Source organism: Megalobrama amblycephala, linkage group LG2 (genome assembly GCF_018812025.1).
Source record: "Megalobrama amblycephala isolate DHTTF-2021 linkage group LG2, ASM1881202v1, whole genome shotgun sequence".
Lineage (NCBI taxonomy): Eukaryota > Metazoa > Chordata > Actinopteri > Cypriniformes > Xenocyprididae > Megalobrama > Megalobrama amblycephala.
In genome coordinates this window covers 6,708,291-6,780,379 of record NC_063045.1, presented here as the reverse complement: position 1 = coordinate 6,780,379, position 72,089 = coordinate 6,708,291, and the positions used below count along the sequence as shown (strand labels likewise).

The following is a 72,089-nucleotide window of genomic DNA, read 5'->3' as shown; positions in this document are numbered from 1 at the left end:
TTCAGGACAAAAAAAGTCTAAAAGAAATGTATAGAAAATATGCTTGACAGTTTATGACTAGTTCAACCATTTTGCATTTAATGGCTTATGAAAATAAAAACTATTCGACACCTAGTATATTTTGATGAACCTGACATAAGCAAGTGATAATGTAGGAAACATCTGACACTTGTACATCAAATGCATGAATGTACCAAAGCATTTGCAATTTGTTCAGGAGAATGAGAAACTGCATTTATGATGTGAACAAGAGACTATAATGTGGATGTTGAACAAGTAAGAATTTTAGTTGTGATTGGAGAAATGCACCAAAGTGAGAGAAACTGTTATATATAATATAATATAAAATATAAAATTATTATATTATATATAATATTAATTATTATAAATATCATATATAAATATAAATTATTATATTATATATAAATATAAAGAGAATGTTTGCTGTAACTGCTCCTATCTATATAATATTATAATATTTTTTTTCACATATCTTTTTATATATACATATATATTTTTTATGTTACTATTTGTGTACGGTACTTGTCTCTTGTCTCTGATACTAATGGAGGAACAGCAGAACGCAAAGTAGGAGAAAACACTTAAAGCAAATAAAATCACTCATAAAAGCAAGCGATTTTGAAGGTTTTCAAATCTTTTTGTTGCTTGTGTGTTTTATTAAATAAACTAAATCATCATACTTGACGGATTAAAACAGTTGTCCCTCCGCTTTTGGGAGGAAATATGTACGTTTCATATTCAAATGACGTAATGTCTGTCGTCCCCGCCTCAAACTCGTTCGTACATTAATAAACTGTAGTTACAGTAGGCGGATATAGTCTCCGTTAGGCGGGGGCGGGCAGCGCGATCTTTACACACACATTGATGCGAGCGCAAAACTCCGAGGATTAAAAGTTAATAATACATGCCAATATAAAGCATGAGAGCTCCTGCAAATGAGTCTATTTTTATTTAAACACAAATTATTGTGAATATTTCTCAAATTAAATGTGGATTATATGTCAATTCATTCATATTCATGATAGTTTTTGCCTCCGCCATCTTTATTGGTGACGTGTTGGTCTCTGATTGGTCAGATCACCAGTCCCGCGCTCGTAGTATCTTCCTGCGCTCTGATTGGTCAGAATCCCAAAAGTGTGTATCTTTCCGGAAGTGCAGTTCTCCTAGAGGGCGCTGTGTTATACACACTTTAGTGGGGGGGCATACACACTTTAAGTACACAAATCACATAAAAGTGAAATTTTGGGACAAATGAGATTTTAAGCCAGGAAACCATTTTAGAGCATGCTGAATGCCATTATATGGTCAAACAAATGAGGACATACAAAATGTCCCAAGTTTTTTTGGTGGTCCCCAGTTTACTGGTGTGTATCCTGGTGAATGTACCCAAAGTGACATAAGTAGGTACACACACACACACACACACACACACACACACACACCTACACACACACACACACACACACACACACACACACACACACACACACAAATCTACCTGGCTGTAAGTATTGTTTTGTTGTACATGCATTTGTATTTTGCATTTAATGTCTCAACTGTAAATATTGTAATTGTCGGTTTGCATAAAAAAAAATAAATAAAAAAAAAATTCTACGTTTAAACATTTGTTATGTTATCTATGTTCTATTGTGAATAAAATATTGGCTCAAGGGGGAAAAAAAAAAAGAAAGTTTAGTTATGTGTTTGTGAGTTAGTTAATAAAGATTGTGCACAATACATGTTTGGTTCTGACTCCGTCTGCTAATAAATTGCCTCTTAAGTGATTTAGATCCTGACTACATGCTCTGAGGAGTACGGTACAAAAAGAATGTTATTTTTCCATAACCTGGAAATGAACATTTCTTAGAATTAATAAACAATCAACACTGAGTGTTCACTGGATGAGCAGGTTAATTGATTGTAACATTAATCTTAATGTAGCTACATCCAGTTAATCTGATTAACTGATTTACATATTCATAATTAATCATAATTAATAATCATAATGAGTTATGAATAATTAATAATATTTCCCCTTTGAGTTAATTCACTACAAGTGTTATTTTGCTCAGAATCACAAAGATACTAATTTTAAGATACCAAAAGCTGAGCGATCTCATTATGAACTCAAAGACCATCACAGGCAGCCAAATACAAATTTGTACTCTTTTTTTGTTGTTGTTGTGTTTCAGAGGTCAAATATGACTGACAACTCAACACTAACACGCCGTAAGATCTGGATCTCTAATCCAACACTCATGCAGGACCAGAATTGACTCTAAAGAGCAGCGGAAGCGTGTTCATTTTCATGACTTCCTCTGATAAGAAGAAGAAAAAAAACTGTGATGTAGGTTGATTCCCATTTAGTGAGGATTCAACCAGATAAATATCACAGTTCAGATGTGTTTCATAGCAAGTGTTTTCAAATGTTGCTATCATGGGTTTTTCAGTGAACCAATCAAATAATTTTAGTTCTGTTTGTGGTAGTTGGTGAGTTTTTAATGTGTTTTTATGGCTTCAATTGTTTCCATTTTGCTACATTTATACATATTATACCAGTCTGGATCAACACATGTTAGCCCTTCAAATGTAGGAAAAGTATTTTCATGCTAGAAATACAGCCCTCATGCCATATTAGATGAGTCAAGTCACCTTTATTCACTATCACTTTTTACAATGCAGATTGTGTCAAAGCAGCTTTACACTGATAACTGACAAATAATTTTGGCTGCACAGCAGCTCTAAAAGAAAATGGTGTCACTGCCCAGCTTAAGTAAATTCAGTATTGATTCATTCCTTTGTAAAAATCAATAGTTATTAATTTAGTTAATTCATCTATACATCGGCTCTGGAGAAAACATGTCATCATCCAGCTCAGTTCAGTTGACATACAATGGTGTCAATGCAGACAGATCAAAAACATTGTTGAATATCAAGTGTCCCCAACTAAGCAAGCCAAAAGGCGACAGCGGAAAGGAACTTAAACTCCAACAGGAGACAGAATGGAGAAAAAACCTTGGGAGAAACCAGGCTCAGTCAGGGGGCCAGTTCTCCTTTGGCCAACAATGAACAGTGTGTGATTATGATTCAGGCAGCGTTACAGGTCATAAGTCAGATTGGGATCGCAACAGTCAAAATATTTAATCCAGTTCCATCTAGTTGAAGATCGGATTCATCACGCCGGTATGGAAATGGTTTGTTGGGGATCTGTGCCACTGGGTGTCGTGTCGATGAAGCCTTCACAGGGGATGGTCTAGTTGACACAATCTCTATTGACACTTCAGAGATGCGTTGTGGACATGTCTAGGCACAGATCTTCCATTTGATCTGGATACAGCCCGGATCCGACTGAATACACAGAGACTGTGAGCTGGGCGGCCATCCAAGACCAGCATCCATCATGATAGTTTTGCGAGAGCAACAGCACCAAGTGTGGGACCTCATGAAACTGAAAATGAAACCAGAAAATGAAGCCCCTGCTCTAGAGCTACATTTAAAATCAGTCTCATATCTGGAGTCCAGGGGACTATCCCCAAGTTTTCAGCCAGACCAACACATGATTGACTCAAAAGTGGGAGATGATGACCTTCCCTGCTGCCTTGAGCTAGACGGCTATTTAAAGCAGCACCCCAACCCATGACGGTGGTGTCTGTTGAGGTAGTCTTTAGACGCAGAACACCCTAAGCATGGGACCATAGGTGATACCAGGGTCTTCCACAGAGAAAGGGTACAAAGCATCTGCGCGTAACCATTATGTCTCACAAATAACTGCTCAGAAGGAAGTCTCTGCTTCTGAGTAACCAAAAATGGCTGCAATATGACCTGGCCTAACCTGGGTCAGGCCCTGGGCGACTCCATACCTGAAAGCTTTGCCCCAAAGCAAGTTTGATAGTACATGTCTATGGACTCATCCCCCTTACTACCTTAAGTCTTTAGGGAGGGGAACTTGCGCAAAGGCTCCAACTCACAAAAATGGCTCCATACTTACCTGGCGAGTACACCATAAAATGAGGTGGACTAGTGCCAAACTAAGTCCTATAACCTCATTCCATGCCCCGTCGATTTCACACATACCTTCTACACTCCAAGTCAAGTCATGTCACCTTTATTATTATAGCACTTTATACAATATTGTTTCAAAGTAGCTTTTAATTAAGAAAATAAAGATTCAATAATGAAAACAGAATTCAATTATGTTGTAAAGCAGAACAAAAGTGCTATTGTTCAGCAGAAGTCAGTCCAGTATTGATTCAGTTCGGTTAATTTCATTAATTGTGAAATGAGTTCAGTTCAGATATAAAGCAAAACAGAGATGTCATCATCCAGCTCAGTGCATTCTAGTCAATAATATTAAGTGTCCCCAACTAAGAATTCAGAGGTGACAGCAGCAAGGATCCCAAATATCTTCAGGTGACAGAGAAAAGAAAAAAAAAACCCTTGGGAGAAACCAGGTTTAGTCGGGTCTTATCTGGCCAGATGAATGAACATGATGTGATTATAATATTTTATCCAGGCCCTTCTGCTTGAAGATTGGGATACATCGTGCCGGCATATGGAGGGAGGAGATGAAGCTGGTCAAAGGGTCTGTGCAGAGGATTTGTCTGGTTCTCGTGGTCTTTGCTGAGGATCTGTGCCGATGGCTGTGTAGTCGACAAGGTCTTCACTGGCGGTCTGTCTCTAAGGCTTGTCTAGTTGTCACGGTCTCTGCTGGCATTCAGGGCTGTTGTGGTCATCCTTATGTGCAGGTCTGGACACAGACCAGATCCGTTTGACTACGGTAACCTCAGGATAAGAATGAGACTCAGACTAATATTAGGTTAAATACCATTCCTCTTCCGATGTAACAAGAACATTGGATGTCATGGGAAGTTCCTGGATCTAGTAAGAACTCTAGTTTCTGGAGTTTGTTTATTAGGTCTGCGGGGCAAACGCCCAGTAAAGCTTTACAATAATCTAGCCTTGAGGTCATGAACACATGAATTAACTTTTCTGCTTCTGACATTGGGAGCATTTGTTGTAATTTAGAGACCTTTTTAAGATGGAAAAAAGTGGTTTTATAAATGCCAGAAATGTGGTTTTCAAAAGAAAGATTGCTATCAAAAATGACTTCTACACTTTGGTATCAAATCTACACTTCTCAGTTTCTTCAGATGAAATGACAAAGGTAAACTCAACTAGAGTTTTAAAAGAGTTATTTTTCTCAGATTCACCAAAATACCAAAGTCTGCAATCAAAAGCAAAACATCTGCTTATGAACTCAAGCATTTCACATCAAATTTTCCCAAGACCAAAACTTTCTGGTAACCAAATGATATTTCTCTAAATTAATGATTTCATGTTATATTGAATTTTGTTGTAACAACAGAGGCAAACATTATAAATGTGATTTACTGGCTATTGAGTCAAATATACCAGTCAAATATACCAGAACGCAATGTTTTTTTCACTTTATTTTATCTGTACAAACATCAGTGTGTCTGGTTTGATCTGTCAGATGGGTAAACGGCTTCTGCTGGATGTTTGTGGTTGATTCGCGTGTCAGCAGTTTGTGGCTGAAGTGTTTCTTCATTTTCTCTCCTGCTAATAAAAAGCTCACAATCTTCCACTCCACACAAAACATCTTTACACTGAAATAAAGTCCACAGAAATAAATATAAAGTACACAGAAATAAAAACCATCAACAGTCAAATAAGAGCCATAGGTCAGAGGTCACATATGATTGAGAGCTCACAGCACTAAATAACACAGTAGATACAGCACAGCAAAAACGCAAGTGTTAAATTAAAGGGTTAGTTCACCCAAAAATGAAAATTACCCCATGATTTACTCACCCTCAAGCCAGCTTAGGTGTATATGACATTCTTCTCTCAGACAGATACATTCTGAGTTATATTAAATAATGTCCAGGGTAATCCATGCTTTATAATGGGAGTGGATGGTGCCTAAATAATTGCACCCATCCATTACAAAAGAAGTCCACACGGCTCCAGGGGGTTAATAAAGGCCTTCTGAAGTGAAGCAATGTGTTTGTATAAGAAAAATATCCATATTTAAAACTTTATAACCTGTAATCTCTAGCTTCCGCTAACCGTCATATGTGCGTTCACAAGAGAGTGGCGTCCGAGGTTATGACGTAGGATGCAGGTGCAGTGTGAGCTCCGGTGACGAACACTCTTATTTTACAACTTTACTCTTGAGTGTGGTTTCACATATACTGCCAGGAGAGTTCATTTAACGCTCGAGTTTCTGCTGTGAGATATCTAATCCAATATTTCACACTTCTGCTATTAGTTTTTGTTCAGGGCCAGAATTCATTAGAAAATGTAAGATCAGAAAAAGCTTGTTGATTTTCATGATGTTAATGTAGACGGATGTGTGAGCGGAAACTAACTGAGGTTGGGGGAGGATTCACACCCAACCAGATTAATATCATAGTTCAGTCATGTGTTTCAGGTCAATCTAAATGTTTTCAGACATTTTAAAAAGTTACTATTGTGGATTTTTCAGTGAACCGATGAAGAAAATGTTTCTCAAATTACTTTTACTCAGTTTGTGGCGTCTGGATGGTGAGTTTAAAAGTGTTTTTATGGTTTCAGTTGTTTCTGTTCTAGTACCATGTGATAAATTGCTGGTTAATTTACTTAGAGAAGATTAACTTTAACGGTTAGTGTCAGCAATGGTGGCTGTAGTGAAGCGCACGACTCAGGAAATAACTCAAAGAACAGTCTTTAATCGAATGATGCACACAATACACAGGAAAATCATGGGGAGAAACACAACCACATAACATGCACGATAATGGATGATGAAGTGAACAGAATTCAGGGTTTAAATAACAGGGAGATAGTTGCAAGAACAGAATCAGGTCTGGGATTAATTAACACTCCAGCAAACATTGGTCCGATGGCAACATTGTGTAAATGGCCAAAAATAGTCACAGTAGGATGGCATTAATTGGTAAAATTATGTAACACAGAACATTTCCTAAAAATGCGTTCAGATATGTTTACATGTCTTTAATTCTGGGGTTGCATGTATAATTGTTACTTTGACTTTTAGCTATGTGTAGTTCATTATATAATAATTAATGAATTATTTAATTAAGAAGATAAAGTCATAGACGTCCATTCAAATTTCATTTTGAAACTATTTTTCAACCATGACGGGGCGTGTCGGAGGGACATCTTTTCAATGGTCATTAAACGTCCAGATGTTTGCAGGGTAATGATAGAGAACAGAGGCAAATGGAAACAGAGCAAACAGAGAGAAAACTAAACCTAATCAGAACAAACACATTACAGATAAAAGTGTCTTTGTTAGTTAATGTTCAATATATAAATCTATTTCTCTTTTCATTCAACATCTTTTGTCTTTGTTCTGCTGCAGAATATTATTCACTTCACATTTTAATGACTAAAAGTGTTTTAGTGAAGCTTCATCAAACCAACATCAAGTGATATTAATCTGTGAAAAACTCTGTTCTTCAGGAGTGTTTGGTGATTATGATGAAGTGAAGAGAGTGTCAGTGAAGGAGGGAGATTCAGTCACTCTAAACTCTGATCTTACTGAAATGAAGGATGATGTGATTCAGTGGAGGTTTGGAAACACTTCAATAGCTGAAATCAATGTAACGGCCGACAGATTCACTGTATATGATGATGTTCTTGATGGGAGATTCAGAGACAGACTGAAACTGGACAATCAAACTGGATCTCTGACCATCACAAACACCACAACTGAACATGCTGGAGATTATGAACTACAGCTCAACTATGTGAGAAGGAGTTTCATTCTCGTTGTCTCTGGTGAGTTAAATACACTGTAAAAAAAAAAAAAAAAAAAAAAACATTCACTCAACTTAACTTTTTGAATTATCTTTTTGCACTGACTCAGTTAAGTTGTCTTTACGTAGAATATTAAGTATGTTCAACTTGCCAAAATTAATGTTGTTTGAACATATAAAGTTAAGGTGGATTAACTAGTAAGGTGAACTTACTTTTTAAGTTTTCAGTACAAATGTTCCCTGTAAAATTTTTTTTTTGTTCACTCAACTTACTTATTTAAGTTTAACTTACTTAGAATTTTAAGTACTTTCAACTTGACAAATGTAGTTATTTGAACTTACATTCAATAGTTTTCAATACCAAAGTTATTGTTCATGTAACCTAATGTGGCTTATTTTATTAATTCAACCAAATAAATAATTATTTTATTCAAACAGTTCTTTTATGTCAATTGTAAGTAATTATTTTATTTCAAAAGTTTCAGCTATGTTTCGGCTGAGAACTTTATTCCCATCAACTGCAATTCAAATCAATGACATTTATCAAGATCTGAGCGGAGGATAAAAAAAAATAAAAAAAAATTTAGAAAGCTCAAGGATCAAGAGCACAACTAAATGAAACGCTTTTGCCAAAATGGTGACTTTAAAAATATATAATTTTCAATCATAAATAAATAAGTAAACATGTGTTTTTGTTTGTTAAAATGACTCATTTTCCTAATTTTTTTTACATTAAAGGTGCCCTAGAACCCCTTTTCACAAGATGTAATATAAGTCTAAGGTGTCCCGTGAATGTATCTGTGAAGTTTCAGCTCAAAATACCCCATAGATTTTTTATTATTCAATTTTTTAACTGCCTATTTTGAGGCATTATTAAATATGCGCCGATTCAGTGTGCTTCCCCTTTAAATGCTCGCGCTCCCCACCCCCGAGCTCGCAGCTCTATAATACATTGCATAAACAAAGTTCACACAGCTAATATAACCCTCAAAATGGATCTTTACAAAGTGTTCGTCATGCAGCATATCCGATCATGTAAGTATGGTATTTATTTGGATGTTTACATTTGATTCTGAATGAGTTTGATAGTAGCCTATGCTGCGGCTAATGGGGCTAAAGCTAACATTACACACTGTTGGAGACATTTATAAAGAATGAAGTTGTGTTTATGAATTATACAGACTGCAAGTGTTTAATAATGAAAATAGCAACGGCTCTCGTCTCCGTGAATACAGTAAGAAACGATGGTAACTTTAAGCACATTTAACAGTACATTAGCAACATGCTAACGAAACATTTAGAAAGACAATTTACAAAAATCTCTAAAAATATCATGTTATCATGGATCATGTCAGTTATTATTGCTCCATCTGCCATTTTTCGCTGTTGTTCTTGCTTGCTTACCTGCATAAAGTCTGATGATTCAGCTGTGCTGCTCCAGACTTTAATACTGGCTCAATTTTCAATTCTAGGGCGCCTTTAATAGCAGGTTCTCTGTAAGATTGTGTTTAAATGCTCTACTTGATCATCTTGGTTCCTCTCAATGTTTCTTGAATATCTTCATTCATCCTCATTTCTCTTTATTCTCTGATGTTTTTCAGCTCGTCTGCCATTTCCTGTCATCAGCAGTAACTCTTCACAATGTTCTTCATCATCATCATCATCATGTTCATTGGTGTGTTCAGCTGTGAATGTGAGTCATGTGACTCTCTCCTGGTACAAAGGAAACAGTTTATTGTCCAGCATCAATGCGTCTGATCTCAGCATCAGTCTCTCTCTACCTCTGGAGGTGGAATATCAGGATAAAAACACCTACAGCTGTGTGCTGAACAATCCCATCAGCAACCAGACTCAACATCTGGACATCACTCACCTCTGTCACACATGTTCAGGTACGGCAGTGCTGATATTAGTTGATGTCAGTGCTGATATTAGTGTTAATTTACTTCTTTTGTTTTTACATAAACATGTGGATATGGATTATTTATGTACATGTTGTTTTCATGTCCCATCAGTTCAGATTTGAGTCTTTGTGATTTGATTGACTAAAGAATTAAAAAGGATTTGGTTTTGCACTAGTCTGATGAGATCCTCTAGTCGTCATTGTAATTTTATCTCACTGGAGATCTTCTTCTGGACCTTTTACCCTCAATCTTCCCAGTCATGATATCCTTTTCCAGGGATCTTTCCTTTCAAACTTTTCAAATTTTTCAGTGTCATCAGTTGACATGATCTTGTTCTTCCTCATGTTCAGTTCTAGTCCCATCATTTGACTTTCTTCTCTTGCGTTTCCTCAGCAGATGTTCAGTATCTTCCTTTGTTTGGAGAGTTGTGTCGTCAGCATACCTCAGATTGTTTATCATATTAATATACATACAACATCACCTCCTCTGCTGCCTTTCAGCCTGAGAAAAACAAAAAAACAACTTGATTTTTACTGAAAAACAATGAAATAAATTAGGTTCTCTGAAATTAATTTAACTGTAAAGCAGCAAAATGATGTTCACTATCACACTAATGACCGTCTCTCTCTACAGTGTCTATGACAGGCCTGATCTCTGCTGCCGCTGCTGGATCTCTGTTGATTGTTGCTGCAGTCGGGATCTTCTGCATCTGCAAGAAATGTAGAAAAACTGATCAAGAAGGCAAGTGCCAAATTATAAATGGCTATTGAATTAGCAAAAGTAATAAGTGTTATAACAAATAATAATATGCTTTAATAGTGTAGTTCCTTTAAACCCTCATGTTGTGTTGGATTTTCTTTTTCCTAAAATTTTTATTTAATGTTATCATATTGTACTTTAACTCACTGACTTTGCTCTAACAGGGTATAACAACTTCCACCCAAAATATAGTTTTTGTACTTGTTACACTTACGGTGTTCCTGATCAAAAATGATGGTCTCCAAAAATGTGCTTCTAGTTTTCTCTTTATGCTATATTATTATCAAATATGGGATTCAAACTTGTTTTCTTTCAGCACAGGTTGATCGTAGGCCTCATTGATCTGTTGATCTTTGAGTGAAGGTCAAAGCGAATTTATCTTTTAATGTAATGCAGCAATGAATGCATTAACACGTAAACTTTGACAGCCTTAACATACAGCTATGGAAAAAATTAAGAGACCACTCCAAGTTCAGAAATCAATGTTAAGTGGTCTCTTAATTTTTTCCATAGCTGTATATGTTGTAAAGAATCAGATCTAGTTATCAACAATGAGTTTTGCTGTTTTAATCCATCTATTTATTATATCTTCACAGTTGAGACTCGTGAAGAAGAAATCACTTACGTCGAGGCGATTTTCCACAAAAGAAAAGCACAGAAATTGGTAAGATTCATGTTGTGTGTCTGTGTGTCATTTCAGCGGTGAGTGCACTTGTGCGAATGATCATTATACAGACAAAAACACAAAACAGAAGCATATTAGTTATGTATAAAAGCCATAAGATTAGAAACATATGCCATAATAATCACGAGACTCATTCTACCATGCAACTAAAGAGTAACAGATCAACATTAGTTAGTATTTTCAGTGTTCACAATGAGCCACTGATGAAGTACTTCCTGTGTCAGTTGATGACATCACAGTCCAAATCTTCAGAGTTTTTGCAATTCGTACAATGCTTTTGGGAAATCAACACAATTCTGTCTATGTGCCATCTGTACTGGAATACATTTTTATAGTAACTATTATTTTGCAAGCATTAAAAATAGCATCAGGAAACAAATGTCAAGGACATGCATTTATTATTATATATTGTGTTTTTGACAGGTTCATAAAGAGGAGGATCATGTGGAGTATGCGCCTATCGCCAACAGAAGATGATCGCACTTCAAGTACCATGCGCATGTTTTAGCAAATCGAGGGAATGAATTATTAAATTGTGCGCATGATTTAGCCAACTATTTTTTTTTTCCTGCATGTCATGTCTGGGGCTCCAGACCATAACCCTTAAATTTCATCAAATAAAATATAACATCCCACTATTAACTACAGTGCCATCTAGTGTCCAAAATAAGAACTAACACTTATAAGAATGTTCTATAAATATTCTATAACAAAATTCTGTTAGCTGGGATTATGCCACCAGCAGCAGCCTGAACTGTTGAGACAATACAGGACAGATCCATGCTTTCATGTTATTTTATGTTGTTAGATTGGATGGAATCCTCACATCAGAAATATCAAATCCAGCCCTGAACACCAGATTTTATCAAAAGATATCCATTTTGTCTGGTGTGCAAACCACATTTGGAGGGTAAGGACACATGTGAGAATGCTATTTATTGATTATTGCTCGGCATTCAACACAGTCATACCACAGAGGCTCTCCCAAAAGATCCTCACCTGGAATTGATACCTTCCCTCTGTAACTGTGCTGAACTTCCTGATGGACAGATCTCAGTCAGTCAGAGCAGAAAACCCGACAACAGGCATCCGATCTGAAAGTCTTGATAAAGATATACTCACTTTGCTACTGCTATTTGCCATATGTATTTACTTGCCTTTATCAATAAAGTGTTTTCACTCAGAGGTTCAAGAGTCTCTCCATGTTTTATTTCTAGTACATTTATTATGTTGAGCGCTCCCTGGAGCCTCAGGCAGCCACGGCGGGTCGGGAGCCTTAGACGTGACGTGGCTCTGGAAGATCAGCGGAGACGTGACGTGGCTCTGGAAGATCAGCGGAGACGTGACGTGGCTCAAGAAGATCAACTGTGACTTGACTTGGTTCAAGAAGATCAACTGTGACTTGACTTGACTCGACTCAGGGAGATCAAATGTGGCTTGACTTGGCTCAGAAATATCAACTGTGACTTGACTTGGCTCACGAAGATCAACTGTGACTTGACTTGGCTCAGAGAGATCAAATGTGGCTTGGCTTGGCTCACAAAGATCAACTGTGACTTGACTCAGGAAGATCAGCGGAGACGTGACGTGGCTCTGGAAGATCAGTGGAGACGTGACTTGGCTCAAGAAGATCAACGGTGACATGACTTGGCTCAAGAAGATCAACTGTACTTGACTCAGGAAGATCAGCAGAGACGTGACGTGGCTCAAGAAGATCAACTGTGACTTGACTTGGCTTAGGAAGATCAACTGTGACTTGACTTGGCTCACGAAGATCACCTGTGACATGACTTGGTGTTGTTATGGCTGCCATTTTGTGAGTGCTTTCTAGTGCGGCAGCCATTACATGAATAGATTAAGTGTCACATTCCTCCGCGACACCCACAGTAAATGGAGAGCCAACAGTCAATAATGCATATTCCAAAAAGCAATTGAGTAATGAACGCGGCCCCTCTTGTCTAAGTTTAGTCTGAAGAAGTTGGTTAACGCCATCACAAAAAAAGTCTATCAGCACACAGTCCGGTAGATCTGAACAGTACTCAATGACCAAATATTCTCTAATATAATCCTCCAACGATCGTGTGCCCTGCTTCAGCCATAACAACAATTGTGCAATGTTCCTACCGGGCCAGGGTTCTCCAGAAAAGCTGCTGGATCCTTGTTTTGGGCGAGGTCTTCTGTAACAAGGCAGAACTCAAGGTAAGATCCATCTGCAGGTTTTTATTAAACAAAGTTCGTAGTAAGACAGGCAATGGTCAAACAGTGGCAAACAGGTATGGCAAAGAGCAGGCAGAATCGTAGTCGAGGAACAGGCAATGAATCAGGGCAGGCAGATATCATTCACAAAACCAGGAAACAATAAACAGTCCAAAAGGTCCAAAGGGCAGGCGGCAGAGATTCGTACACGGGGAGCAGACAGGATCAGAAACAGGCAGACAGACAGGGTAAATAACGCTCAGAAATGCTACAGAGTAAACAAGACCTCACAATGATGTGTAGTGAATGAGAGCCTTATATAGTCCGGTTAATGTGCTGCAGCTGAGTGTGGTGATTAGTGTCACTGGTGTCAAAAGTATTCACATTCAATACTCAAGTAGAAGTATAGATACTAGGGTTTAAAAATACTTCTGTAGAAGTTGAAGTATCAACTCAAGCTTTTTACTCAAGTAAAAGTGTAAAAGTACTGGTTTCAAAACTACTTAAAGTATAAAAGTAAAAGTAATGTAAGGAAAAAAATGCCATTAAGGACAAAAGCTTAGGCCGCGCCACAGGGGTCTATTGTGCACTCCACCTCCTCAAAATGTTATCAATAACCTTTATTGGAACGTAAATGTACATCCAAGCTTAACTGCAGGAATCTGTGAGGGCAACGGACAAGAAAAATGCGGATTGTTTTGGTGTACCCAGGGCAGGCTTAGTAACAATCAGGGCTTGACATTAACACCCGCCAACCCGCCAAATGCGGGTAGTTTTCAGCTGTTTCAGTTCACACCGCACCGACAAACACCAACAAACTTGTCTGTTGGAGTTTGTTGGATAACCCTGTTGGCATTGGTTGGAGTCTGTTTTTACCAGACTGAACATGTTTTAATCGGCGTTTGTTTGGTCGTCTGAGCATCCAACAAACGGCAACAATCGTGGCCGCCATATTAAAGGGTCGTTCCAAACCGAAGTGTTCAAAACTGGCCACTTTAAAGGGCCCTTCAGAATGAAGGATTTCAAAGGGTACAACTGATGGACACTTCGGACCCCCATAATCCTTTGCACAGGGAAGTTGTTTGTCATCACAGAATGGGTACAGGAGGCTCGGAGTTCGATTTTACCTATAAATGAATGTATAGTATTTTTCTATACTACTGTAATATTTATACGAGTTAGATTTAGTACATTATTATGGTCAAAACGACACTGTACTTAAACAAAATACTTTACAGCTCCCTTTATCAGTCCATTCAAATGTTTCAAATACATAGACACAATATACATTATGGTGCAATAAACCAAAAATAAATAAATATATAGGCCTAAACTAACATTAAACAAAGGGCGCAGCTTGCGCAATCTATCCTCCTTGACTGTCTCGTTAAGATGACACAGAAGTGCGTTCTAAAAAAGGAGTATTTTTGACCCCTACACCCTTCATCTCTCTGAAGCTCTCACTCCGGAGGGTAAACCCTTTGAAGGGATTAGGGCATAGGGATGAACCATAGACTGTAAAAATGGAACGCAGGGCCTGACGTAATCTGACCTGGCCACGAACCATTGCCATGACGATGAGGCAAGTCCCCTGCAAAGACAGCTGTTTGATCGCACCTCACTCACACACAACAAAGCACTGGAAACGTGACATCGCAGCTTGTTCGTTATAAAAAATAAAATACAGTTTAAAAAAAAAACAAACATATAAAATGTACAGTAGTCCGTAGTGCAATCCGTGCCATTCAGCAAGAGCACTGCTCCACTTCACCGAAAGAGAGAGGTGTAACACCATGAGAGCAACGCAGGTTTACCTTCAGTTTCGTTTTAAATTAATTCGTTTTGGCTTGTTTAGCTACATGGTTGTATATGACTATGGGTCACATAAATAAAAAGGGTCGCGCGGTAATTTATTCAAACGTCTCTCTACCGAACTACCTAGCTTAATTTGCAGAGGACGAAGAAAAAGCACCCGTTTGATAGCCTAAATGAGCCAGTAGTGGAGAAATAATAACTTTTAATAAATAATCTTTTTTGAGTAACGACCCCAAACACTGTCGTCCTTGCTGGAGTGTGATGTGATTTGTGATTTGACGTGATTTGTCACATGTGCAGGTGCGCTGGATTGTGTACAACCCAATAGGGTGTCAGAATTGTATATGTTTATTCTCATCCAACCACAATCACATTCACTCTATCCAGATGGCACGATTTATCTGGATAGTTGTTTTTTTGTTTTGTTTTTTCAAGCCGGAATGAAAACAAGCCGAAATGAAATAGGAGTAACGAGGCTATTTTTAAAATGTAAGGAGTAGAAAGTACAGATAATTGCATGAAAATGTAAGGAGTAGAAGTAAAAAGTCGTCTGAAAAATAATTACTCCAGTAAAGTATAGATACCCGAAATTTCTACTTAAGTAAGGTAACGAAGTATTTGTACTTCGTTACTTGACACCTCTGATTAGTGATTAGTGTGGAGTGTGTGCAGGTGACTGGCAGGGAGGATTATGGGAATTGGAGTCAGGGAAGTGACCGGAACATGACAAAAATGTTGTTGATTCTTTTCAATATATTTTTTTAACCCTTGCAACTGTTACATATGTAGTAAAGAGTTAAAATATGAGGATTTTTTTTTTTCAAGAGTTTTTTTTTTTTTTTTTAGAATCAAAAAGATACTAATGTCAAGATACCAAAAGCCAGAAACATATTATGAACTCAAATATTTCTCATCAAAACCAACCCAGGCAGCCAAATGCAAATGCTATCTCTTTTGTTGCTTTTGTTGTTGTGATTCAGAGGTCAAATATGACTGACAACTCAACACTAAAGACACCATTAGATCTGCTAACATCTGATGACATGCTTCATACCAGATTACAAAACTCATTCATGGCTTCCCAGCATGCATTGCTGCGTGAATAATATGCAGCTGGATTTGTTTACTATTTATACTTGAATATGTTTTGATTGTCACCATTGTTGAGTTTTGCATGATGAGTGTTGATGAGAAAGAGAATAAATTAATTAATAGAATTATAAATAAATTAATAAAAGTCAAGGACCATGAGCCAAATAAAAGCAAACACTGATCATCATAACAGTAACTTCAAACAAAACATTTTCATTAAAATATCAACATTTAAACATCTGTTAATTCACAAGAACTTCTGTAGATGTCTGACAGAAATAAGTGAAGCTGGTAATGCTGTTTGTGGAGTTGTTTAATCCTCCTCTGCTGAGATCTTGAAAGATTAAATGTATTAATTTATCTTCAGTTGATTTCATCTAAGGCTGTGGCAAATCAGTTCCAGTTTGTGTTGTTGTTTCTCTTTCCTTCAGTGATTCTGCTTGTTAACTCTCAGGGGTCGGCAGTTACCGCCTCAATTTTTTTCTTACCAGTATAAAGAAACTCAAAATACTCTGTCAATTTTGGACATACAAATAAGAGTTATACATTATTCAAAACTGTGAAATGTCTTCTTTTATTTGTGTACACTCGGAGTATTTTTTGCAAAATAAAGAAAACTAACATGATGCGTGATCTGTCGTCTCTCTCTGAATGAAGTCCAATCTGATATTCCTCAGAAAATGAACTGTAACTTAGTGAATACTAATCACACAAACATGAGACATATGTCTAAAGAAATGTTGAAATGTCTTTTAAAAGGTTTTTAATTATGTAAAACGAAAACAAATACTCTCTGTTTATGTAATCTGTTTAAAAAGAGAGAGATGTCAGTCGTTCGCGAGTCATCGAGATGTGGTGAGGAATAATTCTAAAAGGATTTACCTCAAAGGAAGAGCATGACTGGTTTCAATTCCATTTTGAGGATCAACTTGATCAAGCCGAGGATTGTGAATGGTACATTTTTTAGTATTAATTCTTTATTCTAATCGAGATATAGACTAGTGTCTGTCAATATTAAGATGCAAAAAGACTGTATATATCCAAAAACTATATTTGTTGTGAAACGGAGCAAAAAATCTAAAACATAACTCAATGTTAACTTCTTGTTTGTTGAACTGTTGCATAAAATCAATATCACATTTGCAATCATGCTGATGTTCAGGGAAAACAGCACTCTTGCTAGTGTGTTACTGCTTAACTCGGTCACATGACATTCATATAAAAAGATATGAAAGTCATCCAGATTTTATCCTCATATCTTGATGTTTGGGGGAATTCCAACTGCATTATAACAGACTACATCACGCAGAGAAAGCATGTACTCTTAAAGTGCACGTGCAAGAGTTTATCGTACTTGGATAAAAGACACTTCACCCACAAACTTCCCAGCTAACAGAATTTTGTTCTAAGAACGTTCTCCAAACATTCACGGTTGGTTCTGGGAATGTAAAAAAATTCAGTTTTCTTGACGCTAGAGGAGCGTTTTTTTTATAAGGTATGACGTTTCTCAAATGTTGTTTCAACTAAATTTTGATTTAAAATTCAACATTCTAGGAATGTTCTAGGAACAAGTACATAAAAATGTACAATTTCCTTAATGTTAGTAGAATGTTATTTAAAGGTTAGTACACAGCAAATTTCCCAGTGTTAAATTAACGCTGCTCAGGGTTTATATGAGTCCACACTAAGAGTGTTATAAGTAACACTGAAGTTAATTGTTGAAGTTAATTAGGTAAAGCCGAGTTCAGACTGCACGATTTTAGCCCCAATTCATATTTGGCATGCTAAATATCTGGACCTGTCGCCATTTCAAAATCCTGCTGTGTGAAAAGTGTTCTGACTGAAAACTACATTGGCGATGTAGATGTTTCAGAATCACAATCCGATCATATTTGTCAATATGATCAAATATGATTGACAGGCCAAACAATTTTGGTAGTAGAACGAGGAAGTACAAAAAGCACCTTTCAAAGCTTGGCACCAATCCTGCAGCCAACCTGACTACCAGCAATACAAAGCCTTCAAATTGGCAGTGAAGTGAGCAGTGGCGAAAGTCGCACTCTATGATCAGCTTTACAAAGAGCTGGACATGCCCTGAAGGAGCAAACAAGATCTACCAATTGGCCAACGCCCGCCATCATGCAACACAGGATACCGGCCAAGTCAAGCCTGTCAAGGACAATGACGGCAACACCTTGCGAGACGCACCCTACATCCTTCAGTGCTGGAGGTGCAATGCAGAGGTGCCGAGATCCTTGCCGTCATTTTCAACCAAATTTCTCAGATGACCTGAATGACCAGCACGACATTACCCATTTGGAAGGGTAAGGGCGACGTCGCGGAATGCCCAACTACTGGCTGATTTGTCTCCTATGCCACGCCATGAAAATCTAACAAGGAATCCTGGATGCTAGACTACGCCAGATCACCACCATCACGCAGAATCAATGCGGCTTTTTCAAAGACAGCGGAATGACGGACGTTTGACAACATCCAGCACGACCTGATCTGGCATGTTCTCCAGTCCCACAATGTCCCCGAGGCCTACTCCAGTGGATTCTAGTGCTCTACCTCAAGCGCACCAGTGTGGGTAGAATCCCGGTCGGAACATCGCCACCCTTCACCATCATCATCGGAGTCCATCAAGGATCGGCCCTCTCGCCGCTCCTATTCATCTTCTGCATGGACACAGTGATGGCTGACATCCAAACTGCCCACCTGTGATCACTCCTCTTCGCTGCCGACGTTTTCCTGGAGAGTGAAGACCGTCAACAGCTACAAGACCAAACGCAACAATAGAAGACCCAGTTGGACGAGTACGGAATGTGGCTCAACATCGAGTATATGGAATGTGGCCTCAGAAGAACAAAAGAACAAAATGAACAAAAGTCTGAAAAGAGGACAAACATCATCTCCGCCAACATTTATTAGGGAGCTTTTTAAACTACTTATGATCCACCCTTACTAGAATTTATATAGTTTTATTGTAGTAATTATGGTAAATTTGGCTAACTTGTAGAATTTATAATCTATTAAGATAATATATTTTCAGATTTATATTACACCTGTGACATCTTCTGTTTTTTTCTATAAGATATGTGTAAGTTGCTATTTTTCATAACAAATGCTATGATAATGGAAAATGATATAGTTTGACTTCTTATGACACAATGAAGTAGAAAATTCTGTCAAACTGATAAGCTTACATGTGCGTAAATAATATAAAGCTGAGTTTACAGAGGTTGCCGGGGAAACAGCTCTATTTCTGCTGTTCCATATGCGCCACCTACCGACAGAGAGTGGTTTAAATTTCCATTCAGCCTGACTACTGTTTTTGTGTGTTACACCACATATTTTTTTAGGACTACACCACTGCTGTCGACACATCCCCGCCGAAGCCTGTGGTCGCTCCTCTTCGTTGCTGACGTTTTCCTGGAGAGTGAAGACTGTCAACAGCTGCAAGACCAAACACAACAATAGAAGACCCAGTTGGACGAGTACGGAATGTGGCTCAACATCGAGAAGTATATGGAATGTGGCCTCAGAAGAACGGAGTCATCAGCATCGACAGCGAAGAAGAAGACGAACAATTTTAAATACACTGGATCCATCATCAGCAGAACCGGTGACACCCTCCCAAACACCTGAGCCAATGCCACCTGGATGAAATGGCGCCAAGTGACCTGCCTCCTGTGCGATCGATGAATGCCCATTCGAATGAAGGCTAAAATTTACAAGACCGTGGTACGGCCAGTGGCTCTTTACAGATCGGAGTGTTGGCCAGCAACATCCAAGCACGAGCAGGCCCTCAACGTGATGGAAATGTAAATGCTGTGATGGTGTCTCGGGCTGACGTGATGGGACCACGTGAAGATGTCGGAAAATGTATGGGCATCACCCTGATCGTGGAAATGATGCGAGAAGGCTGACTCCGGTGGTACGACCACATGATAAGAAGTAGCGAAGCAGCAACCACACAGAAGACCCAAAAAGCAATGGCTCAACCGTTTGAAGGATGACATGCGGCACATCAACATCGCCCCAGAGGATGCCCTGGATCGAGCCAAATGGAAATGGGCATGCAGAACAGCGGACCCTGCACCAACGCAGGAAAAACGATTGGAAGAAGATCAAATATGTCTGACAGCTCACAACACTAAATAACACCAGTAGATACAGATATCTAATCCAATATTTCACTCTTCTGGTATTAGTTTTCATACAGGCCCAGCATTCATTTGAAAATGCAAGATCAGCAAAAGTTTGTTGATTCTCATGATGTTAAAGTAGACAGACGTGTGAACGGAAACAAACTGAGGCTGGGGGAGGATTCACACACAAAACCAGATAAATATCACAGTTCATTCATGCAGTTGTGTCTCGAAGAGCACCAAGGCCAGCCATTATTCCCATCATAACTCCGCCAACCAGAATCCGTCAGCTCCCCAGAACCAGCCAGTGAACCCATGCAAATTGAAAATACCCGTCTATTTTCAGCTGAGCGGCACAGACGGCTGACCCAGAACCTTTGCTTGTATTGTGGACAATCTGGGCATTACATCTCTGAATGCCCCACTCGCCCAGTACATCCCATGGTAAGTGTGATCATTCCTTCAATTAATAAGATGAAACCACTAACCACTGTTGTAAACCTTACTGCTGCCAGTTAATCTCTTCTAGTCAGTGCCCTCCTTGATTCTGGGTCAGCCGGGAATTGCATCTCGTGGATATTCCCCAGTGTTAATCCCACTTCAGTGATGTCTTCTGCCCAAGAACCTCATCCGGATACGTCAGGGGGGCGAATGGAAGATGGCTTTTGTGACCCCTACTGGCCACTAGGAATCCTTGGTCATGCCGTATTGACTTGTCAGCGCCCCCTCCGTATTCAAGGATTTCATCCATGAGGTGCTCCGGGAGTTTGGCCGACCATTGCCACCATGTTGCGGAGGTCCTGCAATGCCTGAGGGAGTTCAACCTGTTCCTGAAAGCAGAGAAATGTACCTTCCACCAGCCCTCAGTGCAGTTCCTTCGCTACTACATCGATCGCAGTAGCATCCGGATGGACAAGAGGAAGGTTTCTGCTATCAAGGACTGGCCCATTCCCACAACAATTAAAGAACTTCAGAGATTCCTTGGATTTGCCAACTTATATCGACGCTTCATTCAAGGTTACAGTATCATTTCCACTCCACTCACAAATCTCCTGCACAGCAAGCCCAAGTCTCTGTCCTGGACTCCAGCCACCACTCAAGCCTTTGACACTCTAAAGAAAAGCGTTTACCACCGCTCCCCTCCTGGTGCATCCTGACCCAGAGAAGCCATTCATTGTGGAGGTCAACGCCTCTACCACCAGAGTGGTAGCGGTCCTATCTCAGCAGCAGGGGACTCCAAGTAGACTCCACGCATGCGCCTTCTTCTCCTGCAAACTCAACCCGGCGGACGTAAACTACGACATTGGGAATAGGGAGCTTCTGGCCATCAAGCTAGCCCTCCAGGAGTGGAGGCATTGGCTCGAAGGAGCCAAACACCCGTTTGTTGTATTAACTGACCACAAGAACCTAGAATATCTTTGAGACGCAAAACGCCTTAACCCGTGCCAAGTAAGATGGGCTCTATTCTTTACCCATTTCAATTTCTCCATCTCGTATCATCCAGGATCCAAAAACGTAAAGGCTGACACACTCTCCCGCATCCATGGTCCTGATGAAAGCCCAGAGATTCTATTCTACTGGAGAAACTCTTCGTAAATCCCATCGTCTGGTCCGAAGAAACCCTTCCCAAGTCCAATGCCTCCACCAACACCCCGCCGGGTTGCCCCCCAGGTTTGCTCTACATCATCCGGACACGGCGCACTCCCCTCATCCATGCATCTCTCACGTCACTGGGCACTGGCCACCCTGGGGTCAATGAAACCCTCTTGTAGCTTAAACAACATCTTCCCTCCGGGAAACTCCAACCTCTGCCCGTTCCCAATTGTCCTTGGTCACACCTAGGAGTCGATTTCATCACCGATCTTCCCGCATCTGATAACTGTACCTGCATACTAGTGGTTATGGACAGGTCAGGTCATGTTGTCTTATTCCTCTAAGAGGACTGCCTACAGCAATGGAAACTGTATTTTCAGATATTATGGAATTCCAGAGGACATAGTATCAGACCGTGGACCACAGTTTATCTCCTGGGTCTGGAAGGCCTTCTTCAGACTCCTAGGTGTGACCGTAAGTCTCTCTTCCGGCTATCATCCCCAGACGAACGGGCAGACGGAGCGGAAGATTCAAGAGATCGGCCGCTTCCTTCGTACCTTCTGTCACGGCCACCAGGACTCTTGGAACCAGTTCCTGGGTTGGGCCGAGTACGCCCAGAACTCCTTGCGACAGCCTACCACCGGTCTCACCCCGTTTCCATGCGTACTCGGTTACCAACCCCCACTGTATACCAGCAGTTGACTACTGGTTCCGAGAGAGCGAGAGGGTCTGGGACTCCGCACACCACCAGCTCCAACGTGCCCTATGCAGGCGCAGAATGACAGCCGACCTTCATCGCTCCAACGCTCCGAACTACCAGCCGGGACAGAAGGTCTGGCTGTCAACGAGGGACATCAGGACGCGCCTGCCCTGTAGGAAGCAGAGTCCCAGATTCATTGGCCTCTTCACCATCGTCCGGCAGATCAATCCCTTCACCTATCAACTTCAGCTGCCACCTGAATATAAAATTCACCCCACTTTCCACGTGTCACTGCTTAAGCCTCACCATCCATCTGTTTCTCTTCCCACAGAGCCTGGGAAACCGAGGAACCCCCCCTTCCTATCATCGTGGATGACGGAGCTGCTTACCTGGTATGTGACATCTTGGTGGTCGCCTGGAGTACCTTGTGGATTGAGAGGGCTACGGTCCCGAGGAACGCTCATGGATCCTCAGGAATGACATACTCGTCCCCAGCCTGCTTGATACCTTCCATGCCACTCACCCAGAGAGACCAGCACCCTGTGGCAGAGGTCGACCACCATGATGTCGGGGTCCGCGGCCCTCAGGAGTGGGCCGTGGAGGGGGGGTAATATCACAGACACGCCAGGCTCTACCCGCACACAGACACAGTGAACGTCTTCACCAAAGTACTAATTGTACACACTTGCATTCCATCAGCACCCTCATCAGCAGCACTATAAAAGACTCACGCTCTCACTCAGTCAAGACTCAAGGACTCCCACGAAGATACTTGCCTGTCTCCAGCGTGTTCCCTCGTCTCCCTGTTGTCTCCTCGTCTGTCGTGAGTTCATCTGTGTCAGCTCAAGCTTCAAGTGTGTCATCTGTCAGCCATTCCTGCAAAACAAGACAAGTATCAGTCATACATCTCAGTCTGCCAACATATCTGCTTGTATTCACTCACCTGCACTCTGCCCACGTATCCTGGTTGTTCAATAAACATTATTACCTGCATTCCAGTGTTTCTGTCCCCTTCTGTATTGTAACAGGAAGAAGCTTATTGTACTCCAAACCGGTCATTTCTGTAGGCATTAAACTGCCATAACTTTAAAAGACAATATCTTCGTTTGCATTGAACTTTCAGCGCTGTAACTTTGCAAATACTGTTAATGCTCAAGCAGCAACATTACACACTAACTAAAGTTTAAAAAGTGAAATCTCAATGAACCTCTCCTTCAAAGCTGCAGTCTGTAACTTTTGACTCTTTGTCGCCATCTCTGTTTGAAACCTGAAATTGCAGTTATTTACGGCTTTTAATTCTTTACATGGGTTGTGCATCGGCACAACTCCTCAGTGCAGATGAATCTAATGTTTTTTTGTTTTGTGCCTAATGTGTGGGTTGTCATATCAATGCACCAGTGTGGATCTTCACTGTACTTTGGAATTACAGATAGGCTATGTCTTGGAAGTATGTCCAAAATAAGAAGCTTCAGCAGAAAATGTCATCTGTATGGAGCCCCGCACATGACATGCAAGAAAAAAAATGAAATCGTGCGCACAATTTACTAATTCATTCCCTCAATTTACTAAAACGTGCGCACGATTTACTATTTCGTTCCCTCGATTTATAGTCATGTACATTTATAGTCCTCGATTTATAAGTCATGTGCATGTAATGTTTGCACTTTATATTATCACCTAAATTTCCCATGATCCTTCCATGTTATTTAACTGTACAGTAATTAATGTTAGATCTGCATTATATAGTTAATTAAAATGTATCTCAGGGAACATGTACAGGCATGTTTATCAAGTTAGACGCATGCGCTGTTAGCATGTGCTGGGCATGCAGTGCAGTAGCATACTAATTTGTATAGAGTTTGTGTGTGTGTGTGTATATATATATATGCTGATTATACTTATAACTAGTATTAAAGTACTGCTTTATAGATCTAGTACTGTTTATAGATCAATGATTGTACAATTGTTTATTTATATTTTTGTATATAGTGTTTACAGAACCACACATACATGACATTTGCACAATAAATCATCTCCCTGATAGCACACATACATCTTGGAGACGTCTATTTGATGTCTGTGTTTACGTCATTTTTTTAGAGTGTTTGCTCATCTGCAATACGTCTATAGGACATTTCCTGTCAGATGTCAATTAGATGTTTAGAAGATGTCTTTAAAGGGTTAGTTCACACAAAAATGAAAATAATGTCATTTATTACTCACCCTCATGCCATTCTACACCCGTAAGACCTTTGTTTATCTTCGGAACACAAATTAAGATATTTTTGTGAAATCTGATGTCTCAGTGAGGCCTGCATAGACAGCAATGACATTTCCTCTCTCAAGATCTATTAATGTACTAAAAATTAGTACACTATATATATATATAATTACTTAATATTAATCTGTGACAAACCTTGTTTTTGTTTGTTCTCCGTGTCTATGTTTGATGATGTAGATGAAGTGACGTCGGTGATGGAGGGAAATTCAGTAACTCTAAACTCTGGTCTTGCTGGAATGAAGAAAGATGATGCGATTTATTGGTGGTTTTATAAGACTTTAATAGCTAAGATCAATAAAGAGGACAACAGCACCACTTTATATCGTGTACTTGATGGGAGATTCAGAGACAGACTGGACAGACTGGACAAACAAACTGGATCTCTGACCATCACAAACACCACAATGAAACAGACTGGAGTTTATAAACTACAGACAATTGGAGCAAAACCGTCATTAAAGACATTCAGTGTTTCTGTCTATGGTGAGAAGAGATCATTTTTCCTGACCTTCAAACATTCTTACTTTATAAACCATTTCCATTTTGAAATGTTAAATCATTATATAGTTTGAGATATAAACACTCACTCGACACACTGGACCAAAAACAAGATTGTTAATTAAATTTATTCATATTTCTGTTTATTCTGTCATGTTTTCCAGCTCATCTGCCTGTTCCTGTCATCAGCAGTAACTCTTCACAATGTTCATCATCATCATCATCATCATGTTCATTGGTGTGTTCAGCTGTGAATGTGAGTCATGTGACTCTCTCCTGGTACAAAGGAAACAGTTTATTGTCCAGCATCAGTGTGTCTGATCTCAGCATCAGTCTCTCTCTACCTCTGGAGGTGGAATATCAGGATAAAAACACCTACAGCTGTGTGCTGAACAATCCCATCAGCAACCAGACTCAACATCTGGACATCACTCACCTCTGTCACACATGTGCAGGTACGGCAGTGCTGATATTAGTTGATGTCAGCGCTGATATTAGTGTTTATTGAGTGATCTGATCTCAGTTTGATGTTTTTATTCCTCAGACTCTGTCCACTGTTGTGGTCCTACTGAAGCTGTGATCCGATTGGTCCTCTCTGCTCTGGTGGGCGTGGCTACTGTCATTATTCTGGTTTATGACATCAGATCCAGAAGAGCTGAACGAGATCAAGCACATATTCACACATCAGGTAACTAATTGATGGTCATTTCTCACACACTAATTTTGCATATATATTTGTGAGATTTACTCATTAATGGCTTTATATGTTCATCTTTTCCAGGAAGTATTGAAATCTAAAGCAGAACGCTGAACTTTAAAGATTCTTCAAGTGTGTTTTTTGTTCTTCTAGTGTTTTTGTTGTAATAAATACTGATGATTATTTGAGCTTCTCTCTCTCAGTGTCAGATTTTTTTAATCTTATTTGTAAGGCTTTGTTGTTTATACTTCTCTCAGATACAAAATTAATAAAGAGACACACAGATCTCACTTTACTAATACTGCTGTTCATCTGTCATATGTATTTGCTTGCTTTTATCAATAAAGTTTTCACACTGAGCTTCAAAAGTCTCTCCATGTTTTAATACATTATGTTGAGCGCCCCCTGGAGGAATACTAACTTTGTATATGCAGTGTGCCACATGTAAAGCTTTACATTATTAAAGTATTATTTGGAAATGTTTAAATTAATATTAAGAACATTTTATTTTTCTATACATAATAATAAACAAACAACTTCCCCCGCAGCTTTTCCTTTAACCTGAGCAAACACTGATTTGGGACACACTGTAATATACTTTGAGATCACAGTGAAACACATAAACAACATATCAGAGCTCCATTTCCTCCATCAGGCAACAATAAAGTCTTTAAATGTGATTTGTCTCTGTGTCTCATCTGAGGATCAACACCTCCATCTAGTGTCTCACCCTGAATTTACACGTTATTTACTCGATAAAGCCTCTAGATGACACTGTGTTCAGTATTATGTGACAAATACTATGTAACAAGTAATGCTGGGTACACACAACAAGATAATCGGGCTGATTTCGGGCCGATTTCTCCCCTTTTGACAATCCTAGGTAATATCCCGAATATCTTGATGGTTGTGCAGAATATTTTATCAGATTTTCCTGTGGTGTGAGATGTGTTAAGAGAGACCGAATCTGCTCAGAAGAACATCGGAGGAGCCCCGATCGTGAATCGTAAATATTCAACATGTTCAGAAATAGATCAGAATATATCAGAAATCCTGATGTAGGGACAAATATGTGCACGCTCTGGATATTATCATGTGAAACGAAACAATATCCAATTAGAAAGCGAGCTGACAGAAGACGGAAGCATAACAAACATGGCGCAGCACAAAGTTAAATGGATTTGGACAGCAGAGATGGAGGATCAGCTTGTCGATTTGCGCAATAGAACGAGTATTTATACAACATGTCCTGTAACTTACCAAAATCATTCCAAACACTATCATCGCAATTTCTTCCTGCCTATCGTCCGCAATGTGAAGTTCCTGGATCTAGTAAGAACTCTAGTTTCTGGAGTTTGTTTATTAGGTCTGCGGGGCAACCGCCCAGTAAAGCATTACAATAATCTAGCCTTGAGGTCATGAACACATGAATTCACTTTTCTGCTTCTGACATTGGGAGCATTTGTTGTAATTTAGAAACATTTTTAAGATGGAAAAAAGTGGTTTTACAAACACCAGAAATACTACAAACACACTTCTACACTTTGGTATCAAATCTACACTTCTCAGTTTCTTCAGATGAAATGACGAAGGTAAACTCAACTAGAGTTTTAAAAGAGTTATTTTTCTCAGATTCACCAAAATACCAAAGTCTGCAATCAAAAGCAAAACATCTGCTTATGAACTCAAGCATTTCACATCAAATTTTCCCAAGACCAAAACTTTCTGGTAACCAAATGATATTTCTCTAAATTAATGATTACATGTTATATTGAATTTTGTTGTAATAAAAGAGGCAAACATTATAAATGTGATTTACTGCCTATTGAGTCAAATGGGCCCTGCAATGTTTTTTTTCTCTTTATTTTATCTGTACAAGCATCAGTGTGTCTGGTTTGATCTGTCAGATGGGTAAACGGCTTCTGCTGGATGTTTGTGGTTTATTCGTGTGTCAGCAGTTTGTGGCTGAAGTGTTTCTTCATTTTCTCTCCTACTAATAAGAAGCTCACAATCTTCCACTCCACACAAAACAACTTTACACTGAAATAAAGTCCACAGAAATAAAACCCATCAACAGTCACAGGTCAGAGGTCACATATGATTGACAGCTCACAGCACTAAATAACACACCAATAGATACAGCACAGCAAAACTTCCAGTGTTAAATTAACTCTCCTGTGAGTATATGTGAGACCAGACTCAAGAGTGTTAAAGTGTTACATTAAGAGTGTTAAATGAACACTGAAAGTGTCAAATTAACACTGAAGCAGTGTAAAGTTAATGAGATAATTAAATGATTAATAGAGTGATGATTGACCATTATTGAAGAAACCTGATGATAACAAGCAGAATCACCAAAAGTTTCGAGTCACCATCATGTAGATCAGGGTTTTCTTTAGTTGAGCTCTTGTCCCTTGACATTTTGATATTAGATTTTCTTTTGTCTGCTGTAGCTGACTTGTATTGGTATTGGTTATGTTTTCACATAATCATTATTTGACTTGAATCACCAAACTCATTTAGGCCCCATTTACACTGCTTGGTTCAAGTGACCCAAATCCGATTTTTTCCTCTTATGTGGCACAGATCAGATATGTGCCACGGCCGAAAAAGTGCATGGATTCCGATATTCACAGATCGGTTTCAGGCCTCATTCATATGTGGAAATAAATCAGATATGAATCAGAAACGTGCGTTTATGCGCCTAAATGCGACTTCTGCGTCATTGAAAAGTAAGGGTTTTTTTTTAAACATTTCACAGTACAGACACACCTATAACAAACAGAACTTCTCTAGTCGACTGGCAATGTATTAATTTAATTTGTTTGTGGTAAATAAAAGGCGATCTGATGTTGAAATGTGTTACTCTTGAAATCACACTGTGATGACGGCTCGTGCACAGACGCGCGCATCACTCGTTCACAGACGCTCGCTTTACTCGTTCACCCATAGTGGAGACTCTACCCATTTGTTCCATTGAAACCACAAATATAAAAAGCACACAAACTTGTACCTGCCCTTGATATACAATCACTGATGAATGCATTGGTTTTAATTACTAAAAAAAAAACTAGTATAGGAAGGCGGATTCGAACCCAAAATCTGTGACATGTTTAACAAATATCTACCCGAGTATTATTCAACTCACACGCTTCCAGCGGAGCTGCGTATAATCACTGTTGTGAAGAATTTGTATTATTTTGATGTATGGATGTAACTATTGCATTAAAGGGATACTCCACCGTTTTTTCATATTAAACTATGTTATTCCCTTAACTAAGACGAGTTGATACATACCTCTCTCGTCTCAGTGTGTGCACTAAATCGCTCTGTCTTGCGGCGAAACTTTGTTAGCACTTAGCTTAGCCCAGTTCATTCAATAGGGGCGAAGCAGAGAAGCTACCAAACACGTCCACGTTTTCCCTATTTAAATACAGTTACTCGAGTAGTGTAACTCGACCTAGGACGGTGACACAAAACAAAACGTTGCGCTTTTCTAAGCGTGTAAAATGGATAACTATATTGCATGGCGGAATACCATAGCAAGTGCTCGGGAGCACTTTGACTTGGCGCAGTAATATCTTCACTCGGCCCCCGCTCCCTCTCCTGTAAAAGTCACGTTGGTTCTATTGACGGAAATGAGAGGGAGGAGGACTTTTCACGAGTGAAAACGTGGAGGTGTTCGGTAGCTTCTCTGCTTGGCCCCTATTGAATGAACTGGGCTAAGCTAAGTGCTAACAAAGTTTCGCCGCAAGACAGAGCGATTTAGTGCACACACTGAGACGAGAGAGGTATGTATCAACTCGTCTTAGTTGTTACGTCTAAGGACGTATTCATTGTGTTGTAATGGGTGTGTGTGTTGGAGTTGGTTGTTTGCTTTTTCTCTCTCCTGTTCTTTTTCCCTCTCGTTATGAAACAGGTGTTCCAATCAGATGGGTTCAGTCCGGTCGTGGGTGACTGGATGTTGACGAGAAGGAGTGAGGATATAAGACGTGGTGGAATACTGGAGAAGAGAGAGAGACTTCCTTTCATCGGGGCAAACACTTCCTCCCGTGGCCCAGACTCATTTGTTGTTGTAGTTTTTGTATATTGTGTATGAGTGAGTGAACTCAGTATAACAATTTAGGTGTGCTCTTTACCAGAGAGAGAATTGACGTTGTTTAATATTCTTTGATTTTGTTTGTTTTACGTTGCCTATGTTTGCTAACGATTTATGTTCTTTTTTCCTTTAAGGGAATGTAGGGGGAGGGTGCCATTTTTGGTTTGTACTTCTACCTTTTTCTCTTGGTTATGGGCAGGGAGGGAGAGAGGGAAGATATATGTATTTTATTTGTGCGTTATCTTTGTCCAGGTAAGTTAGAAAATTATTGGGTTAGTTAGTTTGGGTTTTGTTTGTTATGTTGGCTTAGCCCTCCCCTGAAGTTTTGTTCCCAATTCCTTTGTTAATGTTTTGAGATTCTTTCAATTAAAAAAAAAGAACTAATTTGAACTGGTGTTTGTGTTGATTCTGGGACGGGAGGTTGGATTGCCCCGGTTCTCTCTCCAAGACTTTTTTTTCCTTTAGTTATTTTTTTTTATTATTTATTTTCTTATTTTGTTACTGGCTCCCCACCCCTAGGGGTAGTTATGTAACATAGTTAAGGGAATAACATAGTTTAATATGAAAAAACGGTGGAGTATCCCTTTAAAATGGTTTCTATATGAATTCCATGTCAATAAATTAAACTCCATGTACCATTAAAAATTATTTGTGATGTCATATATGGTATTTTTGGTTTGTTTCGCTAAGTGCAGTCACTTACAGGTCACTTTTAAAAGAAACATAAGCACATCATCCAAAAACAACAACAACAACAACAAAAACGGATATGGTCAAAAGATCGGATCTGGGCATTGAGACTTGCAGTGTAAATGCATCCTTAGAGCCCAATCTCTGAGTTAGATTTACATTATTGATTACAGCAGCACTGTGATTCTACAGCACAAGATCAGCTTTATCAATATAATCCAAAGGATTTCTTAAAAGTTGTTCTGATTCAATCAATCTTTCTTTTAGGCACACACAGACATCAAGAATCAGCATATGAATAAAGAACAACTTTTAAGAAATAAATATTGATTATATTGGATTATATTGATAAAGTTGATCTTGTGCTGTAGAATCACAGTGCTGCTGTAATCAATAATGTAAATCTAACTCAGAGATTGGGCTCTAAATGAGTTCAGTGATTCAGATCAAATAATGATTTTGAGAAAACATAACCAACACCACCTGATCATCTTCTCTCTTTGCTTGCATGGCTGTTACAACAGCCCAAACAAAATATGATATTAAAAAGTCAAGGGTCAAGAGCTCAACTAAAGCAAATCCTGATCTCCATGATGGTGTCTTATAAATTGTGATTTTCTCCTTTGGTGATTCTGCTTGTTATCATCAGGTATCTTCAATAATGGCCAATCATCACTCAATTAATCACTTGATTATCTCATCTTTAACACTGCTTCAGTGTTCACACTCTTATTTTAACACTTTAACACTATTGAGTGTGGTTTCACATATACTCCCAGGAGAGTTAAGTTAACGCTGGAGTTTTTGCTGTGAGATATCTAATCCAATATTTCACTCTTCTGCTATTAGTTTTCATTCAGGGCCAGAATTCATTAGAAAATGTAAGATCAGCAAAAGCGTGTTGATTATCATGATGTTAACGTAGACGGATATGTGAGCGGAAACTAACTGAGGTTGGGGGAGGATTCACATCCAACCAGATAAATATCACAGTTCAGTCATTTTTAAGGCTTTTAATCTAAAAGTTTTCAGACATTTTGAGAGTTACTATTGTGGGCTTTTCAGTGAACCGATGAAGAAAATGTTTCTCAAGTTACTTTTGCTCAGTTTGTGGCATCTGGTTGGTGAGTTTTAAATGTATTTTTATATATGTTTATACCATGTAATAATTGCTGGTTAATTTACTTAGAGAAGATTAACTTTAACTGTTAGTGTCAGCGATGGTGGCTGTAGTGAAGCGCACAACTCAGGAAATAACTCAAAGAACAGTCTTTAATCTAATGATGCACACGATACACAGGAGAATCATGGGGAGAAACACAACCACGTAACATAGACGATAATGGACGATGAACTGAACAGAATTCAGGGTTTAAATTATGGGATCAAATTCCCGCCAATAGTATTGCGGTCACGGATCAAAAAATAATAAGCATGAATCGAAAAATTAAAAGCGTATTTAAAAAATACGCATGAATCAAAACTTTAAACACATTAAAAATGATATTGCACAAATCTTAAACTTGTGTTTATGTGTTCTTAAAAGTTGTTTTCTTGCTTTTATTACTCTGTACTTTGTGCTCTCTTACATTTTCTGCTCATATTTTACTCTTGTGCTGTTTTTCTTTTTTCTCTTCTTTCCATGTTCCGCTCTTGCGTTTCCAAACGTTGCAGTTCGAGTTTAATGTAAATTAGGGAGGGGTTAAGCATCACCATTGGTCCACTAGTTCTAGATTGACAGCTCCTCCTGTAGCCAATCAATCAAAGAGAGGGAGATGACTGCAGACTTTTGCTCCAATTAAAAAAAAAAAACCCAAACAAAAAAAAAAAAAAAAAAAAACAAAAAAAAAAACATTCACCTGTCTATAGTATTAATAATCCTGAAGACACTGATTAGCTGGTTAAGGTGCGTTTGATTAGGGCTGAAGCTAAACTCTGCACTCCAGAATTGACATTGCCCATCCATGTTATAGAAATATGAAGTTAAATGGCCAGTTGGTGGCAGAAAGTTACTGTCTTTATGAGTCATTCATTTAAACGTCTCATTCAGATCGGGAATTCATTAACGAAACTGCTGTGTTGCTCAGAGAAGAGCGCCTCTGTTCTGCTGTGGTTTGTTTGATACTCCTTTCATCAAAATAGTGCAAAAACACACTCAAAATTAACAAAATTAATGTATTGCTATACTGATTTATACAACAGCTCAATAAACATTTGCAATCGATCTAACATTGGGGAAAACACTTTGCTGGTGTGATAGGCTATTGCTTAACTTTATAATTTTATAATCTCGGTGCTAAAATGTGATAAAATTCATAAACCAACTCCCTTGTCAATGACATACTGTACATGGAAGACAAAATCTATAAATCTGTTTACAGGAAAACAATACATGACAAAATATGCACAGTTTACTATTACGAGCAACATACAATGATCTAAACCAGTGGTTCCCAAACTTTTCAGAGTGGAGTACCCAATGAGCCATTTACCATCCTTCTGCATACTCCCTCTCTTCCACTTAGACTGCACCTTTTCCATTAAAGGTGCCCTAGAACACGTATTCACAAGATGTAATATAAGTCTAAGGTGTCCCCTGAATGTGTCTGTGAAGTTTCAGCTCAAAATACCCCATAGATTTTTTTTATTAATTTTTTTAACTGCCTATTTTGGGGCATCATTAAATATGTGCCGATTCAGCGTGCTTCTCCTTTAAATGCTCGCGCTCCCCACCCCCAAGCTCACAACTCTATAATACATTGCATAAACAAAGTTCACACAGCTAATATAACCCTCAAAATGGATCTTTACAAAGTGTTCGTCATGCAGCATGCCCGATTATGTAAGCATGGTATTTATTTGGATGTTTACATTTGATTCTGAATGAGTTTGATAGTGCTCCGTGGCTAAAGCTTATAAAGAATGAAGTTGTGTTTATGAATTATACAGACTGCAAGTGTTTAATAATGAAAATAGCGACGGCTCTTGTCTCCGTGAATACAGTAATAAACGATGGTAACTTTAACCACATTTAACAGTACATTAGCAACATGCTAACGAAACATTTAGAAAGACAATTTACAAATATCACTAAAAATATCATTATATCATGGATCATGTCAGTTATTATCGCTCCATCTGCCATTTTTCACTATTGTTCTTGCTTGCTTACCTGCGTAAAGTCTGTTGATTCAGCTGTGCTGCTCCAGACGTTAATACTGGCTTGTGTAATGCCTTGAACATGGGCTGGCATATGCAGATGTTGGGCTCGTACATATTAATGATCCTGACTGTTACGTAACAGTCGGTGTTATGTTGAGATTCGCCTGTTTTCCGGAGGTCTTTTAAACAAATGAGATTTACATAAAAAGGAGGAAACAATGGAGTTTGAGAATCACTGTATGTCATTTCCATGTACTGAACTCTTGTTATTCAACTATGCCAAGGTAAATTCAATTTTCAATTCTTTGGCACCCTTAACCCTCTACCGCACACATTATGATAAATTTATAAATAAAAAAAATATATATATATTTGACTCTTTTTCTTTTCTTAGAATGGCTTAACTTGAAGTGCTGTAAAAAAAAAAAAAAATTGGAAAAAAAATATTATTTTAAGGTACTTTATGATATGTTGCAATATGGCAACAACGTACAATAGTGGAAATAACTTAGAATAAGTGTATAAAGTTAATATTTTTCCTCAGAAATGTTGTTTGTATTGAATCAATTGGTGCTATTATAAGCTTTAGCAGTAAATATAAACAACACCTTATACTTATTTTCCAACATCTTGTGCTTTTATTTATGGAATTTATGCTTTTGCAGAATAATGCTTTATATTCTTTGAATTTCATTACATTTTTCGTGAATATTATTTAAATTGCAAATGTAGACGGTTAAAAACAAATCTAATACTGTTCATCATGTATCATAAAACATTGACATAAAACCAAAAATATTGTAGTTCATGAAAATTCAAAATTACGCAATCTTATGAGAGGAAGGTTATGAACATGAACCCCCATAATCCTTGAAACGTCACCTTTTTTCTGTACAAAACTTCAAAAAGCATTTTTTTTCAGAGGTGAGACACATGTACACATCACATTTGGTGCTCTTCACCCTAACAATACACTTACATCCACTTGCACCTGCCTTTTTGAGACACTATGGTAGACCAGTGGTTGGTCTGGGCCAGTATACTGGCTGTGGTGGCAGATCTCTGATGTTGATTTAATCCATAATACAAATGCCATGGCAGTCCTTAACATACGACTAATCAACATTATATCACTAGTATTAATGTTTTTATTGTTACAACTTAACAGACTGCAGCTAACTTTTGCTAGCTATCTAACCTATTATAATAATGTCATGCCATTATTGCACAGTGTTGCCATATGGACAACACAGACATTTTATCGATTTACCAAAAACTAATTTCATAATTTTTTTTTTTTTTTTGAGTGGTGAATATGTCATCATAACTTACCTGAGATGATGTTAACAATTTTTTTGTGAATGTGACATGGGCAGGTCCTTGTTTGTTACTGACGTTTTAGTTTGCTTTAAGCAACTACATACAAGAGACGGCAGTCTGTCAGAAAATCGCGCCACAGAAAAAAATTGCATGTCATGTGACTTAACCAAAGCACATCATTGGCTAAACTAAGGTCTTCTCTTACCAACAAAAAAAACGAGAATGTTCTGTTAAAGAGACGGTGGCAAGGAAATGAACACAAAGTGTATGTTTGTCATGATCACTAGTGAGAGTGCCCTAGTCAGCCACTAGAGGGCACTCCATCCTGGACTCTTGTTTTCACCCCTTGGACTACAATTCCCATACTCACTCCTGGACTCATTATCTCATTGTCATTGCACCCAGCTGTTTTGTGTTTGTTCATTAGTGTCTGTCTATTTAATCTCAGTTGTTTTTGTCCTCAGTTGTGGTTTGTTGTGTTGTTACGTGCACCGTTTGTTTCTCTGGCCTTTTGTTTTGTGGACTGTGGACTGTGGACTGTGGACTGTGGACTGTGGACTATCTGGATTTTCTGGATTTTGACCCCTTGCCTGCCTTTGGAATTACGTTTCTGGATTCCCCAATAAATGCTAATGCTGCAACTGAATCTCTACATCTTGTTCTTGTGTGTCCGTGACAGAACAAACCACCATAAACAGATCCAGCAGCATGAGCTTCCGGATTCCTCCGCCAGCCACCATGAGGGAGCGGATGGCTCGAGTTCGGGCTTTGACGGCCCAACGTCAGGACAGCTGGGAGGTAGGATGCTTCGCCAAGGTCTTTTGGACGATGGCGGTGGGGTTAAGGTACAACGATGCGGCGCTGAAGGAGATTTTTAATTGTTGCCTGGATGATCCTCTACCTCCGTGTGAGATGGAAGGGCTACAGGACTTGGATTTTTGGAGATTCGCCGTATATCTCCGCCATCGGCTAGAATGGGCCTCACCAAGTCAACCAGGCAGTGTGCATGCTCCAGACCATGAATCCGTCTCTGTAGTCACAGGGGAGGTGGGCACTGAGCCTCAGCTTCACCCCGGTAAGGGGAGGAGGAGAAGGAAGAAGGTTTCCTTCAGACTTCAAGGCCCGGAGGCCGCTCCAGCCAGTGAGTCCACTACAGAGCCCGCTCCAGCCAATGAGTCCACTACAGAGCCCGCTCCAGCCAATGAGTCCACTACAGAGCCCGCTCCAGCCAATGAGTCCACTACAGAGCCCGCTCCATCCAGGGAGCCCGCCTCAGAGCCCGCTCCAGCCAGCGAGTCCGCCCCAGAGCCCGCTCCAGCCTGTGAGCCCGTTCCAGCCAGTGAGTCCACTCCAGAGCCCACTCCAGCCAGTGAGTCCACGCCAGTCAGTGAGCCCGTTCCAGTCAGTGAGTCCGCTCCAGAGCCCGCTCCAGCCAATGAGTCCACTCCAGAGCCCGCTCCAGCCAATGAGTCCGCTCCAGAGCCCGCTCCAGCCAATGAGTCTGCTCCAGAGCCCGCTCCAGCCAGTGAGTTCACTCCAGTCCTGCAGGCTCTCCCTATCAGTCCAGTGATGGCCAAGAGGGCTGTCCACACGTTTTATGTTTTGGCGGCCTTGCATGCTTGGAGGATGCACTTGGAGCAGCCCGAGCCCGCTGCCGTCCCGGAGCAGCCCGAGCCCGCTGCCGTCCCGGAGCAGCCCGAGCCCGCTGCCGTCCCGGAGCAGCCCGAGCCCGCTGCCGTCCCGGAGCAGCCCGAGCCCGCTGCCGTCCCGGAGCAGCCCGAGCCCGCTGCCGTCCCGGAGCAGCCCGAGCCCGCTGCCGTCCCGGAGCAGCCCGAGCCCGCTGCCGTCCCGGAGCAGCCCGAGCCCGCTGCCGTCCCGGAGCAGCCCGAGCCCGCTGCCGTCCCGGAGCAGCCCGAGCCCGCTGCCGTCCCGGAGCAGCCCGAGCCCGCTGCCGTCCCGGAGCAGCCCGAGCCCGCTGCCGTCCCGGAGCAGCCCGAGCCCGCTGCCGCCGCCCCGCCCACGCCGCCAGACCTACCGCCAGCCCTGCCGCCAGTCCTGCCGCCGCCAGCCCTGCCGCCAGTCCTGCCGCCGCCAGCCCTGCCGCCAGTCCTGCCGCCGCCGCCCAGGTCGTCTGTCCTGCCACCGTCAACCAAGCCGTCTGTCCTGCCACCGTCGTCCAGGCTTCCTGCCCTGCTGCCACTGCCCCGGCCGTTGGAACCGCTGGAACCCGCCTGGTCAGTTCCTCCAGCGCCGCCCTGGCATTCAGCCAGGACCCCGACCCTCTTAGAGCCCCCGTGGTCTGTTCCACCGGCTCCCCCCTGGCCTTCGGTTGGGGGCTCTGGTCCTGGCCCACCATCCCTCCCCCTGATCCTCCTCCTGTCCACCTCCCTCCTGAGTTTTTGTGTTTTTCGTTTTTGTTGTCTGGTGGAGCGTCTGGTAGCCGCTCCTTTGAGGAGGGGTAATGTCATGACCACTAGTGAGAGTGCCCTAGTCAGCCACTAGAGGGCACTCCATCCTGGACTCTTGTTTTCACCCCTTGGACTACAATTCCCATACTCACTCCTGGACTCATTATCTCATTGTCATTGCACCCAGCTGTTTTGTGTTTGTTCATTAGTGTCTGTCTATTTAATCTCAGTTGTTTCTGTCCTCAGTTGTGGTTTGTTGTATTGTTACGTGCACCGTTTGTTTCTCTGGCCTTTTGTTTTGTGGACTGTGGACTGTGGATTATCTGGATTTTGACCCCTTGCCTGCCTTTGGAATTACGTTTCTGGATTCCCCAATAAATGCTAATGCTGCAACTGAATCTCTACATCTTGTTCTTGTGTGTCCGTGACAATGTTGCCATATGGCAACACTATGCGGTAGAGGGTTACGGGACAATATTTGCCCCCTAAATTGACTTTCCAGTGCATTTTTAATCATTAGTAATACCTATTATAAGAATTGAATGAATGGCAAAACTCAGCATTTTGTTCGTGTACCCCCTCCGCCACCTCACGTACCCCAGTTTGGGAACCCCTGATCTAAACAATTGCGATAGCATATCTTACTCTAACTGTAATTCACGAGCATGTAGCGATGTTACCTTAAAGGGGAAATATTAATAATTATTCATAACTCACTATGATTATTAATTATGATTAATTATGAATATTTGAATCAGTTGATCAGATTAACTTGAAGTAGCTACATTAAAATTACAATCAATAACTCAGTTCATCCTGTGAACCCTCAGTATTGATTATTAATTAATTCTAAGAGAATGGTATTTTTTATGGCCACAGGAAAATAATTCTTTCTTAGGGTTTACAGTGCTTTGTAATAGCATTTACAGAGCTGGTGATCAGATCTGATCATTTCAGAGGCAATCCATTGCAGACAGAGCATCAGAACCAAATATGTATTGTGCACAAGTTTTATAAACTAAATCACGAACACATAGCTAACTAACAAACACAAACGTACATACATGCAAGTCACACATAAACGGGTAAAATGATAAATGATGGGAAGTGGGAAACAGTAGGAGCTATGAAGAAACCAAAATCCAGGGAAAGAATCATCAGTATTCATCATAAAATCTCCCTTGTAACAAAGGAGGTTCACAATTTTAACTAACTAGCAGCAATTTAATATATTGTACGGTACTGGCATTAGGCCTCTGCCTTTTTGAAGACCATCTCTATACAGTGCTGCCATAGGAAGTCCTGAGAATTCAGTCTGATGGTACTGAAGTTGCAATCGATGTTTTCTGCATTGAATGAAGAAGCGATAACAAACTTGCATGGTTAGTTTGAATCTTGTGATAGGTAAGAGTTCTTTCACCCTCTCATAGATGAGCACATGGCTGGAGTTGCAGGCCCACAGGCCTTGGCCTGGGAAGAGCCACACCTCTTCGGGTGGACCTGACCAATGAGCAAAGTGGAATGTATGTAGCAGGAACTTCCTTTTTAGGGGAGTTTATAGCTCTTGACTGTGAGCGTGATTAAACTGGCTGAGCTGTTTTGAAGAAACCATTAAAGATTCTTGTAATACTGATATGTGGCACAGGAATCGATATATCATATACACAATCATTTAAATCTTCAAAATACAACCTCGTATATGTAAACCAACCTATACCAAGTTTGGTTTCTATAGATACCAAACTTGGTATAGGTTGGTTTACGTTAACCATTGGTTCTTATCATTAAATATGCATAAAACATATATCATGCACACAACAGTTTATATAATAATGTCATGGGATTCATAGATCAGTTCATCTATAAATTAATGCAGGAAGATTAAAGATACAAATAATTGTGTCAGATTTGTCTCAGTCGTTACAAGCAAATATTAGTAAGGTAGGCTTCATATGTTATTTTCTCTTGTGCGAAAGACAGGAATTGAAGAGACAACAAGCAAGCATATTATTATTTTTGTATGAATACTAAAAAAATCTAACAGGAATATAACAGGTATAGATGAGCCAGGCACACATGAGCGTGACGTTGTGCGGCTGCTGCATAGTGGCAGTTTGTTTCGTGGTGGTAGGTGCAGTAAAGGTGAATATAACAGTGATGGATCATCAGACAGGCACGACTGTGACAGGTTGTCATTAGGATGGTGAATTTAACAATAAAAGATTGTCCAGGTGGACGTATATACCGGTGACAGGTCGAGTTGCAGGCACATGCATACAGTATAAAGGTGTCCTGCCACAGAAAGATTTTACCCCAGCTCAGAAATTGGCAGCTCTGACAATTATCTTCTCCTGTATGAGTGTGAGCATCAGTAGCCACCAGTCGCAATGAAGTGATGTCATCTCCCTCTCTTCATTGATTGGCTACAGGAAGAGCTGTCAATCTAGAGCTAGTGGACCAATGGTGATGCTTAACCCCTCCCTAATTTACATTAAACTCAGACTGCAACATTTGGAAACGCAAGAGCAGAACATGGAAAGAAGAGAAAAGAGAAAAACAGCACAAGTGTACAAAAGAGTAAAATATGAGCAGAAAATGTAAGAGAGCACAAAGTACAGGGTAATAAAAGCAAGAAAACAACTTTTAAGAACACATAAACACAAGTTTAAGATTTGTGCAATATCATTTTTAATGTGTTTAAAGTTTTGATTCATGCTTGTTATTTTTTTAAATGCGCTTTTAATTTTTAGATTCACGCTTATTATATTTTGATCCGTGACCACGTTCTTTGATATTCTGATCATTTTGCATTATTTGTTTTAGTTTGTGCTATATATTTTTATATGTGTTTTTACATTTTTGATTCATGCTTATTATTTTTTGATCCGGGACCGCAATACTATTGAATTTAATCCCATATTAAATAACAGGGAGATAACTGGAAGGACAGAATCAGCTCTGGGATTAATTAACACTCCAGCAAACATTGGTCCGACAGCAACATTGTGTACCTGGCCAAAAATTGTCACAGTAGGACAGCATTAATCGGTAAAATTATGTAACACAGAACACTTCCTAAAAAAAGCATTCAAATACGTTTACATGACGGGATGTGTCGGTGGGACGTCTTTTCAATGGTCATTAAACGTCCAAATGTTTGTTGGGTAATGAATGAGAACACAGGCAAATGGAAACAGAGCAAACAGAGAGAAAACTAAACCTAAACAGAACAAACACATTACAGATAAAAGTGTCTTTTTTTAGTTAATATTCCATATAAATGTATTTCTCTTTTCATTCAACATCTTTTTTCTTTGTACTGCTGCAGAATATAATTCACTTTACATTTTAATGACTAAAAGTGTTTTAGTGAAGCTTCATCAAACCAACATCAAGTGATTTTAAAGCTTTAATCTGTGAAAAACTCTGTTCTTCAGGAGTGTTTGGTGGTTATGATGAAGTGAAGAGAGTGTCAGTGAAGGAGGGAGATTCAGTCACTCTAAACTCTGATCTTACTGAAATGAAGCATGATGATGTGATTCACTGGATGTTTGAAAACACTGTAATTGCTGAAATCGATAAACGGGCCGACAGATTCACTCTATATGATGATGTTCTTGATGGGAGATTCAGAGACAGACTGAAACTGGACAATCAAACTGGATCTCTGACCATCACAAACACCACAACTGAACATGCTGGAGATTATAAACTACAGATCCAACAGTATGAGAAAGAGATTCACTCTCACTGTCTTTGGTGAGTTCAATATCAGTTTCACCTGTTTTATATTTTAATTGGCACAAAGATTCAATTATTAATCCAAACTCCATTTTGCTTCAGTTGTTTAATGATGATATTCATTTCAAAATTAAATTTCAAACAATTTACTTTTGTAAATTACTATTGTAATCTGTGTTGAACCCTGTTTCTGTTTGTTCTGTGTGTGATTCAGTGTCAGTGACGGAGGGAGATTCAGTCACTCTAAACTCTGATCTTACTGAAATGAAGGATGATGATCGGATTCAGTGGAGGTTTATGAATGAAAACATTTCAATAGCTAAAATCAATAAACGGTTCAACAGATTCACTGTAAATGATGATGTTCTTGATGGGAGATTCAGAGACAAACTGAAGCTGGACAATCAAACTGGATCTCTGACCATCACAAACACCACAACTGAACATGAAGGAGTTTATAAACTACAGATCAACAATGTGAGGAAGAGATTCAATCTCACTGTCTATGGTGAGTTAAATACTTTTGGTCATCTTGGTTCCTCTCTGTGTTTCTTTAATGTCTTCATTCATCCTCATTCCTCTTTATTCTCTCATGTTTTTCAGCTCGTCTGCCTGTTCCTGTCATCAGCAGTAACTCTTCACAATGTTCTTCATCATCATCATCATCATGTTCATTGGTGTGTTCAGCTGTGAATGTGAGTCATGTGACTCTCTCCTGGTACAAAGGAAACAGTTTATTGTCCAGCATCAGTGCGTCTGATCTCAGCATCAGTCTCTCTCTACCTCTGGAGGTGGAATATCAGGATAAAAACACCTACAGCTGTGTGCTGAACAATCCCATCAGCAACCAGACTCAACATCTGGACATCACTCACCTCTGTCACACATGTGCAGGTACGGCAGTGCTGATATTAGTTGATGTCAGTGCTGATATTAGTGTTAATTTACTTCTTTTGTTTTTACATAAACATGTGGACATGGATTATTTATGTACATGTTGTTTTCATGTCCCATCAGTTCAGATTTGAGTCTTTGTGATTTGATTGACTAAAGAATTAAAAAGGATTTGGTTTTGCACTAGTCTGATGAGATCCTCCAGTCGTCATTGTAATTTTATCTCACTGGAGATCTTCTTCTGGACCTTTTACCCTCAATCTTCCCAGTCATGATATCCTTTTCCAGGGATCTTTCCTTTCAAACTTTTCAAATTTTTCAGTGTCATCAGTTGACATGATCTTGTTCTTCCTCATGTTCAGTTCTAGTCCCATCATTTGACTTTCTTCTCTTGCGTTTCCTCAGCAGATGTTCAGTATCTTCCTTTGTTTTCAGAGTTGTGTCGTCAGCATACCTCAGATTGTTTATCATATTAATATACATACAACATCACCTCCTCTGCTGCCTTTCAGCCTGAGAAAAACAAAAAAACAACTTGATTTTTACTGAAAAACAATGAAATAAAGTAGATTCTTTGAAATTAATTTAACTGTAAAGCACTAAAATGATGTTCACTATCACACTAATGACCGTCTCTCTCTACAGTGTCTATGACAGGCCTGATCTCTGCTGCCGCTGCTGGATCTCTGTTGATTGTTGCTGCAGTCGGGATCTTCTGCATCTGCAAGAAATGTAGAAAAACTGATCAAGAAGGCAAGTGTCAAATTATAAATGGCTATTGAATTAGCAAAAGTAATAAGTGTTATAACAAATAATAATATGCTTTAATAGTGTAGTTCCTTTAAACCCTCATGTTGTGTTGGATTTTCTTTTTCCTGATGAAATGTTATTTAATGTTATCATATTGTACTTAAAGGATTTGTTCACTTTTAAATAAACTTTTCCTGATAATTTACTTATTTATTTCATCCAAGATGTCCATGTCCTGCTTTCTTCAGTCGAAAAGAAATGAAGGTTTTTGATGAAATCATTCCAGGATTTTTCTCCTTATAGTGGACTTCAATGGACTCCAAACGGTTGAAGGTCAAAATTATAGTTTCACTGCAGCTTCAAAGAGCTTTAAACGATACCAGACGAGGAATAAGGGTCTTATCTAGAGAAACAATCAGTCATTTTAGAAAAAAATACAACTTTATATGCTTTATAAACAAACGTTCACCTTCTAAGTGGTTCTGCCAAAATTGCGTCTCCGTACACCTTCCCTCTTCTACTTATGGAAAAAATGTAATTTGCGCTGCGTTCGTTCCATAAGTAGAATAGGGAAGGTGTAAGACATACAGCTTTTTGAAGAATACGGAAAGCAGAACCACATACAAGGTGATCATTTGTGTTTCAACCGTTTGGGCTCCATTGAAGTCCACTATAAGGAGAAAAATCCTGGAATGTTTTCATCAAAAACCTTCATTTCTTTTCGACTGAAGAAAGAAAGACATGAACATCTTGGATTATATGGGGGTGAGTAAATTATCAGGAAATTTTCATTCACAAGAGAACTAATACTTATTTTTTTAACCTTTTAACTCACTGACTTTGCTCTAACAGTGTATAACAACTTCACCCCAAAATATAGTTTTTGTACTTGTTACACTTACGGTGTTCCTGCTCAAAAATGATGGCCTCCAAAAAATTGCTTCTAGTTTTCTCTTTATGCTATATTATTATCAAATATGAGATTCAAACTTGTTTTCTTTCAGCACAGGTTGATCGTAGGCCTCATTGATCTGTTGATCTTTGAGTGAAGGTCAAAGCGAATTTATCTTTTAATGTAATGCAGCAATGAATGCATTAACACATTAACTTTGACAGCCTTAATAACATATATGTTGTAAAGAATCAGATCTAGTTATCAACAATGAGTTTTGCTGTTTTAATCCATCTATTTATTATATCTTCACAGTTGAGACTCGTGAAGAAGAAATCACTTACGTCGAGGCGATTTTCCACAAAAGAAAAGCACAGAAATTGGTAAGATTCATGTTGTGTGTCTGTGTGTCATTTCAGCAGTGAGTGCACTTGTGCGAATGATCATTATACAGACAAAAACACAAAACAGAAGCATATTAGTTATGTATAAAAGCCATAAGATTAGAAACATATGCCATAATACTCACAAGACTCATTCTACCATGTAACTAAAGAGTAACAGATCAACATTAGTTAGTATTTTCAGTTGATGACATCACCAGAAATCAACACAATTCTTTCTATATGCCATTTGTACTGGAATACATTTTTATAGTAACTATTATTTTGCAAGCATTAAAGAGTTAGTTCACCCAAAAATGAAAATTCTGTCATTTATTACTCACCCTCATGTCGTTCCACACCCGTAAGACCTTCGTCAATCTTCAGAACACAAATTAAGATATTTTTTGATGAAATCCAATGGCTCAGTGAGGCCTACATAGGGAACAATGACATTTTCTCTCTCAAGATCCATTAATGTACTAAAAACATATTTAAATCAGTTCATGTGAGTACAGTGGTTCAATATTAATATTATAAAGCCACGAGAATATTTTTGGTGCGCCAAAAAAAACTAAATAACGACTTTTATAGTGATGGCCGATATCAAAACATCAGAGCACAAATGAATCAGCGTATCGAATCATGATTCAGATCGCGTGTCAAACCGCCAACGGCTGAAATCACATGAGTTTGGCACTCTAAACAGCTGATTCGACACACTGATTCATTTATGATCCGAAGCTTCCTGAAGCAGTGTTTTGAAATCGGCCATCACTATAAAAGTCGTTATTTAGTTTTTTTTGGCACACCAAAAATATTCTCATCACTTTATAATATTAATATTGAACCACTGTACTCACATGAACGGATTTAAATATGTTTTTAGTACCTTTATGGATCTTGAGAGAGGAAATGTCATTGCTCCCTATGTAGGCCTCACTGAGCCATCGGATTTAATCAAAAATATCTTAATTTGTGTTCTGAAGATGAGCGAAGGTCTTACGGGTGTGGAACGACATGAGGGTGAGTAATAAATGACAGAATTTTCATTTTTGGGTGAACTAACCCTTTAAAAAAGCATCAGGAATCAAACATCAAGGACATGCATTTATTATATATTGTGTTTTTGACAGGATCATAAAGAGGAGGATCGTGTGGTGTATGCACCCATCGCCAACAGAAGATGATCACACTTCAAGTACCAGACCAGCGGTGTGATCACTTTCACAGGAACCTCTGTAGTTTCCTCTGAGCTCTTTAGTTTTGAGTTTTGGGATTGTTAAAGCATGATAGTCAGTGATGGACTAATGAATTTTGTGGCCTACTGGATTTTTTTATGTTTGACTTTAAAAGCCTATTTCTTTCTTCTTTTTTTAACAAATCCACAAAACAACAACAAATAACAAACCTTTTGCCTCCTCATTTTAAAAATATTTAAATATATGTGCCTGCTAAATAAATATTTGCCATGGTCTGCTTCCTTTGGAGACAGTTTGAACTAGCTTGATTTACATCTGCATGGAAAAAGTGTTTGATTTGTTGGTGGACAGAAAGGTTCAGCATGAGCATCTACTGCTGGGTGTTTGTGGTTGATGTTCGACAGACACACTGCTGACGAGTCTTTACTGTGTTTTTAAAGGGCTTTTTTTCTATTTCTGCTCAAATAGTCTGACTTTAGCTTTAACAACAGACTTTACTGTGAGATAAAATACAATATCATATAATCAGTTCAAGTCAAATTTATTTTTTATCGCTTTTTACAGTACACATTGTTTCAATGCAGCTTTACAGAAAATAATGAAGTTAATGTTTCTAATATCTTTACGCCTTATAGTCACATTTATCAGATTAGAGCTGGGCAATAATATAGTTTAATTTTTGTGACCATACAAGCAATCTAGCATTTGAGATTTGCTGTTTTTGCTCTACGTGAGTATCTGTAGGTATGCAAATAAAGTTGGACATGCATATAAATCCAACTTTACATAATAAGCTGGCTGATAATAGTTACATTTTGCAACAAAAAAGCAGTTAAGATTCAATATACAAAAGTTATCAAGCTATTCTTGATGTCACACCCTTTAAAGATCATCATAAAGGTGTTTGTCTGTCAAGGTTTGACAGCCATTTTAAGAATGCATATGTATGATTTACTGTTGTAATATTTGTGGCATTTATGTATTTAAATTGATGATGGTTGTCAATAATTTCTTTTATTTCAGTTTCTGGGAAAACCAACTAGCAACACTGCTAACAAATGAATGCTTCTATGTTATACTTAAGTGTAAGAAATATGCTCATATTCAGAACAAAAAAAAATTGTGAAAATTAAATTACAAAATTCAATAAAAAAAATCACATTTTCAACTAATTGAATACTTTAATTTTTCTCATTTGCAGTTGGTTAACAGACCACCCTTAAATTTCATCAAATAAAACATTACATCCCACTTTTACCTAGAGCACCATCTAGTGTCCAAAATAAGACTCTTGAACAATAAGAGCTTCACATGTATAATACACACTGTAAACACTCCCACCGGACATAGTAGCAGGTCGAACCCCTTTTTTCCTTCAGAACTGCCTTAATTCTTGATGGCTGAGATTCAACAAGCTGCTGGAAACATTCCTCAGAGATTTTGCTCCATATTGACATGAGAGCATCAAGCAGTTGCCAAAGTCACGCCCCCCAGTGGAGAACCATTGAAATTTCAAAACACTTGTGACATAACAAAGCTACATTTACTGAAATCACATGACTTTGGCAGTTTGATACACACTCTGAACCACTGATTCGAAACAAAAGATTCATAAAGCTTTGAAGCTTCATGAAGCAGTGTTTTGAAATCGCCCATCACTAGATATCGCTTCATAACATTAAGGTTGACCCATTGTACTCACATGAACTGTTTTAAATATGTCTTTAGTAGCTTTCTGGGCCTTGAAAGTGTTAATTATCTTGCTGTCAATGCAGGCTTCACTGAGCCATCGGATTTTATCAAAAATGTCATAATTTGTGTTCTGAAGATGAACAAAGGTCTTACAGGTGTGGAACGACATGAGGGTGAGTAATCAATATCTAATGACTGATTAGAAGTCTGTTTTGTTTTTTATTCATTGGAATATTGTGCTACTGTTCATGTGATACTCCTGACAATCAGATACACTGAAAAATATGAAACCATATAGTGAGCATTAAGTTATTAACTGCAGGGTCATCTAAACTCACAGACATCAACACAGGCATTTTGCTGGAAGAGAAATAAATTACTAAAAGTCAAAGACCAAGAGCTCAATAAAGGCAAACACTGATCTCCATAATAGTAACTTAACTTAAAACATCAACATCTGTTCATTCACAAGAACTTCTATAGACATGTGACAGAAATAAAGTCAGTCTGGTTAGTAATAAGTGTGTTTGAGTGTTTCAGGAACGTCATACTAATCTTTAAATTATGTTTTATTAGCATTAAGAAACTGGACATTTTTATATTCTTGGAATGTTACAAATCATAAACAGTCACATGCTGTACCACTTGAAGATGTGTGGTTATTTTAACAGATTGTACAGTTTCACTTCACTTTACTCAGAGCAGCTTCACATCAGCGCATCTGTCATTTTATTACTGAACCAGTTCTGAAGAGTGTGTCCTTTCATATTTGTGATGTTTCAAAGATTTTGGTTCTGTTTGTGTTTGTGGCGTCTGGTTGGTGAGTTTAAATGTGTTTTTAAGATTTCAGTTCTTTCTGCATCAGATTCACTGTTTGTTTTTCTAAATGTTGGTTCTATAAAAACACTGAAGCTCAAACAGCAGCTGCGTTAGTTTCAGTCTGACGTGATTCTCGTCTAGTAAAAAAGTAAAAGTGTTTTCTGTGTTTGATGTTGTGTGGAGCTCAAATCAACTTCCTCCATCAGTAAATGTTTCATTCGAAATCATCAAAACGATTCAATTATTATTAGGATTGGATATTGATTTCAAAAATAAATGTCAAACTGTTTGCTTTATTAAACCATCATTACATTTTTATTTAAAGAATCTTGTTGTGTTTGTTCTTCAGGTGTGTTTGGCATTGATTCAGCGAAGTCGGTGTTAGTGATGGAGGGAGATTCAGTCACTCTGCAGACTGATACAGAACTACAGACTGATCATCTGATAACATGGACATTTGGACGTCCAGAGACTCTTATAGCTCAAATCAATAAAGAAACGGGAAACTTCTCCACATCTGATGGTCCTGATGGGAGATTCAGAGACAGGCTGAAAATGGATCATCAGACCGGATCTCTGACCATCACAAACACCAGAACCGCAGACTCTGGGCGTTATCGAATGACCATCAAAGGCATGAAAGTGACCACATACATATTCAGTGTTGCTGTCATTGGTGAGTCACAATAACAGTCATTTGTGCTGCCAGCTTCATAATAATTTTCTTCAAATATTTTTATACAAATAATTATTTAAGAATTATTTATAAAATAATCAAACCACTTAGTCATTGATACAGATCAGCCACAATATTAAAACCACTGACCAGTGAAGTGAATAACATTGATTATATTGTTACAGTCAATGGCTGGGATATATTATGCAGCATGTGAACAGTCAGTTCTTGAATTTCTTGTGTTGGAAGCAGGAAAAACTTAATGCTGCCTGTGATAGAAAGGTGTCAGAACAGCCTTTTCACCTTCTCAGAAAAAAGGTACAAAAACTGTTACTGAGGCAGTAGTGGTACCCTTTAAAAAGGTGCACCTTTGTACCATATTTACCCCTATTAGTACACTCTAAAAAATGCTGGGTTAAAAACAACCCAAGTTGGGTTGAAAATGGACAAACCCAGCAATTGGGTTGTTTTAACCCAGCGGTAGGGTTAAATGTTTGCCCAACCTAGTTTTATTTAACTCAACTATTGTTTAAAAATTACTGTATTGCTTAATTAAAATTAACCCAAAGTATGTTGGAAATGAACATTTATTAATGTTCAATGAATAATTATTAAACAATAAACATTTATTAAATTGCTTATTAATAAATTTATATTAATAAACTATTAAACTATTAAATTTATATTAACAAAATATTAAAGCTTATTAATAAACATTCACCTTTTGTCTATTATTGTTGCCTCCAATTGCATCTGGTTTTTAATTTCCCAACTATTTTGGGTTCATTTTAAGCTAGCCATATAGCAATTTTTAAACAATAGTTGGTTTAAATAAAACTACCCAGCAGGTTGTGCAAACATTTAACCCAACCGCTGGGTTAAAACAACCCAATCGCTGGGTTTGTCCATTTTCAACCCAACTTGGGTTGTTTTTAACCCAGCATTTTTTTAGAGTGTATCTTAAATGTACATGTTAATACCTAAATGCCATATACACTCATGCTGACAAAAAAAAAAAAAAAAAAAAAAAAAAAAATGCTGACTTAAAAATAACCCAATTTAGGTCATTTTGTCAAAGAAGGCACAACAGCACTGGGTTGTTTTGACTCAGCTGGGTTGGTTTAAAAGCTTGACCCAACATGCTGGGCTGTTTAATTTCACTCATTTAAGGTTCAAAATTCACTATATTGCTGGGTTAAAATAAACCACCATTTGGAAGTTAAAATCTCATACAGAATTACTAACAACAGAGGCAAATGTAAAAATCAAAAGGTGATTAATAAGCAAGAATGCCAAGAAATGTAAACGTCTACATGTGTATATTCAAGCTGTTTGCTAGCTTGCATAGCTCTGAACGTAAAAATGAAAAATCAAGACAAATTCTTGTTTTTCAATTTTTAAGGAAATAAAACAAAAAAGGCACAGTTCTCTTGTTTTTGTGCTTTCAATATTAAAATAAAAATAAAAAACAATGATTTGTTTTTTAACTTGTGTTTGTTCTTCAGGTGTGTCTGGTGATACAGATGCAGTGAAGTCAGTGTCAGTGATGGAGCGAGATTCAGTCACTCTGCAGACTGATACTGAACCACAGACGCATGAGCTGATAATGTGGACATTTGGACATCCAGAGACTCTTATAGCTGTACACGATAAAGAAACTGGAATCTTCTCCACATCTGATGGGAGATTCAGAGAGAGACTGAAGCTGGATCATCAGACTGGATCTCTGACCATCACAAACATCAGAAACACAGACTCTGGAGTTTATGAAGCAAACATCAAGGGCATGACAGAGACCATGTACAGATTCAGCGTTACTGTCTACGGTGAGTCACAATAATCTGTCCTAGGATGTGTACAAGTGAGTGTATTTTGTGCTCTCCTTTTTTTGTTCAGTTTGTTTTCTTGCTCTCAAAATCTGATTAAAGCCGTAGTATTCTAGTAGGACCCGAAGACCTTGATTAGGTTGTTCAGGTGTGTTTGATTAGGCTTGGAGCTAAACTGTGCATTTTCTTGTTTTGTTTTGTTTTGTTTTCAGCTTATCAGCCTGTTCCTGTCATCAGCAGAGACTGTTCTTCATCATCATCAAGTCAGAATTGTTCATTGGTGTGTTCAGCTGTGAATGTGAGTCATGTGACTCTCTCCTGGTACAAAGGAAACAGTTTATTGTCCAGCATCAGTGTGTCTGATCTCAGCATCAGTCTCTCTCTACCTCTGGAGGTGGAATATCAGGATAAAAACACCTACAGCTGTGTGCTGAACAATCCCATCAGCAACCAGACTCAACATCTGGACATCACTCACTTCTGTCACACATGTGCAGGTACGGCAGTGCTGATATTAGTTGATGTCAGCGCTGATATTAGTGTTTATTGACTTGATCTGATCTCAGTTTGATGTTTTTATTCCTCAGACTCTGTCCACTGTTGTGGTCCTACTGAAGCTGTGATCCGATTGGTCCTCTCTGCTCTGGTGGGCGTGGCTACTGTCATTCTTCTGGTTTATGACATCAGATCCAGAAGAGCTGAACAAGATCAAGCACATATTCACACATCAGGTACCTCATCGATGATATCAATAATCACAAACTGATTATACTGTATAAATGTGAGATTTATTATTAATGGCTTCATATATTACTCTTTTTCAGAAAACTTCTGAACTTAGCAGAAGTGACTGCTGATTCATTTATCGTTCTCATAACCACCGTAGAAGATGACTTGAGAAAAATCTAATCTTTCACATTTGATTGAGAGATTTAAAACACATGTAAAAGATCTTGTTTGTCTTTTGAGTGTTGTTATCATTTAGTCAGCACAGGCTAATGATGTTCAGATCAGATGTCTCTAAATTTGAAGTTTGAAAGGCTTTATTGTTTATATTTTCCTCAGATAAAACACAAAGAACTCACTTTACTGCTTCTGCAGTTCATCTGTCATAAGTATTTGCTTGTCTTTATCAATAAAGTTTTCTCACTCTGAGCTTCAAGAATCTCTCCAGGTTTTATTACATTTGTGACGTTGAGCGCCCCCTGGAGGAATACAAACTTAATTTTAACAATTTCAGTGCCCCCTGGAGGAATATTAACTTAATTTTAACAATTTCAGTGCCCCCTGGAGGAATACAAACTTAATTTTAACAATTTCAGCGCCCCCTGGAGGAATGCTAACTTAATTTTTAACAATTTCAGCACTGTGCCACATGTAAAGATTTACATTATAATAGACATTATTTGTAAATGTTTACATTGTTATTAAGTTATTTCTTCTTATACTGCTAGAACATAGTTTTTTTTAATTATTAATTAAATTGATTTGTACCTCTTCAAGATTTTCTGGAGTAATATAGAACTAAAAACAGCTTTGTTAATGTACTGAATAATGTACATTAACTCCCTGAGGTCTGAAAACGCGCCGGCGCGTTTTGCAGGATTTTTTTCACATTGCAGTAAAACAGACTTAAAATACTCTGTCATTTCTTGTCATAGAGACATAAGTAATATATCAATTGAAACTATAGAATGTCTTCTTTTATTTGTGTACACTCAGAGTAAAAACACAATGTTGTGCTTTTTGTAAAATAAAGAAAACTAACATGATGCGTGATCTCTCCTCTCCCTCTGAACGAAGTCCAATCTGATAGTTCTCAGAAAATGAACTGTAACTTATGAATACTAATGACAAAAAAAATGACACTTATGTCTAAAGAAACGTTGAAATGTCAGGTTTTAAATCGTGCAAGTCAAATCGAAAACAAACATTCTCTGTTTATGTAATCTGTATGAAAAGAGACACATGTCAGAAGTCTGTGATTCAGCTCATTACCTGCTAATGCAGCCACGTCCACGGAGCCAGCGCTATTCAGAGGCAATACATGCATTCATCGTCTCAATCGTTTATTTATTGTCTTGAAAAGTGTTTATTTGGATGTTAAAGCCATGGTTAGCGATCTGTAGAAGACATGCCGTTAGTTCCTAGTTCCTTTTCTTCTTTATATGAATTTGTGGCCTAAAGGTGTACAGAGAGTGCCCTCCGGCTGCAAGTATGAATTAAAAACACCATTCCTGAAATGTCCTCTTCTTCTTTAGAATAATTTGTGGACTAAAGGTGTACAGAGAGCGCCCTCCGGCTGCAAGTATGAATTGAAAACACAGTATCCAGCACTCATATTGATGACAATAAATATTACTTCTCAGTATAGAAAATTGATATAAATATATAAGAATCCATCAATATTTCTCCAAATGTGCATGCTTTTAAGCTAAAAGCCTATATGAAATGCCATAGAGGTAACATAATTGTTCAGACACTTTGCATCACAGAAATACATTATATTTTAAAGAATATAATAGAATACCACTATTTTAAATTGTAATAATATTTCACAGTATTGCTGTTTATGATGAGCTGAGACATTATTACAGAGGGTTTTTTTCACAGCCTACCTGACTGAAAGGCCTCATTAATATGCAAGTCATTTCAGGTCATTATTATGTGATTCTTTTGTCTTCTCAGGTGTAAATGGCCCATTATTCATGCAGATTCATGCCTCCACACATACTGTGTTTCTTGACAAAAAGTGTCTTACAAAAACTAAATAAATATATTGTTTTATATGAAGGAGTAGGCAGCATAATTTTTACATAATTCTGAAGCAAAAACTCTAGTCTACAACCTCCAATACACAATAGTCTTGTGAACACAGATTTAATATAGTTTTTTTGGCCTTATTTCAGTGACTTAAGTTTTTTGTTTTTTCAATAACCACGCATAAACATTATTCCTTCAAAAATACAAACATGTACATACATGTTCCTCACATATTACTGTAGCCTAGTTTGTGCTGAATACAGTGTAATGACACTTTTGTCATTTATATGTTTATGAACAACTGAAAAAAGCACAAATGTCAGGGCATGCCAAAACTTCCCCAAGCCCCAAATCAGCCTCAGACTCCAGAGGGTAAATTAAATGAGTTTGTTTCCTTTTCAGAGTTTCTCAAAGTTGCGTATAGCTTTATCTGACACTGAACACCTTTTACTTGAGAATACTGAATCCTGTTTCGCTCAATGCCTTTCACCGAACAAGGATGAGCTGCAGGGGACCTGCCTGAAAGTTTTAAGTATGCCTAGTAAGACCTTGAATAGCCTTGATTAGGTTCAGGTGTGTTTAATAAGTGCTAAACTCTGCAGGACAGTGGCCCTCCAGGAGCAGGACTGGACTCACCTGGTTTAAACTCTCTGTTTAGCTTTTTATGTGCTGCAGCGTCACACCAAAGGCTTGACTGTATTGAAGGAGATGCTTATGCTCAGCTCGCCTCACAATAACAGCATGAAGATATACATTCCCTATAGCGTCAGGGTTGAGAGACCCTTTCGAAAGGCAATGTCTCTGGTTACTAATGTAACCTCGCTCCTTGAGAGGGGAATGAGATGTGTTCATGCTTTGTTACCTACTCAGGATTTTATGTCTTTTCTTGTTCAGGCAAAATATACAGAGGCAATGGCGTGTTATATAGGGTGCTCCATGCCCCCTGTCTTCATGCACTTGAGAACCATTGACCACTGCAAGACGATGCTGTTAAATGAATCAGGCAGTAGTAACTGTGGAAGCACGCCATCACAGTCTGTGATTGTTTCTCCTCTCAACGGTTCATCCAGCAGGAGGTGCTCTGCACTTCACAGGCGTTTTTCTCTCGTTGGAGGTGTTGGTGCACTAAAATGTGTGTTTTTTTTTTCTTTCTAAGCCTTGCTACTGTTATATACATAGTAAACAGTTAAAACATGAGGATTAGTGTGTAAGCTTATCGTGCCTAAATTTCAGGAAACTCTGATCCAGGCCACTCCACTTCTCCCCACTAAGCAAATTTACAGCCACGGATCCATCCATATGCAGTAAAACACACGTTCACACCTTTAGACAACTTAGCAACTGTATTTCACACATCTTTGGATTGTGAGAGAAACCAGATCTGAAGGAAAGACTTTCTGGCTCAGCTCAGACTCGAACCAGGAACCTTCTTGTTGTGAGGAGACAGTGTTTCCCACTGAGACACTTGTGCTGCCCTTACACACTGACTTAAAATACACATACTTTTTCATGTTTGTATGTAAAATAAAATAAAATAAATACATTTACAGGTACAAAACTCTGTTTCGACTGATGCTGAAATGTACAACACACACAGCAGTGAACACTGATCTGTGTTTATATGAGTCCAATCTACACAATGTTAAAAGAGACACTGAAACACTGTTGAAGTAATGAGATAGTTAATGATCAAATAACTGATGATTGAGCATTTGGTAAAATCAACTGAAGATAAAAGACATTAAATCTCTGAAGATCTGATTCAACAACTCCACAAACAGCATTACCAGCTTCACTTATTACTAACCAGACTGACTTTATTTCTGTCACACGTCTACAGAAGATCTTATTGAGAATTAACAGAGGTTTAGATGCTGATGTTTGTTTCATTTGAAGTCACCATATTGGTGTTCAGTGTTTGCTTTAGTTTGGATCTTAGTCCTCGTACTTTTTGTGTTTGCTTTTCTTTGGCTGTTTTCAAATTCATATTGAAAGTGAAAATGGTTTGCCATATGAATACACCTATTGTGTAGATAAGCAGCACTGTGATTGACCAATGAAATCTTTAGAATCGGCTGCAGGGCGGAGTTTTATTTATGGAATGAGATTCATTTTATGGAATCATGTGGACTAGAGGGCGTGATTCTTTTTGTAATCTGATCACTTATCAACAACTGTCTGAACAAAGCACTTTGAGAATGAATTGAACTTTCACAAGCTGGGAGAGAGGTCTATTTAGGACAAAAAGGAAAACAAAAATGAAAGATGGCAAAGCCAGTGACCGAGGGAGAATCAGTCACTTTATACACAGGTGTAATCGCAAATAACCTACATGACGTGATGACGTGGTCTTAATTATATTCTCATTGCTGAATTCACTGGATATCAGAGTAAGATCTGTACCTCATAAAGAGATTCACTGTTACTGGCACTGGTAAGTATCATTTAGTCATTCAGTGCAGTTTTTCAACATTTATTGTTTCACTGGCCTGTTTGACAGTTTTCTGATTTGATAACAAATACATTCTGTTTTTAAGACATTAACAATTCACAATAGTCATAATGTTACGATAGAGACACCGGAGGCAGATGTAAAAGCAACAATGGTTTGTTTATTGGTGTTAACAGCAGAGCAACAGGTAAGGGAGTGATGTTAAGCAGTTCTTGGATGTGAATGAGACGGTAATACTGTCCTTTCGTTGTATTTCAGATGCAGATGGAGACTGGCGCTGGAGACTGATGGCGGAGACACTCACACACACAGGCAGGTAGGAACACGAGGAGTACAGGAGACGAAGGAGACGATGGAGACGAATGGAGCAGGTAAGTATAGCGTCTGGAGTCCTTGAGGTACGCATACATATAGTAGTAGTGCAAACGAGACCGGACAGTGAGTGTGTGTGAGTGTGGGGTTTATATGCAGGAGGTGATGATGGTGTTGATGAACTTCAGGTGGCGGTGATTAGTAGGCTGGTGATTGAGTGCGTGGGTAAGGGAGTGAGGTGGAACCTGACGTGTCTGTGACAATACCCCCCCTCCCACGGCCCGCTCCTGAGGGCCGAGGACCCCGATGTCGTGGTAGTCGTCCTCTAGGGCGTGGGGCAGGTCTGTCCGGGTGGTTGGTGTGGAAAGTCTGTAACAGACTAGGATCAAGGATATCATTCTTGGGGACCCATGAGCGTTCCTCGGGGCCATAGCCTTCCCAATCGACCAGGTATTCCAATTGACCACCACGGCGCCGGGAATCCAGAATCTCATGAACCACGTAGGCAGTACCATCATCCAGGATGAGTGGAAGGGGGGGGCTCGACGGCTGCCACGTCAGGTTCTGTGGAAGGAAGATCAGAAGGGTGGTGAGGCTTTAGTAGTGAGACATGGAATGTGGGATGAATTCTCTTATACTGTGCAGGGAGTTGGAGGCGGTACGTGACTGGGTTGATCTGTCGAATGATGGTGAACGGGCCAATGAAGCGGGGGCTCAGCTTCTTGCAGGGCAGACGCATATTGATGTCTCTGGTGGACAGCCAGACCTTCTGCCCCGGTTGGTAGATAGGGGCGTCAGAGCGCCGAAGGTCGGCTGCCATCTTGCGTCTGCGCAGGGCTCTCTGCAGTTGGTGGTGAGCCGAGTCCCAAACCCTCTCGCTCTGCAGTGGTCATGGCGGTAGGTAGACCCTCCAGGGGGATCAAACGGCAGGATTTAGAGAAGCGGTCTACAACTACCAGGATGCAAGTGTGACCATCAGACTCGGGGAGATCAGTGACAAAGTCCACTCCCAGGTGTGACCAGGGTCTCTCAGGAACGGGCAGAGGATTGAGCTTGCCGGTGGGAAGATGGCATGGGCTCTTGGAGATGGCGCACTCCCTGCAGCCCTGCACGTACCTTCTGACGTCGTTGGCCATGTTGGGCCACCAAAAGTGTTGTTTGAGCAACGAGAGGGTCTCATTGACCCCCGGGTGGCCAGTGCCAAGTGAAGAGTGAGCGGTGTGCAGAAGTGGAGTGCGACGTGACGTATTGCAAGCCTTGGGGGCAACCCGGCGGAGTGAGGAGGCATTGGAGGAGGGTAAGGTCTCTTCCGACCACTGGATGGGGCTCACGAAGATTGATTCAGGCAGGATAGTTTTTGGAGTTTCAGTTTTCTCTTCTGGAGCATGGAGACGAGACAAAGCATCAGCTTTTGTATTTTTGGAACCTGGGTGGTAGGATATGGAGAAGTTAAATCATGAAAAGAACATGGCCCAGCGAGCTTGGCGAGGGTTGAGTCTTTTAGCAGCCTTCAAATACTCAAGGTTTTTGTGATCAGTGAGAACTTGGAAGGGATGGTTGGCCCCCTCCAACCAATGCCTCCATTCTTCCAGGGCAAGCTTGACGGCCAGGAGCTCACGGTCACCGATGTCGTAGTTGACCTCCGCCGGGTTGAGCTTGCGGGAGAAGAAGGCACATGGATGGAAAGGTAAGTCCGGGTTAGGGTGGCCAAGGAGGGGAGCGGTGGTGAAGGCTCTCTTGAGGGTCTCAAAGGCGTTGGTGGCTTGTTGGGACCAGGACAGAGACTTGGGCTGATGACGTAGCAGGTTGGTGAGTGGGCTGACGATGGTGCTGTAATCCTTGATGAAGCGACGGTAGAAATTGGAGAATCCGAGGAAGCGTTGGAGTTCTTTTATGGTTGTAGGAGTGGGCCAGGTCTGGATAGCGGAGACCTTCCCCTCGTCCATCCGGATGCCACTGTGATCAATCACGTACCCCAGGAAATGGACAGAGGGCTGGTGGAAGGAGCACTTCTCTGCTTTGAGGAACAGGTGGTATTGCCGTAAGCGTTGGAGGACCTCCGCAACGTGGTGGCGATGTTCGGCCAAGCTCCGGGAGTAACTGAGGATGTCGTCTATATACACCAGCACGAACTTGTGGAGAAACTCCCGGAGCACCTTGTGGATGAAATCCTGGAATACGGAGGGGGCGTTGACCAGGCCATACGGCATGACAAGGTATTCATAGTGGCCGGTGGGCATGACGAAGGCGGTCTTCCACTCGTCCCCCTCACGTATCCGGATGAGGTTATACGCGCTGCGGAGGTCCAACTTGGTGAACACAGTGGCACCGCTGAGATGTTCCAGGGCCGTTGGGACGAGGGGAAGTGGATAGCGGAACTTGATGGTGATTTTGTTGAGGGCACGGTAATCGATGCAGGGCCGCAAGCCTCTGTCCTTCTTAGCCACAAAGAAAAAGCTTGAAGCAGCAGGGGAAGTAGACGGGCGGACGTATCCTTGGTTAAGGGCCTCTTTGATGTATTCCTCCATGGCCTTCTCCTCCGGTAATGACAGGGAGTAGATGCGTCCCCTGGGCACTGGCTCACCCGGTAACAGATCGATGGCACAGTCCCATGGCCGGTGTGGAGGTAGCTTGGAGGCGCGTTGCGGGCAGAAGACGTCACTGAAGGGGGCGTAGTCAGGTGGGACATCCACGGAACGCTTCTCTACAGGACTTTCGATGGATGTGGCATTGATGGAGAGAGTCTTGGAGAGTGGAGAGCTTGGAACAGGAAGTACTGGGAAGCAGTCGGAGAAACAGTGGTCGCCCCACTTCAGGACTTCGCCCGTGCGCCAGGAGATGGTGGGACTGTGTTGTTCAAGCCACGGGCGCCCTAGAACCACGTCAGCGGTGGACTCCTCCAGAACCAGCAGATGGATGTTCTCCGTATGAAGTATACCCACTCGTAGTTGAAGAGGTCCCACACAGCGACGGATAGTCTTACGGCTCAGGGGTTTGCCCGTGATGGAGTGGACCTGATAGTTAATCAGAGACAGGGAGGTCTTGAGCTTGAGGTGTCGACAGAGGGCGCCGGAGATGAAGTTTCCTGCTGACCCTGAATTGAGGAGCGCCACCACTGGAACAGAGGCATTAGCAGCAGTAAGGTTTACAATAGTAGTGAGTGGTTTCATTTTTTGAATGGAGGGAATGATTGCACTCACCACGGGCCGAGGAGGACGAGTTGGGCATGCGGAGATTACATGCCCCGGAGATCCACAATATAAACATAAATTCAGGGTCAGCCTTCTCTGTCTTTCAGCTGTAGTGAGACGTGAATGATTCACTTGCATAGGTTCACTTGCTGGTTCTGGAGAGCTGACGGGTTCGGACCGACGGAGGAGGATGTTGGAGAGTGGCTGGCCCTGGTGCTCGAGGAGACACGACTGCATATGAGAACCCACGCGGATGGCGAGTTGGATGAATGGAGTCCTATGGAGTCCTTGTATGCAGCGAGATGCAACCGCACATTAGGCTCCAATCCTTGATGAAAGGTGGTGATGAGGGCTTGTTCATTCCATCCGCTGGTGGCGGCTAGCGTTCTGAACTGCAAGGCATATTCGTTAACAGAGTTATTTCCTTGTTTTAAATTGTAAAGCTTCTCACCAGTCGAAGAATCTGCCAGAGGTTTCCCGAAAACCTCACGGAAGTGAGAGACGAACGCCGAATATGACTTTACAACAGAGCCTTTCTGAGTTCACAGTGAATCCGCCCATTGAAGGGCCTTACCTTGCAGTTGGGAGATTATGAACGCAATTTTAGCCGTGTCGGTGGGGTAGAGGTGCGGTTGCATCTCCAGGACCAGTTCACATTGAAGGAGAAATCCGCTGCATTCCTCCGCTGATCCAGAGTAGGGCGCCGGTTTGACCATGGGACTCGCGGTAAACGCTGGAGAAAGAGCGGTGATGGTGGGTGCGGAAGCTGCAGCGTTGGTGGGTGACGGTGAAGGTGGTTGTGGGGTGAGTGCTCGGCGCAGTGCGTCCACGAGCTCCTGGAACGGGTCGGTGGTGCTCATGCTGATGACTGTTGTTGTGGTCCGGTCTTCTGTTACGATAGAGACACCGGAGGCAGATGTAAAAGCAACAATGGTTTGTTTATTGGTGTTAACAGCAGAGCAACAGGTAAGGGAGTGATGTTAAGCAGTTCTTGGATGTGAATGAGACGGTAATACTGTCCTTTCGTTGTATTTCAGATGCAGATGGAGACTGGCGCTGGAGACTGATGGCGGAGACACTCACACACACAGGCAGGTAGGAACACGAGGAGTACAGGAGACGAAGGAGACGATGGAGACGAATGGAGCAGGTAAGTATAGCGTCTGGAGTCCTTGAGGTACGCATACATATAGTAGTAGTGCAAACGAGACCGGACAGTGAGTGTGTGTGAGTGTGGGGTTTATATGCAGGAGGTGATGATGGTGTTGATGAACTTCAGGTGGCGGTGATTAGTAGGCTGGTGATTGAGTGCGTGGGTAAGGGAGTGAGGTGGAACCTGACGTGTCTGTGACACATAATTGTGCCATAAACATTTCCTGTTTCCCATTTATCAGTCGATCTCTATAATAATGTCTGTCTGTTATTACAGCTCCGGGTCTGTCTTCAGGTACTATGCAAGGATTATTAGTCGGTATTATTGTTCGTTATGTTGTTGGTAGTGTTGTCACTATGCCAGTGACTGATTTACTGTTGCCATGTCAGATGTGCACGAAGACGACAGAATGGCAAGTATTACATACGGATTATTTAACAAAAAATATGAGATTTGATATACAATTTAATGTGCATTTAATTGAGTTTGTTATTATTGTTCAAGCAGGCATCATGATACAGTACCATAATCAGGTAAGATTTATTGCCGTCATACAGAAGATTACAGCATGATTTGGTTTGTCAGTCTGAAGATTCATTAGCATCCCACATTAAATACATTGTGTTTGTGTAACTCTTCTTTCAGGAGAATTATGTTGAAGCCTCACCCCTAATCTGAGCAACACTTTATTGATGGCTTCAGCTGAGGCGACGTCCCCTAATCACACTTAGATTTGAGACTGAGACACCACTGTAATATTATTATCATTATGGGACTTTCATTGAAGAGAAAATGGAACGAGACCAGATCAAGCTCACAGAGATGTGTACAAATAAGCAAATGAACATTGGAAGGCAGCTGTCCTTCAGCATTCAGGTACTTCAGGTTTTGTTGCTGTTACTGGAAAAGGCAGGTTTTGTCATGATGCTAATGTTCCTACCAGCATTTTAACTTTTTTAGCGTGCCTTTCTTGGTCACCCACTCAGGCTGCAGAATGTAAATTCAAGTTGATAAAACACTCTTTCTGTGATGTTTGGCAGGAGGAATGTTACAGCTTTTTTTTTTTTTTTATCCTTTTTTAAAATAAAAAAGTCTTCATATATTTGTATCTTTGGTATACTTTTTTATCTTTGGTGAAATGTGCAAAAATGAGTCACAATAAACATGAGTATTAAATCAGATCTGATTCTCATAATGGCTTGTGTCATGATTTAAATGATCGTTGAGTATCTATGTACATTTTGAATGTGATGCACCAAAGTTTCACCTTTAGCATTTACGTTTTTTTTTTTTTTTGGAAAGGGGAATTCCTGGTTATGACAGTAGTGTAGTAGTACAGTATCTAGTGTTTTTACAAAAAATTACTACGGAACAGTCGCAAATAGCAACAGTTACTATTATGACTAACACTACAGTATGGTGTAGAAAAAAATCCAAAATCCGTAAGATTCAAATGTGCTGCGTAACATGAGACTGAACCTCATTGGTTCTTGAGGAAGCTCAAAGGTTATGCGTAACATGCAAATGAACCTCATTGGTTCTTGCGGAAGCTCAAATGTGATGCGTAACACGAGAATGAACCTCATTGGTTCTGGTGATAGCTCAAATGTGATGCGTAACACGAGAATGAACCTCATTGATTCTAGCGAAATGTCAAATGTGATGCGTAACAGGAGAAGGAACCTCATTGGTTCTTGCGTAAGCTCAAATATGATGCGTAACACAAGAATGAACCTCATTGGTTCTTGCGGAAGCTCAAATTTGATGCGTAACACAAGAATGAACCTCATTGGTTCTAGCGGAAGCTCAAATGTAATGCGTAACAGGAGAATGAACCTCATTGGTTCTTGCGGAAGCTCAAATGTGATGTGAAACATGAGAATGAACCTCACTGGTTCTAGCGAAAGGTCAAATGTGATGCGTAACATGAGAATGAACCTCATTGGTTCCAGCGAAAGGTCAAATGTGATGCGTAACATAAGAATGAACCTCATTGGTTCTAGTGAAAGGTCAAATGTGATGCGTAACATGAGAACGAACCTCACTGGTTCTTGAGGAAGCTCAAATGTGATGCGTAACATGCGAATGAACCTCATTGGTTCTTGCGGAAGCTCAAATGTGATGTGTAACACAAGAATGAACCTCATTGGTTCTTGTGAAAGCTCAAATGTGATGCGTAACACGCAAATGAACCTCATTGGTTCTTGAGGAAGCTCAAATGTGATGCGTAACATGAGAATGAACCTCATTGGTTCTTGCGGAAGCTCAAATGTGATGTCTAACAGGAGAATGAACCTCATTGGTTCTTGCGGAACATCAATTGTGATGCGTAACAGGAGAATGAACCTCATTGGTTCTTGCGGAAGCTCAAATTTGATGCGTAACATGCGAATGTACCTCATTGGTTCTTGCGGAAGCTCAAATTTGATGCGTAACACAAGAATGAACCTCATTGGTTCTAGCGAAAGGTCAAATGTGATGTGTAACAGGAGAATGAACCTCATTGGTTCTTGAGGAAGCTCAAATGTGATGCGTAACAGGAGAATGAACCTCATTGGTTCTTGCGACAGCTCAAATGTGATGCGTAACAGGAGAATGAACCTCATTGGTTCTTGCGACAGCTCAAATGTGATGCGTAACACGAGAATGAACCTCATTGGTTCTAGCGAAAGGTTAAATGTGATGCATAACATGAGAATGAACCTCATTGGTTCTAGTGAAAGGTCAAATGTGATGCGTAACATGAGAATGAACCTCATTGGTTCTTGAGGAAGCTCAAATGTGATGCGTAACACGCAAATGAACCTCATTGGTTCTTGCGGAAGCTCAAATGTGATGCGTAACACAAGAATGAACCTCATTGGTTGTTGCGGAAGCTCAAATGTGATGCGTAACACAAGAATGAACCTTACTGGTTCTTGCGGAAGCTCAAATGTGATGTCTAACAGGAGAATGAACCTCATTGGTTCTTGCGGAAGCTCAAATTTGATGCGTAACATGCGAATGTACCTCATTGGTTCTTGCGGAAGCTCAAATGTGATGCGTAACACAAGAATGAACCTCATTGGTTCTAGCGAAAGGTCAAATGTGATGTGTAACAGGAGAATGAACCTCACTGGTTCTTGCAGAAGCTCAAATGTGATGCGTAACAGGAGAATGAACCTCATTGGTTCTTGCGACAGCTCAAATGTGATGCGTAACACGAGAATGAACCTCATTGGTTCTAGCGAAAGGTCAAATGTGATGCGTAACATGAGAATGAACCTCATTGGTTCTAGCGAAAGGTCAAATGTGATGCGTAACATGAGAATGAACCTCATTGGTTCTTGAGGAAGCTCAAATGTGATGTGTAACACGCAAATGAACCTCATTGGTTCTAGCGAAAGCTCAAATGTGATGCGTAACACAAGAATGAACCTCATTGGTTGTTGCGGAAGCTCAAGTGTGATGCGTAACACAAGAATAAACCTTATTGGTTCTTGCGAAAGCTATATTGACTCTTCTCATGTGGTTCTCAGAAGCGGAAGCTGGCATAGATTGGTAACCTCCTACAGTAGTGAACGGGAGACTCAGCAGGTATAGTTTTTGCATTTTGATTTAATCCAACAGCAAAAGAAAAAATCAATGACAGCTTTTCGGCCACTTTCCAAAAGAGTAAAAAATAGAGAGACAGAAGAGCAAAAGATGTCAAATTCATAGTCACACCCTCAGAAACATCCTCACATCAGTGTTTACTACCTTTTTTTAATGTAATGCGAAGTTAATATCACACAAATAGTGTTACAAGTGCACATAATTGTTTTGACTGATGTATGATGTTAATAAGTAGTGTGGAAGCTCGTCATCTCAGTCTGTAAATGTTTCTCCTCTCAACAGTTCGTCCAGCAGGAGGCGCTCAATGCTTCACAGGCTTTTTTTTTTTTTTTTTTGTCTAGTTGGAGACGTTGCTTCACTAAAATGTTGAATGTTTTCAGTGTTTTTTTTTCCAATCCTCGTTACAGTCACAGTTAAAAATGTGAAAGTTGTTATATAAGCTCATCATAATTTCAGGAAACACTGATCCAGGCCTCCACACTTCTCAGATTCTCCAGAAGAAAAGACCAAAAGATCAGTTTTTCCCAAGATTAAATCTCTCAAGTGACCAAATGCAAATTTCTCTAAATAAAGAATTACAATTAAAGGATACCATATGTTTTCATTAACTCTGACTTTACAAGCAAAAATATGTATAATATAGTCTATTAGTTTTTGAATCAAAATGGAGTCTGCTATGGTTTTTCTCTCTTATTTTATCTGTACTAACATCAGTGTGTCTGGTTTGATCTGTCTGGTGGATAAACAGCGTCTGCTGGATGTTTGTGGTTGATATGTGTGTATAGCCAGAGTTCAGTCACCTTGTGAAGATTCAGAAAAAAGTGGCGCCTCAGCACCACTATCACCGCACTGCAATACACGGAGAGGGCGGGTTTATGACCTATACTGCTTCTAGCCACCAGGGGGCGATCGAGACGCTTTGGCTTCACATTTCAGGATTCGTGTGGCACGCTTGGTCCAAGTAAAGTCGTTTACAAATGTGTCCGCTGCAGCATGGTATATGCAACAATTGAAGATATTAGAAGACATGTTTGTTGTAAGAGTTTAATAGTAAAAAATATAGGATATCAACATGAAGATGTAGTTGTTTATATTTTTAGCTTCGTTGCAAGGCAAGTTTATTATTCATACACAATGGTAATTCACTGCTTTCTTAGTTGATGTTCTCTTTTATTCTGGACAGCAAGAGTAGTGACTGTAAAATTGAACGTATTTTGCGTTATTAAAGCTGCAGTAGGTAACTTTTGTAAAAATGTTTTTTTTACATATTTGTTAAACCTGACATTATGTCCTGACAGTAGAATATGAGACAGATAATCTGTGAAAAAATCAAGCTCCTCTGGCTCCTCCCAGTGGTCCTATTGCCATTTGCAGAAATACACCGCTCCCGGTAAGAAACAACCAATCAGAGCCAGGAGGAGTGTCTTAGCAGTGTCAATCAAGCTCGTGTGCGCGCTGATCTCACCCCTCTCATGCACAGCGCCAGCGCATACAGGCGTTCAAATTCAAGATTACCGGTGTGCCGCAGCTTTGCTTAGAAAAACAATCCAAACTGCCAATTCCTCGAGTGGCACCTGCTTACAAAATAAAGATGGGTAAACGGAAAAAGACAGATGACGATGATAAAAAAGCCAAAAAGAAAGAATTAGATAGAGCCCGAAATAAAACGAGGGTAAATATCGGAGCAGCTTTTCCGAGGTGGAGGGAGCTACGTGTCCTGAAAGGATTAAATACCGATGCAGAGTCAGCCACATTTCTGCTTGACAGGTAAGTATCCCTGCTTGATTTGTTTCATTTTTTAAGAACTACACAACTAAGATAATTTCAAAACAGGCCTGCCCGTCCCCTGCCTGATGCTTCCTCTTCTCCCCGCCCGTTGACTCCTCGAAGTCGCATACAGATAAAATGTCACGCACTGTGCAAAGCAACTATTGAAACCTACTAATTCACTGGCTTGTCATGTTGCTGAAATAATGTACTAGCAAACCTTATTTAGCATTACATATCAATAGAATAATTACTTGCATACTGTAACATTAGTTACCGTTAGCTATATTATCATACTAGCTATTTATTACTTATAGAAATAGTGCAACGTCATATAGTTACATTACATGTATTGCAAAATACGTAATGTTTTGAGGACCAAGTTTGTAGTCAAAGTATGGGCAGGCCATAGTCAGAGTAAATCATATTGATGATGTTTCGTCTGTACCAGTGAATGTGCCATAACTGTTTTTCCGCCTTACTAGCCTGCGCGTTCATGGCAGGCTCCGTTGTGATGGGGGAGGAGCTGTGGAGGGAGGGCTGTAGCGCAGCATAGAGCAAGGGGGAGTGACCTGTGAGTTGTGCTTGTTCAAATTTTCAGGCTAAGTCAAGGTTTTCTAAAAACTCCCTACAGCAGCTTTAAACACGTATTTATACTGATTTCATCAGGCTCTGAAAATTCTTCAAAAAGAACACATAGAATGGCCTTCTCAACTGCCATAGTTGCAACTCTTGCGTCATCAGAACATGGTGTTCAACGCACCACCGTTTCAGTTTAAAAAAAATTAAAGCAACCCAGAGCTCCTTTCAGGGGTGCAAATCTGTTCCCGCCCCGATTGTACAGCAAAACGTGATTGGTTGTAGTGAGAGCATGCTGCGATTGGTTAACGTAATCTCGCCGTTATCTGATTGGCTGGAGTAGTCGGTGGGTGGAGTCGACCTATTTGTGGATTTGTCTGCGGTCTCGATGCTAGAACTGTTTGAAAAACCACAAATGCGCAGGCAGAGATCCACAAAATACAGGTGGTGATTCATAAATGAATGCAGGCGGAGTTATGCTTGTGACATAAAAATATATTTGTGAATATGTTTTTTATTAGCAAATCTCATTTTATTTTTTTGTGCATTTAATTCATCTCTGTGAAACACCTGACATATATTTTTGTGGATCTCATTCTGTTTATTTGTGCATATGATTATTTTTTTGTGAATCTCTTTACATTTATCTGTTGGTCATACTCATAATCTATTTATTTAGAATATTGGAACAAAAATACCCACATAGATGATTCACTGAAATGTTGAATCATCATTTTTTCATATAGCCTTGTTGCTGTAATATCCTTGAAAAGTTAAAATATGTGGATTATTGAGTACATTTATCATAAATTAACTCTTATTTGAGGAAACACTGATCCAGGCCTCTACTGCACCTCTCAGATTCTCCTGAAGAAAAGACAAACTCATGCTCCAACTAGTTTCACAAGTTAATTTGTTAAGATTCACCAAATTACCAAAGTCTGTAATCAAAAGACAGAGATCTAATTATGAACTCAAACATTTCTCATCAGTGACCAAATCTCACAGGCAGCAAAATAACCAATTTAAGTCTTATTCTGGTTTAAATTGATACGTTTAAATGCTACTCTTCTCATAAACTTACTCTCATTGACTTTACTGTAGCAACACAGTTAAAGATGAGAAAAGTCATTCTCTAAATGTAGTGTGAGCTGCTCTGTTTGTGAGTCAAAGTTAAACCTGCTGTGGTCTGATTTATCCACATCTAATGTGGTTTGATCTGATGGTCAACAAACAGCTTCTGAATCGGTGTGTCTATTATTAGATGAATAAGGTCAGTGTGCGTGTGTCTCAGTAGTTTGTGGCTGAAGCGTTTCTTCATTTGCTCTCCTACTAATATGAACAAACAGAATTTAACTATTTGCAAAGCATCTCTACAGTTAAATAAATTATTTTAATTATGAAATCAAACATTCATTAACAATCATTATCATATATTACTGATGAATTATACAGAGCTAAAATTCATTTTGAAAATGTAAGATACAGTAGAAGATTCATTTTCATGATGTCCTGTTTTACAGGAAGTGGTCGTGTGAGAAAACTGACAGAGGTTCAGTCTTTATAGAGGGGATCACAAACACACACAGCGTCTGTTCAGTTGAGTTTCAGATCAATCTGAGAGTTTTCAGACATTTTAAGGGTTTTCAGTGAACTGATGAAGAAAATGTTTCTCAGATTAGTTTTGTTAAGTTTGTGTTTGTGGCGTTGGGCTGGTGAGTTTTAACGTGTTTTTATGGTTGTTTCTGTTCTGGTATGTAATGAATTATTGACTATATCAGTTGGAGATGATTAACATTCACTGTTATTCTCATATAGAAATAACTGAACTGTGAGAACAAGTTTGAATTCAGCTCTATATTCACTATCTAGTAGCGAAAGTTTCATTCAGACTGATTTTATTAATTTGAAGATCAAATACTAGCAGCATTAATTTTAATTTTAATTTTTTTCTTTTAATTTATCATTTTTGTCTCTGTAGAACTGAACAAAATTATTCAAATACTTTAAACTAGAACTATTCATGGCTTATTTAAACCAGGATAAATGAATTATATTGAAGCTTTAATCTGTGAAAAACTCTGTTCTTCAGATGTGTTCGGACTGAAGTCAGTGTCGGTGATGGAGGGAGATTCAGTCACTCTAAACTCTGATCTTACTGAAATGAAGGATGATGATCAGATTATGTGGAGGTTTTGGACTGAACACACTTTAATAGCTGAAATCAATTTAACGGCCGACAGATTCACTGTATATGATGATGTTCTTGATGGGAGATTCAGAGACAGACTGAAACTGGATCATCAAACTGGATCTCTGACCATCACAAACACCACAATGAAACATACTGGAGATTATGTGCTACTGATATGGTGAGCAAAACGATCATTAAAAGCTTTCAGAGTCTCTGTCTATGGTGGTGAGTAGAGATCATTTGTCCTGTCCTTCAGATATTCGTGATATCAGTGTTTATAGACTTCATTCACATCAATGCCATCTTTGGTTTTTAATGGGAACAAAAGCAAGGCTCTGAGGGGTAGACATACACCTGGGTTGTACTGTTATTTAATGTGCCCCATTATGCTTTTTTGAATATTACCTTTCATATTACTGAGGAGACGCTGTCTTCTTCACTGCACTCAAAAGTTTTTTTTTTGTTTTTTTTTCTAAATAATTAATATTATTATTATTCTATAATTCTATAAAACATGCATACAGTTTTAATGCAAACATAATTTTGTCTCTGTATGCCACCAGAATAAAATTAAAATGAAACAATCAAGACAAATTTGAAGTGCATACTTTCAGCTTTAATTCAGAGGGTTGAACAAAAATATCCAGTAAACAGTACCCCGATTTTCAGCGGCTAAGCTGTAATTGGACAAATTAATATAGCCATAAATAAAATGTTAATTTTTAATATTTTGTTGAGAATCCATTGCGCGCAATGCCTGAAGTCTGGAACCCATGGACATTACCACAACTGGGTTTCCTCCTTTGTGATGCTTTGCCAGGCCTTAATTGGAGCTGTCTTCAGTTGTTGTTTGTTTTGTTGGTCTTTCTGCCTTCAGTTTTGCCTTTAGCAGATGAAATGCATGCTCGATTGGGTTGAGATCAGGTGATTGACTCGGCCATTGCAGAATATTCCACTTCTTCTCCTTCAAAAACTCTTGGGTTGCTTTTGCAGTGCTTTGGATCATTGTCCATTTGTAGGCCTACTGTGAATCGCCATTCTATCAACATGACAGTATATCCCTATACACTTCATCACACTGCCTCCACTGTGTTTCACAGATGATGTTGAATGCTTTTAAACATGAGCTGTTCCAATCCTTCTCCATACTTTTCCCATCATTCTGGTTCAGGGTGATCTTGGTGTCATCTGTCCATAGAATGCTTTTCCAGAACTGGTTTTAAGATTTTTTTTTTTTTTTTTTTTGGCAAAATCTATTCCAGCCTTCCTATTCTTGAGGCTTTTGAATGGTTTGCCCCTTTTTGGTGAATTCTCTGTATTTGTTCTTGTGATGTCCTTTTAATTATAGACTTTGACAATGACACACCTTCCTCCTGAAGAGTGTTCTTCACCTGGTTGGATTTTGTGAATGGGTTTCTGTGGATCCTGTGATCATATACCACAGTATTCTGTGGACACCCAGATCTTTTCATGTGTTACGATCACTGGTATGCCCTGAATGTTCATTGTCATTCTAAAGCAGGGCATACATGGTGCAAATTCTGAAGGTCAGAAGAAAAGACAGACATGGCAAAGAGAATGGCTAAAGAAAAGAGAAGAGCATTGACTTTCTGTTCTTCGGAAACAACTAATTTCTGCTTTACGTGTTCCACCAGAAAAAAACATCTGGCATGTTCATTCATTAAGCTGAACGACGAATATGGCACAATTTGGAATAACAAATTAAAAGTAGAGCTGTAAACTGAAACTGCAAAAATAGACTCTCTGTGGCTGTTTTTTTATTTCAAGTCTCGTGTTCTGTGTGTCTCCGTGTGAATGCACCGCAGACACGCAAGACTCTCCACAGCACTTGCCACTTCAACAAACTCAAAAATCCAGTCAGTATTTTGTTGTGAGGGAAATATTAACAAAGATCAAACAGAGAAATGATAACAGACAACAAACAAGATTTGGGATAGCCTATATATATTATGTGTATTGTGTGTGTGTGTGTGTGTGTGTGTGTGTGTGTGTGTGTGTGTGTGTGTGTGTGTGTGTGTGTTTGTATGCATGCATGTTGTGTATACACGCACACACACACACATACTAAATTAAATTTGTTTAACAAAGTTTGGGAGGAACAAGTTCAGGTAATCGAACAATCAATGCAAGAGGAAGCCGGAAGCCTTTCACAGTATCCCTCCACCACCCCATCGTCTCACTCTTGGCTGGTTTCTATTCCAGTCGGGGGGAGGACTATAGGTTCGGACAAAATTTTGGGCTCACAGCCCTCCCTCGAACAACATATATCCACAAACTAGATTAGCTTCTTTTAAATTCGCCACTGAAAAGCTCTCTCATATATGTAAAGTGTTGTCGGGATGTCTAGTAACTACAATGTGTGTGTGTATGCGTGGGAATTAATGTGCATGTTGAAATTACATGCATCATAGTGTGCTAAAAACTCAACAGATGAAGCTCTTGAGCGATCTGCTGTTGTCACCTTCTGATTGGTCAACTTCAGATGGATCGCCAATTTGTGTAGTTCAACCGCACATACGCACAAATTTAAACCAACAGCATCCTTTTTTTTTTTCTTCTTTTTTGATGTTCACAAATTATCGCGAGGTCAGGAGGTGCAAGCTGCAAACTCGTAAGACAGTGTACACCTGACTTAACTTAGAATTCATTTTCGAAAACTCACTGCCTGGACTCAACATCTCTGATTGTCTTCAGCAGTATCTCATTAACCTTGTTTACTATGCCTATATTAACCTAAGGTGCATCCCAATTTCGCGAACTTATGCACTATTCTATGACATTTTTAAGTACAAATAGTGCGAGTAGTTCGTTCCCACCGAACATTCCAAAAGGAAAAAGTGCAATTTAAGTACCCGGATGATGCACTAAATTAACTGAAAAAAATGAAGTGTGGAATGTTGGACACTGCACTCAGCTGTTGCAGCTTTAATTATGTAGTGGACAGGAAGGGGGTATCAGACTCCGTTCTTAAATGACAAAATAACCTTATACAATTCATGCACTACATGGATGAGTACATAGTGTATAAGTGCATAGTGTATAGTGTGTCATTTGGGACGCAACTCTAGTTTATTTAGTCATTCATTGTAAAGACTTGCTTGTGTAACAACTGCATTTCTGGGCACTCCTTTAATTATCCGTTTTGACCCTGTTGCCTGTTTTCTGGATTTGCCCTGTTTGCCTGTTTGTCTGGGTTCTATTAATTAGCATCCTGGCTCTTCCAAGCTTTATAATGACAGTGAATGACTAGCGAGCTGGCAGTGGTGACGGACGCAAGAGTGCGTAAGTGTTTTGCTTAATATCTGTTCTGGGTCAGTTGCTTCATTTATTATT

General features: G+C 39.6%; 2 protein-coding genes and 2 long non-coding RNA genes across 4 annotated transcripts; all 4 read left to right on the top strand.

The window, feature by feature from the left end:
• Positions 1-21,156: 21,156 nt before the first annotated feature.
• Positions 21,157-21,564, top strand: LOC125262600 (uncharacterized mitochondrial protein AtMg00860-like). The gene has a single exon (XM_048181443.1). It carries the CDS (start codon positions 21,157-21,159, stop codon positions 21,562-21,564), a length of 408 nt encoding a protein of 135 aa, XP_048037400.1.
• A 10,403-nt stretch (positions 21,565-31,967) lies between these two features.
• Positions 31,968-46,853, top strand: LOC125263286 (SLAM family member 9-like). Its single transcript, XM_048182290.1, has 7 exons — positions 31,968-32,089; positions 41,293-41,614; positions 41,811-42,104; positions 42,200-42,490; positions 43,136-43,243; positions 44,448-44,515; positions 45,652-46,853. The coding sequence occupies exons 2-7, from the start codon at positions 41,551-41,553 to the stop codon at positions 45,703-45,705; spliced, it is 879 nt and encodes a 292-aa protein (XP_048038247.1). The 5' UTR covers positions 31,968-32,089; positions 41,293-41,550; the 3' UTR covers positions 45,706-46,853.
• Positions 46,854-51,212: 4,359 nt separating this feature from the next.
• LOC125263317 lies at positions 51,213-52,096 on the top strand. The gene is made up of 3 exons (XR_007183796.1): positions 51,213-51,227; positions 51,318-51,461; positions 51,555-52,096. It is a non-coding gene; the product is annotated as an uncharacterized LOC125263317 (long non-coding RNA).
• An 8,907-nt stretch (positions 52,097-61,003) lies between these two features.
• LOC125263313 lies at positions 61,004-61,782 on the top strand. Its single transcript, XR_007183792.1, has 2 exons — positions 61,004-61,134; positions 61,247-61,782. It is a non-coding gene; the product is annotated as an uncharacterized LOC125263313 (long non-coding RNA).
• The last annotated feature ends 10,307 nt before the right edge of the window (positions 61,783-72,089 follow it).

What these genes read in the sequence shown, in the direction of transcription:
- LOC125263286 (XM_048182290.1), top strand. Translation starts at nt 41,551, where the DNA reads ATGCTGGAGATTATAAACTACAGATCCAACAGTATGAGAAAGAGATTC. An exon ending in CCTCTGTCACACATGTGCAG is followed by an intron (nt 42,491 to 43,135) that starts GTACGGCAGTGC and finishes CTCTCTCTACAG; the next exon opens with TGTCTATGACAGGCCTGATC. An exon ending in TAGAAAAACTGATCAAGAAG is followed by an intron (nt 43,244 to 44,447) that starts GCAAGTGTCAAA and finishes ATATCTTCACAG; the next exon opens with TTGAGACTCGTGAAGAAGAA.
- LOC125262600 (XM_048181443.1), top strand. Translation starts at nt 21,157, where the DNA reads ATGAGGTGCTCCGGGAGTTTGGCCGACCATTGCCACCATGTTGCGGAG.